General features: G+C 34.2%; 11 protein-coding genes and 1 long non-coding RNA gene across 27 annotated transcripts in view; 5 read left to right on the forward strand and 7 right to left on the reverse strand.

Moving 5' to 3' along the window:
- Positions 1 to 1,084: 1,084 nt before the first annotated feature.
- On the forward strand, positions 1,085 to 6,049 carry PDE149 (integral membrane TerC family protein). 10 transcript variants are annotated; one of them, XM_088806909.1, is made up of 16 exons: positions 1,085 to 1,387; positions 1,485 to 1,559; positions 1,674 to 1,774; positions 1,879 to 1,955; positions 2,118 to 2,205; positions 2,377 to 2,457; positions 2,555 to 2,611; positions 2,783 to 2,867; positions 3,069 to 3,118; positions 3,289 to 3,345; positions 3,433 to 3,511; positions 3,591 to 3,649; positions 3,946 to 4,003; positions 4,102 to 4,220; positions 5,291 to 5,317; positions 5,759 to 6,049. In XM_088806909.1, the coding sequence occupies exons 1-14, from the start codon at positions 1,237 to 1,239 to the stop codon at positions 4,197 to 4,199; spliced, it is 1,116 nt and encodes a 371-aa protein (XP_088663035.1). In that variant the 5' UTR covers positions 1,085 to 1,236; the 3' UTR covers positions 4,200 to 4,220; positions 5,291 to 5,317; positions 5,759 to 6,049. The 10 variants fall into 10 exon arrangements, with proteins under 10 accessions (XP_088663035.1, XP_088663037.1, XP_088663039.1 ...); XM_088806911.1 differs by having other exon boundaries at positions 5,845 to 6,049; XM_088806913.1 differs by lacking the exon at positions 5,291 to 5,317 and having other exon boundaries at positions 5,845 to 6,049.
- A 712-nt stretch (positions 6,050 to 6,761) lies between these two features.
- LOC18597871 (NAC domain-containing protein JA2-like) lies at positions 6,762 to 7,811 on the reverse strand. The gene is made up of 2 exons (XM_018120884.2): positions 7,380 to 7,811; positions 6,762 to 7,019 (listed from the first exon to the last, which is right to left on the reverse strand). The coding sequence occupies exons 1-2, from the start codon at positions 7,809 to 7,811 to the stop codon at positions 6,762 to 6,764; spliced, it is 690 nt and encodes a 229-aa protein (XP_017976373.2).
- A 4,524-nt stretch (positions 7,812 to 12,335) lies between these two features.
- On the forward strand, positions 12,336 to 15,097 carry LOC18597872 (glutathione S-transferase L3-like). 2 transcript variants are annotated; one of them, XM_007027126.3, is made up of 10 exons: positions 12,336 to 12,491; positions 12,591 to 12,662; positions 12,800 to 12,860; positions 12,993 to 13,079; positions 13,477 to 13,575; positions 13,665 to 13,767; positions 13,855 to 13,928; positions 14,159 to 14,266; positions 14,730 to 14,810; positions 14,895 to 15,097. In XM_007027126.3, the coding sequence occupies exons 1-10, from the start codon at positions 12,481 to 12,483 to the stop codon at positions 14,895 to 14,897; spliced, it is 699 nt and encodes a 232-aa protein (XP_007027188.1). In that variant the 5' UTR covers positions 12,336 to 12,480; the 3' UTR covers positions 14,898 to 15,097. The 2 variants fall into 2 exon arrangements, with proteins under 2 accessions (XP_007027188.1, XP_007027187.1); XM_007027125.3 differs by having other exon boundaries at positions 14,911 to 15,097.
- A 146-nt stretch (positions 15,098 to 15,243) lies between these two features.
- Positions 15,244 to 24,706, forward strand: LOC18597873 (Ypt/Rab-GAP domain of gyp1p superfamily protein). Of its 3 annotated transcripts, XM_088806520.1 has the most exons (19): positions 15,244 to 15,919; positions 16,625 to 16,694; positions 16,822 to 17,727; positions 17,812 to 17,952; positions 18,075 to 18,188; positions 18,926 to 18,984; positions 19,300 to 19,366; positions 19,559 to 19,610; positions 19,708 to 19,800; positions 19,930 to 20,013; positions 20,105 to 20,517; positions 21,195 to 21,256; positions 21,566 to 21,635; positions 21,778 to 21,858; positions 21,965 to 22,066; positions 22,714 to 22,838; positions 22,919 to 22,965; positions 24,000 to 24,090; positions 24,356 to 24,706. In XM_088806520.1, exons 1-19 carry the CDS (start codon positions 15,873 to 15,875, stop codon positions 24,414 to 24,416), a joined length of 2,685 nt encoding a protein of 894 aa, XP_088662646.1. In that variant the 5' UTR covers positions 15,244 to 15,872; the 3' UTR covers positions 24,417 to 24,706. The 3 variants fall into 3 exon arrangements, with proteins under 3 accessions (XP_088662646.1, XP_007027189.3, XP_017976937.2); XM_007027127.3 differs by lacking the exon at positions 22,919 to 22,965; XM_018121448.2 differs by lacking the exons at positions 15,244 to 15,919; positions 22,919 to 22,965 and adding an exon at positions 15,974 to 16,386.
- LOC148762346 (uncharacterized) lies at positions 23,781 to 24,425 on the reverse strand. The gene is made up of 2 exons (XR_016026346.1): positions 24,304 to 24,425; positions 23,781 to 24,181 (listed from the first exon to the last, which is right to left on the reverse strand). It is a non-coding gene; the product is annotated as an uncharacterized LOC148762346 (long non-coding RNA).
- Positions 24,707 to 24,797: 91 nt separating the features above from the next.
- Positions 24,798 to 27,893, reverse strand: CDL1 (Protein kinase superfamily protein). Its single transcript, XM_018121452.2, has 5 exons — positions 27,573 to 27,893; positions 26,446 to 26,618; positions 26,145 to 26,334; positions 25,645 to 26,036; positions 24,798 to 25,440 (listed from the first exon to the last, which is right to left on the reverse strand). The coding sequence occupies exons 1-5, from the start codon at positions 27,676 to 27,678 to the stop codon at positions 25,117 to 25,119; spliced, it is 1,185 nt and encodes a 394-aa protein (XP_017976941.1). The 5' UTR covers positions 27,679 to 27,893; the 3' UTR covers positions 24,798 to 25,116.
- A 5,435-nt stretch (positions 27,894 to 33,328) lies between these two features.
- Positions 33,329 to 38,681, reverse strand: TTG2 (WRKY family transcription factor family protein). 2 transcript variants are annotated; one of them, XM_088806732.1, is made up of 8 exons: positions 38,375 to 38,681; positions 38,175 to 38,255; positions 35,814 to 36,273; positions 35,601 to 35,732; positions 34,674 to 35,401; positions 34,379 to 34,537; positions 33,851 to 34,053; positions 33,329 to 33,521 (listed from the first exon to the last, which is right to left on the reverse strand). In XM_088806732.1, exons 3-7 carry the CDS (start codon positions 36,030 to 36,032, stop codon positions 33,867 to 33,869), a joined length of 1,425 nt encoding a protein of 474 aa, XP_088662858.1. In that variant the 5' UTR covers positions 36,033 to 36,273; positions 38,175 to 38,255; positions 38,375 to 38,681; the 3' UTR covers positions 33,329 to 33,521; positions 33,851 to 33,866. The 2 variants fall into 2 exon arrangements, with proteins under 2 accessions (XP_088662858.1, XP_017977336.2); XM_018121847.2 differs by lacking the exon at positions 33,329 to 33,521 and having other exon boundaries at positions 33,523 to 34,053.
- A 5,784-nt stretch (positions 38,682 to 44,465) lies between these two features.
- On the reverse strand, positions 44,466 to 50,771 carry PRR7 (pseudo-response regulator 7). Of its 3 annotated transcripts, XR_016026392.1 has the most exons (11): positions 50,484 to 50,771; positions 49,960 to 50,025; positions 49,410 to 49,761; positions 48,681 to 48,842; positions 48,425 to 48,558; positions 47,928 to 48,089; positions 46,839 to 47,022; positions 46,233 to 46,683; positions 45,312 to 46,119; positions 44,723 to 44,957; positions 44,466 to 44,627 (listed from the first exon to the last, which is right to left on the reverse strand). XR_016026392.1 is itself a non-coding variant. In XM_007027136.3 (10 exons), exons 3-10 carry the CDS (start codon positions 49,747 to 49,749, stop codon positions 44,847 to 44,849), a joined length of 2,352 nt encoding a protein of 783 aa, XP_007027198.3. In that variant the 5' UTR covers positions 49,750 to 49,761; positions 49,960 to 50,025; positions 50,484 to 50,771; the 3' UTR covers positions 44,466 to 44,846. The 3 variants fall into 3 exon arrangements, 2 of the variants coding, with proteins under 2 accessions (XP_007027198.3, XP_017977296.2); XM_007027136.3 differs by having other exon boundaries at positions 44,466 to 44,957; XM_018121807.2 differs by having other exon boundaries at positions 44,466 to 44,957; positions 49,410 to 49,882.
- A 5,986-nt stretch (positions 50,772 to 56,757) lies between these two features.
- On the reverse strand, positions 56,758 to 58,675 carry ADK (adenosine kinase). Its single transcript, XM_007027143.3, has 4 exons — positions 58,267 to 58,675; positions 57,934 to 58,074; positions 57,583 to 57,855; positions 56,758 to 57,211 (listed from the first exon to the last, which is right to left on the reverse strand). Exons 1-4 carry the CDS (start codon positions 58,573 to 58,575, stop codon positions 57,068 to 57,070), a joined length of 867 nt encoding a protein of 288 aa, XP_007027205.3. The 5' UTR covers positions 58,576 to 58,675; the 3' UTR covers positions 56,758 to 57,067.
- A 155-nt stretch (positions 58,676 to 58,830) lies between these two features.
- On the forward strand, positions 58,831 to 61,360 carry LOC18597881 (Thioredoxin superfamily protein). Its single transcript, XM_088806200.1, has 9 exons — positions 58,831 to 59,078; positions 59,183 to 59,325; positions 59,424 to 59,469; positions 59,579 to 59,638; positions 59,921 to 59,957; positions 60,043 to 60,122; positions 60,315 to 60,406; positions 60,885 to 60,945; positions 61,111 to 61,360. Exons 1-9 carry the CDS (start codon positions 58,893 to 58,895, stop codon positions 61,168 to 61,170), a joined length of 765 nt encoding a protein of 254 aa, XP_088662326.1. The 5' UTR covers positions 58,831 to 58,892; the 3' UTR covers positions 61,171 to 61,360.
- A 187-nt stretch (positions 61,361 to 61,547) lies between these two features.
- RHL2 (Spo11/DNA topoisomerase VI, subunit A protein) lies at positions 61,548 to 62,969 on the forward strand. Its single transcript, XM_018121437.2, has one exon. The coding sequence runs from the start codon at positions 61,595 to 61,597 to the stop codon at positions 62,849 to 62,851; it is 1,257 nt and encodes a 418-aa protein (XP_017976926.1). The 5' UTR covers positions 61,548 to 61,594; the 3' UTR covers positions 62,852 to 62,969.
- A 304-nt stretch (positions 62,970 to 63,273) lies between these two features.
- The window catches only part of LOC18597883 (Tetratricopeptide repeat (TPR)-like superfamily protein), a 6,736-nt gene continuing 3,576 nt past the window's right edge, over positions 63,274 to 66,433 (reverse strand). Inside the window, exons 7-12 of the mRNA XM_007027148.3 lie at positions 65,828 to 65,893; positions 65,614 to 65,694; positions 65,211 to 65,308; positions 64,822 to 65,032; positions 63,970 to 64,030; positions 63,274 to 63,799 (exon numbers count right to left, since the gene is read on the reverse strand). Of these exons, the coding sequence (XP_007027210.3) occupies positions 63,456 to 63,799; positions 63,970 to 64,030; positions 64,822 to 65,032; positions 65,211 to 65,308; positions 65,614 to 65,694; positions 65,828 to 65,893 (861 nt within the window). The 3' untranslated portion in view covers positions 63,274 to 63,455. The remainder of the gene's footprint in view (positions 63,800 to 63,969; positions 64,031 to 64,821; positions 65,033 to 65,210; positions 65,309 to 65,613; positions 65,695 to 65,827; positions 65,894 to 66,433) is intronic.

The following is a 66,433-nucleotide window of genomic DNA, read 5'->3' on the forward strand; positions in this document are numbered from 1 at the left end:
ACAATGAAGCTAACGTCTAACTTTGTATTGCACTTTACGATAGTAAACTGCTAGATTATCCTGAGGGTTTGTAAAGTTGTTTGGCCTTAGAGCCTACTTTCTGCAACAAGTAGATTATAAGAAATTTGAAAACTTTTGTAGATGATGAAAACTTTTGTAGATGATGGAAACTTAAGTGTTTATGTTAAAAGAACACAACACTTTTCTTACTCTTGATATTTCTGCACTTGTTGTGTGTTTGATTTGACGTGTCAAAATGGTTGACAATAAGCCCTTTATATAGACATGCAAGTGTCTCTTCTTCGAGGACACAACCTTTTCATTAAGGCACCATTTTGTCTAAAAGATATCTTTACGTTTTGTTAGACACAATTTTTGGATAAATGTATTGTTTCAATAATTATTTTATGAAGAGATAACTATTCATTCTATAAATTATAACTTTTAAGTTATAACTTAAAACAATAACTTTTCATATTTAACTTTTCAGCATGGTGTCTTTTTAATTTGTTTCGTAACTCTTGGATATCATATTATCAAGAGACATAACTATTCACATGAAAATCTGCCTATAATTTAATAGACATATTATATCATTTTATGTGACATAACTTTTGAATTAAGATAACTTTTCATTATGTGATATAATTTTTTATTTTGAAAATACACCAACAATGGTTACCAAATGATAATTAATACAATAAAAAAAAGAAATGACAATAAAATACAAAAAAAAACTTACTAAAATAAAGTACTTCAAAATTTGTGAAAATATAAACAAATATAAATACATCTAAAGATATAATTTGACGAGAAATGTATATTATCATATTTTTCGTTTAAAAAAATTGTTTGAATCTTCAATTTCAAAAAAAAAAAAATTGTATTAGTTGATAAATATATATAGATACTAATTTAAGCCTTGAACGAATGGAACGACATCGTTTACTAGCTGCTCTTATCGTTTTCGCAACACGACATTGCTATTCTGGCGGGACCATAGGAAGTGGACTGTCAGACTTTCAGAGTCCTTCACTCCATCATAAAAACCAAAGCCAGCAAACAAAGACAAATTCCATTTCCGGAGAAACGGAAAAAATTAATTCAATTTAAGTGGATAAGATTTATTTAAACCTTTCTCCCTTTCTCATATTCAAAATTTCCCAACCACAGAAATAGTATTATTTTTTGTAATTATTTTAACTCTCCACCGCCGAGCTCGAAACTCAAAATCCCATGGGTTTAGCTTCAGCCGTTCACCACGGCGGTGGCATTCGAATCGCTCTTAATTTTGATCGCAGGGTTGCGCCAATCTCGCCTCCGGTTCAAGCTCCCAGATGGACCAAGCTCCGGTTCGCTCATCCTCGTCTCTCTACTATTCAATCAGGTCCCCCGCTATAATCTTTATGTTCACGCGTTAATTATTTAACTGACCTGCTCGATTTTTATTTTTTTTTCTTTTGCATTTTAATTTGTGATTTCAGTTATCAATATCCGCCGCACGCAATACTTCCCGGTCGTCCGCTCCAGAGGAATGGAGCAGGAGGATTTATCGACAGGTAATTATTTTTATTAACTTTATGAATTTGTGTTAATCTTCAAAATTAGAAGCATTTTGTTTTGATTTTATTGTTGTTCGAGAAAATGATGGATTTATGGAATAAATAAATCAGCAGAAGGGGAGAGGATAGCTTCGTATTCATATGCTGATTCAGAGGAGAAACTTCAGGAAAATGAAACTTATGCATCGTCTGTTAAAACTGTTGCTCTGTGGGTGGGTTCTCTGAAATTATTGTTATTTATCCTTTATTGAACAATGTTTTGTTTTGAGTCATTCTAAGGATTAAGGACATTTTGGGCATTAATTCCTACGTACAGGTCTGCGCCGCCGTGGCTTTTGGAGTTGGTCTGGGATTGAAGGAGGGAGTTGGCCCGGCATCAGAATACTTTGCTGGGTATGTGGAACTTTTGAGTTTGGAAAGCTAACCACAAGTCGATTCCTATACATCTATCTGATTGTCGTGGTCTTTTCATCTCTTTTTTAATGAATTTTATGCTTTCAAGTTTGGGTTTAACAGGTTTATTCAGTTATATCAACAATTATGATTCCCTTTCAGGTACATATTGGAGCAAAGTTTGTCAGTGGACAATTTATTTGTCTTTGTTCTGATTTTCAAGTACTTCAAAGTGCCACATATGTATCAGGTGCCATACATTTATCTATCTGCTTAAGTCAATGCTATAATTCCATATGACTATAGAGCCTAAGGCTGTCAATATTTAGCATTACATATCTGAGAAAAGACATACTTGCGCAAGATGAGCTATTCCATGTTAACCTCTGGTAATTGCAAGTTTGTTATGTTCAAAATGTAGAACCGGGTACTATCTTATGGTATTGCTGGTGCAGTCATCTTCCGTTTGTCATTAATACTGCTTGGAACAGCCACCCTTCAGGTAGATCATTGTTCACTTATCAAATTTGCATCTGTTTGCACATGAAGCATGCTTTACTGCTAGTCTGGGCTCATATATTCTGCCTGTGCTGTTTTAGAGGTTTGAGATTGTCAACCTACTACTGGCTGCTGTACTCCTCTTCTCATCTTTCAAGGTTCTGTATCTCTACTGATTGGTTTTGCAATCATATTGGTTTCTATCTATTATGTTGTGCTGGAATCTTATTTACCATATTCACGACAGTTCTTTTAGCTTCTCCATGTGCTATGTTTGATTCATTGAGTTCAAATTATAGTGGCTCATCATTTTCTTTAATTTCTGATAGCTATTTTCTGATGACGATGAGGATGACAGTGATCTGTCCAACAACTTCATAGTGAAGACATGCCGGAGATTTATCCCTGTCACAAGTAATATTTTATGTTTGCATTAAATCCCCATCTACTTTTTGTCTAAGTTCGTGTAGTTTATTTTGTTTATTCTTTTAAAGGTTGAATACTTATGTGCAGACTGCAAATCTTTGATGTTTTGTTGAACCATTTGAACTAATTTCTTTGCATTAGTTAATGCTTGTGATCTAGATTTAATTCTTTTTGCTTTTATCATTGCAGCTAATTATGATGGTAATAGATTTATAACAAAACAGGATGGCAATTGGATAGTAAGTCATCCTATTACAGTTTCCACATTCTCTATTCTTGTTAATGCCATCATATTGTATGTCATGTGAACTATAAACTAGCAAAATTTTCATATTCTGAAAACTTTTTAAGTTCCTTTACTGAGTTCAATGAATTCTCCATTCTAACAGGTGTCAAACATTTTGGGCAGGCCACTCCTTTGCTTCTCACAGTAGCGGTTATTGAGCTCAGTGACATAGCCTTTGCTGTAGGTCTCATGCTTCCTCACCCATGGCTGGCATATGGACTTTGCTGGTTAATGATGTAATGATATGCAATTTTTCATTTTCTTCAGGTTGACTCAATACCAGCTGTTTTCGGTGTTACACGGGATCCTTTCATAGTTTTTTCATCTAATCTCTTTGCTATCTTAGGTAATTCTTGTTACATATTCTCAATATAAATCTTTCTCTCTCATGGTGGAGGATTAATTTACTATGCTATTCCTTGAAGGTTTAAGGTCACTTTACACACTCATTGCTGAGGGTATGGCAGATTTGGAATATCTACAGGTAAAGTTTTACCGTCTTGAGTTTCTTGTGCATGCCTTTGACTGCATGCAAGTGAACATGTAGGACTTCAAACATATGTTGTATATTGAAGAGAATGTGATGAATTTTCATATATAATATGATCAAAGATTATCTGGGTCCTTGAGAAATACATCCATGCAACTTGTACAAATTGGTTCATCGCAATATTCTGCTGGCAATTTTTAATTCTTACATAGATTATTTTTGGATGTTGATAAGTACCAATTTTTTCTGACAACTTTTATACTGGTTTTTCTGTTCCTTTCCTTTGGCAGCCTTCCATTGGAGTTGTTCTAGGTTTCATTGGGTGCAAAATGATCCTTGATTTCTTTGGTTTGTACCTTGGATCCGTATCAATCAATATAAAATCTCTTTGATTCTGTCTAATAACTGAAAAGAGAACATTTAACATTTTAACTACTTTTCTGCAGGATTTCATATATCTACAGAGGCATCACTTGGTTTTGTAGCGGCAAGTCTTGGTGCTGGAGTGCTGTTGAGTTTAGCTAAGAAGGCTGACTTGCTGTAATCAAGTTAAATGCAAGAGCAGGTGAAGGGTCTGTATTCTGTATGTTTATTCTTCAATATAAGGAAGCACGCAAAATGTTGCTCATTCTTTTTTTTCTCACCTCTCTTCAACCTTCAATGAAGATCAATGATAGCTGTCTCGTTCTTCCATGTCTTTTTTTGCTCATTTAGTAACTCCTTTGTTTTTTGTTCTTGACGTGAGGTGAAAAGAATATATTCAAGGAAAGCTTTATAAAAAAATTACTAGTATCACCAGGCATAAATAATTAAAAGATTGCCGTTGATGGGAGAAAGTTATTTTCAGTAATGCCTTAAACAATTTAAATTTATCCATGATAGATATAGCTGAATATTTGTAGAGATTGTATACAATGTGAAAGAAAAGCAAAACGTCGCATTAACCTCATGCTAACTTAGCGAGGACAGGAGTTGGACCATTTTATAGGGATAGATCAGGGAATATTATTCATGCGCCAGCCACGGTGGTTTCATGCAGTTGCTGTCTTATAAGCAAGGCTGGGGCACTTCTCAAAGGAAATAAATTAGCCATCTTTCTGCTGTTTAAGGAAGCTGTTTTTGAGTCAGATTCTGCTGTTCTCATATCTTCAGTGAATGATCCTTTTAGACCTCTTCACTGGGAAGTTGATGCTGTAATTCAGAGCATCAGGTGGTTGAGGAACCTCTTCTTTCAGGTTTTGTCATGTTTGTTGTGAAGAAAACTAAGTGGCTGATTGAATTGCAGAAAAAGCAAAGTTCAATTATGCCCGTATGAGTGTGTTCTTACACCCAACCAGATCTTGAGAACCTTATCTTGTTGGATTCTTAATTTTAACGTTTTGTTTGTTGAATGTCAAAAAAGAAGAGTAAGTTTCTGCGTTTGTAGTCTATTAACATTTATAGGCTTTATTGTTGCTTAATCGAGTGAGGAATGAAAGAACGATTAAATGGTGTTCTCTCTGTAATGCATTTTTGCCATTCAATCATGTTTTCATTTATTATTGGTCTTACTGTTATACTTACTGAATCATTCTTTCATTTAACATGAACTTTACCAATAATATTATTATTTTACTGATGCATTTTTGCATGTAGGGCGCTCAAAAAGTATTTTTCCTCAAGGTATTTATCTTCAAAGCAAGTCTTGTTTATTTCATAAAAGCAGGAAACTTTTAATTGAAGTCACCGTAGATGCTTGAGGTATTGAATTTGATCTATAGCTCATTATTTAAGAAAAAGTGAAGCAAAATTCTTAAGCAGGTCTGTGCAATATCAGTTCGACAACGATCTGAACTTGCAGACCAGTCTAAAAATGATCCAGCCTAGGCTATGACAGATGAATTCTGAACGGGAACTTCTTCTTAACCGTTAGAATTAAGATTGGAGAAGGGAAATATGTATTAGGTAGATCAATATTCCAGTTTAGGAATTAGTATTCAGGTAATCAAAATCTATCAGACAAGAAGATCCAAAGATAATACAAAAGAAGGTAAGAAACCTCTTCTAAAGACGTGCATTTAACTGAAACTTGAATCAGACTGAGGTTTTGCTCCTCATGGTTAGGATGGTGCTGCAGAAGAACCTCCTTTGTTTGATGGAACTACCAGGTTTACTTCCTTGACTGAAAATAGATTGCACTTGATCTTCAGGCGCCGTCATTGGAACACAATGGCAAAATCATGAGGGAAAGAGTCTTGATTTGGTTATATATGCGGACAGCAACTCTGGAGGGCCTTCTGTTTCCCCAAATGTAAGCTTTGAGGATGATTGGATGTTGAAACATTAGTGGTCTGTTTAGATTATGTATTAACAACTTGCATAAGCATAACTATACACAACACAACTTTTTGAGAATTGTTAGCTAAAAGTTATCAAAGTGGCTAATTAGGTAGTTAATACTTTGTGCTAAATCATAAGAAGATTTATTAATAAGAATCTGATTAACATGGATCAGTACATAGGGAGGCATAGCTCCCAATAAATGATTGCTTATCACCTGGAATAGGAAACAAACAAGTTCTAAAGCCCATAACAAATAGCAGAAATCCTGCCTAGGAAACAATAAGTATTAAAGCATCAGATTCAGTTACACAATGAATTCATGCTCCCAGACTTTGGATTTCATACTTTGGCTTGTCCAAAGTCTCAGGGCTATACATCTCAGAATACACCAAAAAGCAGAAGGTTAATTAATTCAGGATTACAATCAGAGAAATCTGCATCAAAGTATTCTGAGGCTGCTGCTGAAGTAGATACTTGATTTGCTATTGCTGTTGGCAAAAAGTTTTGCATGCCTTCAGAATATTTAGGTTCTTCAGCCGGCAATCCTTCCTCAGCTGCAGCAAAGCCCAATGCTTCCTCATATGCTTCGAGTAGATATAGGTGTTGCTGCTACAGTGGCAGAATTCTGAGTGTCTTCAATTGAGCGGTTGAATCTTACCCTTATTTGCTGCTCAACTTCTTCAATTTCTAAACCTCTTTTTCCTAAAGTATCGATGGCTTGAACCCGCTGATCACTCAGTGTTTGGAATGGTCCAAACTTTCTTCAGCACCCATCATGATGTCCTCAAGTTCCTCGAGTGTCCATCCAAACTTCACAAGATGCAAGTTTTATAACAGTTGATCCTTTTGAACAATCTTCTTTCTCCGATTGAAAACTTTCTTCAGCCCCTATCATCATGTCTTCAAGTTCTTCAACTGTCAATATTCCATCTTCACAAGATTCAAGTTCTTCAACAATTGATCCTTTTTCACAGTCTTCTTTCTCCGTTTGAATTACACCAGTTGCATTCTTGTTTCTAATTTCGCAGAGGACGAAATCACTCTGCAAGAGAAATAAACTTGCATAATCAAGCATGCAAACTATTCGCAACTTCTTAGAACCCTTGACCAAGGCTGGATAACAAGGAATCAATATAACAAGTATTGAATATGTTTCTAGAAAACTCAATATGCAGAAGCGGGAATATCTAAAAAACTGAAACAACATATGATATAAGAGAGAGTGCACAAAGTATCAGTGAGCAAACCACAAGAGATGGAAAAAAAGAGAGCACAAAGCAATAAAAAAAAGCACAGCCTGCAACTCATGTATCTATTTTTTTGTGACACTACCAGTTCTATTTTTTTTAGGTTTTTATTACAGTAATCTTCTTTCTTAAAAACATATAAAGGGAGAACTTACCTTATCATTAAGGAGCGAAAATTCATGCATCAGCCAATGTCCATTGATAGCATTATTGGAATCAGAACCTTTAACTTCGAAGACAAAAAGTTTGTTGAAGCCGACATGATTATTCTTAGAATCCATAACAAGATAGGTGTTTTGAGCTTTCCATGTCCCACAACCAGCCGTCCGATCTATCCTTCTTCCCCTACCATTCTTCTTCTTCAGCTTAGTGAAGACATAAAACTTATCGGTTGAAGTCTGATTAAAAATCTTCCATGGCTCCTTATCATCTCCATAGATTTCACAGTCGATGACTGCCTGAGATGGTAACGTTTCTCCTTTTACCTTCTTCAAGAGGTATCCGAGAACGAGCTCTTCTTCAGTTGGGACGAAACGATAACCCATTGGAAATTTCATCGTAGTTGACATTACTTGATCAAAAGCCATTCTTGATTGTGAACAAGTTTTTGTTATTGTCTTACTTTGACTAAAACTTTTGGTTTGTTTCCAATGATCAAGACCTAGGTCACTGAGTTGGTTTATCAAGATTATAATCCAACAGTTCATTGATTTTATAATCCAATGGTCACATCAAGCTTTCCCCAGTTCTTCATAGTTCACTCTGTAAATGAAGTGTTACAAAGCTTAGTATACATTTCCCGCTTATTTTAACTTATTCCTTGTTTGGCTCCCCTTTTGCACTTATTTCTTGGAACATAGAATAGTGACTAAAGTTAATTATTCCTATTACAATTTACATAACATAGGATTATTTTGTTGCAAACTTTACATAAAATTTTATTATTTTATTACAAATTCATAATATATTATTTTATTTTAAAAATACAATTTACTTGATTATGACATTTAAAAGAATTTCCATATTCAATCTCTCCACTTTTTTTTTTTTAAAGTAGAATCAATATTCATTAAAAAAAACACACAAAAAGTAAATTAGTGTCTTCATGCTTGTAACATCAAAGCTTGTAACAAAACAAAAATATTTGTAGAGTATATCACGGATCCTACATTAGAGAAAGATAGGATGGATTTTAGATATATAAACGTGGATCTTCTATGTGAACTTGTGATTTATAGACTTATTTAAACTTTATTTTCAAAATTTAAAACTGTACAAGGTTAGACTTGAATTTCGACCCATGACAAATGGTATTAGAACGTATTTGAATTTTTATTGATGTGGAGTCATCGAAGACTCAGATTACTGTAAGAGTTATTCTCCTCTATAGGTAAAAAACTAATACAACGAAAGCGTTACACAATTGGGTAGGATAGAATGTCACGGATCTCATATCAATAAGAGATAAAGTGGGTCTTAGATTTATTAAAATGGATCTTTCACCATATATTAAGCATGTCTTTTGAGTTAAAAATGTGAACTTAGAATAGTGACTAAAGTTAATTATTCCTACTACAATTTACATAACATAGGATTATTTTGTTGCAAACTTTACATAAAATTTTATTATTTTATTACAAATTCATAATATATTATTTTATTTTAAAAATACAATTTAATTGATTATGACATTTAAAAGAATTTCCATATTCAATCTCTCCACTTTTTTTTTTTTAAAGTAGAATCGGTATTCATTAAAAAAAAACACACAAAAAGTAAATTAGTGTCTTCATGCTTGTAACGTCAAAGCTTGCAACAAAACAAAAATATTTGTAGAATATATCACGGAGCCTACATTTAAAAAAGATAGGATGGATCTTGGATATATAAACGTGAATATTCTATGTGAGCTTGTGATTTATGGGCTTACTTAAACTCTATTTTCAAAATTTAAAACTGTACAAGGTTAGACTTGAATTCTAATCTATGACAAATGGTATTAGAGCATACATGAATTTTTATTAATGTGGAGTCAATGAAGACTCGGACTACTGTAAGAGTTCCTCTCCTCTATAGGTAAAAAACTAATAGAACGAGAGCGTTACACAATTGGGTGGGATAGAATGTCACGAATCCTACATCATTAAGAGATAAAGTGAGTATTGAATATATAAACATGAGTCTTCCACCATATATTTGGCATGTCTTTTGAGTTAAAAATGTGAGCTTATGATTTATGAGTTTACTTAAATTCTATTTTTAAAGTTTAAGTTTGCACGATATTGGACTTAAGTTTTAGCTTATGACAATAAACATGCCTCTAGATCCCCCGATTACAATGAGATTGGACTTAAGTTCTAACTCCGACTTAAGTTCTAGCCCGTGACAATAAACAAGCCTCTAGATCCTCCGATCACAACAAGATTGAACTTAAGTTCCAACCCGTACTTAAGTTCTAGCTCGTGACAATAAACATGTCTCTAGATCCCCTAATCACAACGAGATTGGAATTATATTCCAACCTGTGACAATAAACATGCCTCTAGATCCCCCAATCACAACATGTTAAAATAAACATATGATTTAGGACAATATTATGGAAGGTATAACCCTAAAACACTAAGATAATTTATGGCTTTTGGTCGTGTTGTCTATATCTATATGTATTATACAATTTATTTATATCTATAACCATTAGAGTGGCATAGACAAAACTTAATGTAATTTAAACTAAACTTATCTGGATTTAGACATTTGCTAATATTGTTATGACCGAATTAAAATTAATTAATTTCAAAGAATAACATAACTTTCAAATTAATCATAGAAGTACTTGCACATTGTATAAAAATTAACTAAAAATTTAACACTTTACCGTTTGAAAACAGAAATAAAACATAAGGTTTTTGTTGTCTTTTTATAAAAATATTATATTTTTTTATATGTTGGGATTTATGAAAATTCAAAAAGATAGAGAGAACTTATCTCAATTTTCTCAACGAGCTAGGAAAAATTGAGGAAATTTTACAAAAAAAATTTTCCGAATCTTCCCAACGAGCTCACGAAGACTGGGAAATTTTGAAAGAAAAATTTTTCTCACTTTTTTTAATGGGTTGGTGAAAACCAAGGAGGGTTGAACAAGATCCATAAATTTTGAAATAAAACATTTATTGTATTATCATAATTTTCATTTTTTTCCTGGAAGGATCTCCTAAATTTATTACATCCTATCATATTTTATTAGTTTTTTATTTATTTTTTTGTGCTTGTAATAATTTTTATGAATGCATCCTCTTGGAAAAATAATTTATGAGAGTTTTATATTAATATTATTAACCTACGTTTTTTATTATTATTATTAAATTTTCTTCATATTCTAAACAAATATTATCACCTAAGTACATTATTTATTTCCTTATAATTTTTTCACTGGATTTTTATTAGTATAAAAATAAACAATAAATAATAAGCCAGAAAGAAAATAATTACTAAACAAAGTAAAAAAAATAAAATAAAATAAAACGACTCATACCCCTTTCGCGCATGCCTGTTTTGGTAATTGGAATTTGTTAATTCCAAACAAATTTCTTCACCGATTGAAAAATTCGTAGGAAACCGAAAAATCACTTGAATCGTAATCTTCTTCGAAGAGAAGAAAATACCTTTCTTCTTTTATTTTATTTTCTGGGTTCATAGATTGGCAAATGCTTTCTGTGAATGTCGCTCTGTATTTTCGTGTGTTAGCTTGTGTTTGCTTGCCTCTTGTCTCTTTGTATATGTTTGCTGGTCTCTGTATAGGGTTTGTTTCTGTTTTGCATGGGGTTTGCTGGGTTTGTATGGGGGATCTGCTTCTGTGTTTGCCTAGGGTTTTCTTCTCTGTGTGTCCGTTCCAGTGTCGAGGGTTAGAAATTTATAGGTCTTTTCACTTCCTTTTTTTGATTGATTTGCAGATATGTGATTTTAATTTCCTTGATTTGATTCGATTTTGGGTAGATATTTCTTGATAATAATATTTAGAGCTTTAGGATTTGTGAGATGAACTTTCCTTTTTTTTTTGTTTTCTTTTGATTGATTTTCTTGAATTTTTTATTTGTTTCTGTTTTTGAACTTTTGTCTGGTTTGATCCAATTGTGTGTTATTTTTTCTGATCTTTGTTGTTTGTGGGCTTGCTAGGCCAAGGATAATTGCTTGTCTGAATGTGATTTATTTATCTTATTGGGTCATAAGCCCACTTACCTTTATGACCCAAAGACAACAAAAATAAAATAAAACAAAATAAACGCAATGAAATGAAATAAAATAAAATCAAATATGGAATTAGGTCAGGACAAATATAGCCTCGCACAGCTATCACCTTTGAACTTATGTTCATTTAATTTAATCATAAACAAAATTCAAGACATACATATAAATCAAGACATTAAAAATTAATTAGATATTTCAGGATGTGTTAATAAATTAGTGATTAATGAATTATTAATGTAAATTGTTAATTGTTACTATAAATTACGAGTTTGTTATAGTATAACTTAATATTCTTGCTAGCACTATAAAAATAAATTTCAATATATTTATATATATATTTTTCCTTTTTAAAAATATCTAATTAATTATTATTTCCATCAATACACCTACCGCTCCTATCCTTCATTTTTCCGCATCATTATGTCAACTTTTCATTTTGTTGGTTTCCTTACTCGTGTTCGGGAATTACCCTTTCCGCCTTCAAACAAACAATTCATCACCAAATTTCATGCAATTCTTAAAGCCTACTGGTCTAATGGTACCTCGACCATTGATGTTGATTGCGGCGGCTTATTGAACAGAGAGAACAGGGCAAAATTACGAAGAAACGTAGGATTACCGAATAGGTGACAGACGGATACCGTCGTTGATGACGACTTTCAGGATTTCTCCATCGTCGATTTGGTCAAAGCTAACGTAGTAAATACAGCAAAACGGCTGAGAATAAAATTCATTCATCCAAGAAGAAAACAGGAAAGACTTGAGACAATTATGGGAAAATGTAACCTGCCATGATCTTAACCCTGAAAACGGCTCAATACATCCGAAGAGAAAAGGAAAACGTGACCTGTCATTTACGTCACTGCTGACCATCACATGGATCACTTTAACCCCTATATAAGGCCAGTACTTTCATTTCGCTTGTGGACACAATTGTGAGCCAAATTAAATCAGTACGGCCAACCAAAAAGAAAAAGAAAGGGCATAACTCTCCAGAATTCACCAACAGCAATGGCTACTGAGTAAGAATCTTGAACTACCTTCTTCTCTATCAAGTTTGGCTTGTGGGTTTCTCTAAAGTTCATGTCATTTAAGTCTTTTCCCTTGGTTTGTGATTTTAGTACCGTAGAGGTTTTGCCTCCGCCTTTGGATGCTACTGCTGAGCAACCCCCTCTCTTTGATGGAACTACCAGGTTTCACATTCTCTTTTCTGGGTTTTCTTTAGAATTGTGTTTTCTGTTAGTTTCTTTTTTTTTTACTGCTATTTTGTTTGATTATTTTTCTTGCCCCGATGATAAAGTTCACCTTTTTTTTGTTAAATCTTTTAAAGGTTGTATACTTGTTATACTTGCCCTTTTGCACAGCGTGTGTGGATCACCAGGAATTATAAGGTTTTCTTATTCCCTTGATTTTGTTTGCACTCTCCTTTCTTTGTAATTTTTTGTCCTGATTTGTAACGGCCTTTAGTCTTCCTTTCCCAACTTTTCATGTAAATAATTGATTTGAATGTTGTTGAGTTGCAGGGGCTGCAAGACAAGATTAAATTGGTTCCTTTGATCCTTCAAAACAGACCTGCTTGGTACAAGGAAAAAGTTTACCCTGAAAACAAGGTGAGTCATGTGAAGATAATAATATATTATGCCTTTCCAATAATGAACAAGTGAAAAAAGGTTGAAGATCTGTTGTAAATTTAATAGAGCTAGTTGACCTTGTTTGGGATCGCATCTCCAAGGTCAATGGAGAATTTTGTCAAATGGTGCTTTATGGAAAATGTTGATCCAAGCTATTCTGTCATTTTGTTAAAATATTTTGATGCTTGGAATTGCATTTGTTCCTAGTATATATTGAGTTGTGGCTACTGGCGAAAGAACTCTTTTGAATAAGAAATTAGTGATAAATTTCCTAGCACTACTTTTGCAGTCTTGGTCAACCTTAGGGTCACTATCGAAGTTTGAATTTTATTGGACCCTTTTCCTTTATTGTTTATTATGTTAATTTTATTTCCAGGTGCCCGCCTTGGAACATAATGGGAAAATCATTGGGGAGAGTCTTGATCTAATTAAATATGTTGATAGCAACTTTGAAGGACCTTCTCTTTTACCTGATGTAAGATCCTTGGACTCGTTTAGTACCCTCGATGAAGGCTTCTCTTCTATGTCTAAATTAACTTAAATAATCTTTTGAAACTGTTTTAGGATCCTGAGAAAAAGAAATTCTTTGAGGAGTTGTTATCATATCTGGACACCTTTGTACGGACAGTGTTTACTTCATTTAAAGGGGACCCGGCAAAAGAAGTTGGTTAGTATGTGCTGCTCTTTTCCTGACTGGGTTTTTTTTTTTTTTTTTTAATTATATGAACTAACTAAAATTTGTAACTTGCATCAGGTGCTGTTTTTGATTACTTAGAAAATGCTCTTCAGAAATTTGATGGTCCATTCTTCCTTGGCCAGATTAGTCTGGTAAGCTGGCTTCCCAGAGATGCTAAATTGGTTTCCTTGTGCTGCAATTTTAAGTCGTTGTTTCTTAATTGAGGTGCAATGTATTCAAACGTGTAAATATTTAAACTAATGATAATCTCTCAAAAAATTATAGTTTGGTTGCACTGTTGTAATTATAGGTTAGGCTGTATTATTATTTATCATTTGAGCTTCTATGCTATGATATATGAATGGAATTTTGTTGTTTTCAGGCGGACATTGCCTACATTCCTTTTGTTGAAAGATTCCAGATCTTCTTATTGGAGGCGTTTCAGTATGACATCATAGCAGGCCGGCCTAAACTGGCAGCATGGATTGAGGTATATTTTTTGAAAGCTATATGTGCTGTCTACATCCACTTGTGAAATTCACCTGCTATGGGCTAAATTTCAATGAAAGAATTGGTTCTACCATCATGTTTACTTGTTTGGTTGTAGAAATGTAGAATTGATGCTCTGCTCATTTTTTAGCCATGCAAACCCCATCAAAAAATGGCCTTGAGATTTTAATATTCTCACTGCTGCTGAAGACATGCAGGCTTTGGCAAAGTTGTTAAAATGCTTTGCACATTGAGAATTGTTCTGCTAACATCTAGTTCACTACCTCTTAGTTTCTCTCTCTCTCTCTCTCTCTTGTTGCCTTCATGTTTGCCATGAATGCTATTATTCTTTTCAAATTAGCCTCAACTTTTGCTGGTGTTTTTCTGCCCCTACTGCGTCATATTCTTTTATCATTTCAGTTCTTGTCATAATATTTTTTGTTGTCATAAATTTGGCGATGCAGGAGATGAACAATATCGACGCCTATAAGCAGACAAAAACCGATCCGAAAGAGCTAGTGGCATTTTATAAGCAGCGTTTCATGGTACTATAATAACTTGGCGCCTTAACTTAGATTAATACTGTTTCATCATTGGGTAATTTTGCAAGAAGCTGCTAACTACTGAAGTGAAATCTTGTTGCAGGGCCAAAAGTGAACTTGCTGCCATCTTAAGATACATACATGATGATAAGCTCAGTGTTTCCTCAGTGTTGTTTGTTTTTTCTTCTTTCTGTCCAAAGCTATGGTGTTCTTGTGTCAGTGTCAAAGACTTTGTACTTGTACTTGCCTTCTACAGAAATAAATTTGAAGCACTGAGATGATGTGTTGAATTTGGCTGTTCATATAAGTTTCCAGTGATACAACTCCAAATCTAAGTTACCCACTTGGATTAATTTATGCTTTCCCGAAGCTAAGAATTATGTTGACAGATTCTTTTGTATTTGTGCTTACATTGTAATTGAACAAGAAACCAAACAATGGATTATGCAAAATTACGAGGGTGCCAGTCCAATCCAAGCCCCGACAATGTATGTCGCAAAGGATTGCCTTGCCTTTACATCACCAAACAAAACGACAGTGGTAAATAAGAAAAACGACAAGAGAGGATAGCGTGGAGTTAAATAATCTGTCGAGACCAGATGACCATAGGATTAGAAGCACTCGACTGGAGCCCACTCGGTCAAACCTTTAAACCTCACCCGTCTGTAAGTGACAGTTATGCCTATCGGCGTACTACCGTTTCAAAATGTGGAAAAGAAGTCATCGCCATTCGCCCATGTCGCACACGCCACTATCAATCTGAAACGGATCCAGTGATTTTAACATCGCCATAAACATAAAAAGCCCGCTAATTTAAACACGTGCCAATCAGTTCAATTACAGGAGTAACGACTAGAACTGGAAACAAAAGGTTCGAAAAACCAGCAACTTCAGCTGGGAGCTTACTCACGAGATCAAAAAAAAAAAAAAAAACCGCGAAAATTCAGTTAGCACAGATCAAGAAACATCCTTAGATCTTCCGAATCATTAAAATTAAACCCAGAATTTTTTGTTTATAATAAAAAAAATTTTAAAAACAAATTGTAGGTGTTAATCGACCCGACAATGACGGAGTCGAACTTGAATCTCCTTGAAGCTCTCGAGCCAAAGAGGTACTTGAGTTTTCAGTTTTCTTGTTATTACATTTGTCTTTACAGCCTGATTTTTCTCCTTTTTATTTTGACAATTTCTAGGTTTTGGAGTTCTACTGTTTCAGTTAGCAAATTTTAAAGAAAAATAAAAAAAAACTAACTAATTAAACAAATCTAACTTCTTTCCTTGGTTAGTCACCTTTTTCAAGCTCTCATTATTTTTCTCTTAAATGGGTTTTAATTTTTTGAGCTAAAAAAAAATAAAGTTGAGTGATTGGTGTACTTTTAACATGGATTTTATAGTTGTTTTGGTGGGTTTTTAGAGTGTAAAATGTAGTAACAAAAGAGTGGTGCGATGTTTCTTTGTGAAATGTGGCATGAGTTTAATGTGAAGCAAAAGAAAGCTATGGGCAGTTATAGAATTGCAAGTGTTTGTCAAGTATGTTGTTGTCCTTGTTAAGCAGGCGCTCACTGGAGGTCGATTCCAGGCAAGTTCAGTTGTTTTCTAACCCTTTGCATGTTCATTTATATTTTAAGATAGATAATTTTATAAATCTGTTTTTTTTGGGGTCTAAATTTCTAGTCATATCTGATGTTGAAATTGTTTATACTTATAGTCAGGATCCTAGAGCGATGGGATCCTTTCTTTTTTTTTTTGAATTTTTTCTTTGTTTTCGGTCCTCTGTTTTGATTTGCATTTGAATACATGCACAATAATGTCGACAGGGATGCCTATGGATTTGCTGTGAGACCTCAACACATACAAACATATAGACAGTACGTTAACATCTACAAGGTACATTTTTTCCTTCTAGGTTTAATTCTTAGTCGAATTAGCTGTTGTTTGCATTTGCCATAAAAAATATGTATAAAATTTATGTATCCTCAGTTTTGGTTATTGATATAGTAATTCATTATACCAGGAAGAGGAAGAGGAAAGATCAGAGAAATGGAAGATCTTCTTGGAACAGCATGCAAAACCTACTGAACCATGCTTTTCTGAGGTGGAAGATAGAAAAACATTGCAGGCTGAAGCTACTGAGATGAAAGAAAAGCCTCTTCCTGAGGAAAATAAAGAGAGCTTGCATGTAGAAGCTAGTGAGGGAAATGAAGAGGCTGCTATTGAAGCAAAAGAAGAGACTACTTCTGAGAAGGAACACAAAGTGATTTTTCAGAGTGAAGCTACCCAATTGAATGTAGAAGCTGCTTCAGAGGAGGGATGTAGAAAGACATGCCAAGGTGAAGCTATTAAAGTGAAAGAGGAGGTTGATTCTGTAGATGAAAGCAAAGAGACATTGCAGACTGAAGCCACTGAGTTAGAAGAAGGGGTTGCCTCAAAGAGGATCAAGGAAGGGGATGCTCCAAGTACAAAGCTTGATTCTGCTGGTTCAACAGAAAAACCTGATTCTGCTAGTTTGCAAGAAAGTAAAACAGAAAAGCCAGATTCTGCTCATTCAACAGAAAGTGAAAGAGAAAAGGAGGTGCAGCTTGCAGAAGAAACAAAGACACGTAAAGTTGAAAGATGGGCTAAGACTAGACCAGTCCTTTGTGCCATTGAGAATATGATGAATTCACGGGCTAAGAAGGGAAAGAATATGAAAAATATGAATATGAATGAAAGCGGAGACCATCTTCCATCAATAAAAGAGGCAAGATCCCCAGAACCAGAATCTGAGGATGAGTTCGAGGAAAAGGTCTGTGTTAATGTGAGGTCTTCTAGGGAAGAAAACGATGCAGGCAATGAGACATCTCAAGAATCCTTTTTCCCTTGGAAAGAAGAGCTGGAGAGCCTCGTTCATGGAGGAGTGCCAAAGGATCTCAGAGGGGAGGTGAGGTTGAAACTTTTCTATTTGGTATGTCTTAATATTATTTTGTTGAAAATTGCATTGTCTGCTATAATATGGTCATTGCAGGTATGGCAAGCCTTTGTAGGTGTTAAGGCTCGACGAGTGGAGAGATATTACGAGGATTTGCTGGCTCAAGAAACCTATGAGGATGATCAGCAAAGTAACTCATCTGGCGTGTTCAGAAAATGGAAAAGGCAGATTGAGAAGGTCATTAGATGCATGTGCCTTGGACTTTATCGTTCAATCTTTTCAATTCGTAGGTGCTACACCTTTTGCTTTATATTGTCCTTACAATTCTCCCTAGACTAACTTGTCTGTTTATTTTGCAGGATTTACCGCGGACTTTTCCAGGTCATCCTGCTTTGAATGATAATGGTAGGGATTCCTTGAGGCGTTTACTTTTAGCCTATGCTCGACATAACCCCTCTGTTGGGTACTGTCAGGTAATTGTTGAATTAAAAGTTCTTTCTCTGCAAATTTAGTTGAACTGGGACTACTGTGTTAGTATTATCTTAATTGATATCTCTCTTTCAAACTTGAACCATAATATGGCAACTGTCTTCTCCTTTATCTGTATAAACCAACTTGTACTTTTCATAGTTGTCCATCTACATCATAAGCTCTCTCTCTCTCTCTCTCAAGTTTTATTTGCACTCTTATATTCTTTAGAATCTATCTAAGAATCTTTTCTTTAGAAATTATTTAAAACTTTATCCAATTTCTTATCATTTCCTTGGTTTCAGTGATGCTGTTGCTGTATAAGTACAGCACAAAGAGGTCATAATTCTGTTGATTATAAAATTTTGGGACCTCACAGAACAACTCGAATGTTCTAAAACCATGAACTTATGTTACATTAGACTTTTTCACCTTATGAGTTGATCAAATTGCTCACCAATAGTTCATAAGTATGTATAGTTTTTTCCTTCCTAATCTGTTTCGCCAGAACAGTTGTGAGCATAAAGTTTAAGTGCAACTTGAAGGCTTGATAGTCCAGTAGGGTATTAATGGAAATTTTTATTTTAAAACACATGTCAGCAGTTTTCCGTTTGGATTCCCAGTTTATATTTGTTCTGAATGGATCTTAGTGACCTCTCTCTGCAAGTGATTAATTTTTTAATAATTATTACCCCTTGTTGCTCTTACTATTTTCATTTAATTTGACATAAAAAATATGCAGGCAATGAATTTCTTTGCTGGATTGTTGCTACTTCTGATGCCAGAGGAAAATGCCTTTTGGTAGGTTCAGGTTAGCTATTTATAAAATGGTTGATTTCTGAAAGTAGTTACTTCTATCGTTAGTATATTTTGTACAGTTTATCCTAGAACTGGTTTTGGGGTATGCAGAACCTTTTTTGACCACCTTTGTCCCAGTAAATTGTTGTGAAGAACTTTTTTGTACTTTTCCCAAAAAAGGAGTCTCTTTTCTAAACATGGCTGTCTTATTCTCTTGTGCTAGTTTTTGTACAAAGGCATAAATGGTTACATGCATACTCATGATACAAGAATAGCTAGGTCAGCTTTAAAGACTGATTTCTTTCGATGTATTCTCAGGACCTTGGTGGGCATTATTGACAATTATTTTGATGGGTACTATACAGAGGAAATGATAGAATCTCAGGTTTTTTAATTTGTTAAATTTCTTTCTTTTTTTTTTTTTTTGATACAATTGCATGTTCTTTAGCAAATGTCTCTAGTTGCCTTGCAAGTTCAGCATCTATCTTCATGTTCACCAACGTGCTGATCTTGGAGTATTTCTTAAGGGATTTTGCCAATTTACAACTTATGACTCTAATTATTTATATTTTCATAGGTTGACCAACTTGTATTTGAAGAGTTGATGCGTGAAAGATTTCCCAAATTGGGTTTGTTTGCTTTTCAACATTTTCTTTATTAATTATCTTCTCATGCATTACATGAAATAATATGGGTAGATCTTTTTCATCTATGCTTCTGGTGCAGTCAATCATCTGGATTACTTGGGAGTGCAGGTGGCATGGATTTCTGGACCCTGGTTTCTTTCCATATTTGTTAATATGCTTCCTTGGGAGAGCGGTACGATTTGGAGTTAGTGATGCAAGTTAAATTTGTCTAATTATTTCACTCAAAACGCTTAGTTCTAAGCACCCTGCATTCTCTTTGTTAGAAATCATGTTTACCTAGTGATGGATTTCTTCATCTCAGTTCTTCGCATTTGGGATGTGCTTCTATTTGAAGGAAATCGTGTTATGCTATTTCGAACGGCCCTTGCTCTAATGGAATTATATGGTATTGAGATTTTATATTTATAAAATTCGTGAAGCATTAACTGTGGATGATGAATTCAAAGAGCAGTCTAGTTACATGAAGTTTACTGTAGGTCCTGCCTTAGTTACAACTAAAGATGCTGGGGATGCCATCACTTTGCTGCAGTCCCTTGCTGGCTCAACATTTGACAGCAGCCAACTTGTTTTGACTGCCTGCATGGGGTTTTTGGCTGTGACTGATGCTAGATTACAAGACTTGAGAGATAAGCATAGGCCTGCTGTGCTAGCAATTGTTGAGGAAAGAACAAAAAGAGGTCGAGTTTGGAAAGATTCAAAAGGACTTGCATCTAAGCTGTACAGTTTCAAGCATGATCGTGGGTCACTGCTGGAAGAAACAAAGCCTGCTCAAGAGGTAGCTGATGGAGACATATCTAATTTGGAGACTCGTTCGTCGAATCTGGATGAATTGCTTTGTAGCCTAAATGCTGATTCAGAAGTAGATTCCCTACCAGATCTTCAAGAACAGGTAGTTTTCTTTGTTTGTCTTCTTAACACTTGTACACTGCATTTCTAATATTTTAGGAAGCTATTCACCAATGGTACCTGTTTTATATTTCATGGTCCACATGCTGCAGATTGTACATGCTTAATCTATTGACTTCTAAGTTCCATGAGCAGTTGACGTTTGCCTACTTTTCTTTCACCTTATCAGCTTTAACCAAATGCTGGTTTGAGCTGCCCTTGTTCAGTGATGTGAATATAGAAAATTACATATCAGATTCAAGAATTAGCATGGCTTCAGCACAATCTTGTATAACCTGGGTAAAACGATATCGATTTAGATCTGTTTTTGCATTTTGATGAGCCACTAAACATCAATGGTGCTAGACAATGCAAATAAAAGAACATTGAGAGCAGGTATTTTAACTACAATGCTTGAACTGTTGAATGTTGATATGATTGAACATATAGCCTGTGGCTTCTTCGTATGACTTAATAAAGGCTTGAAAATTCTCTGCTGTTAAAACCAACCTCCTTAAGTTATGCATTTTTAACCTAATAACCCTGAATGAGCTATAATTATACTCACTAAAACTTATTCTAGGTTTTCAGATAGTGTTTCACTTGTAATTAATTGGATTGATATGAGTAATCACTGTGCAACTCCTTTTGAAATTTCGATCATTAACAGTTTATGCGCAGGTTGATTGGATGAAGGTTGAGCTATGTAGGTTGCTTGAGGAAAAAAGAGCTGCCATACTCCGGTTAGTATTCTACTGTCTGTGGTTTCTGATTTTTTTTTTCTCTAACATCTATTTCTACTTGCCCTGCTTTATTCAATCATGGTAATATAATAAAGCATCATGTCTGCCACTTATCTCAACATTTCAGCGAAGTTGCTTCATTCAAGACAGCTACAGATGAAAGTGCATCTCCTGAAACTATAGATAGCAATCTACTTCAGAATTAGGAACCATTTTCATGTTTTCTTGACATGAATTATTTCTGATGTTGTCAAAGTGCTTCTAAAACCTATCATTTTACCTGTAACCATGGTTCCTGTTCTTTTCCAGAGCTGAGGAGCTAGAGACAGCACTTGTGGAGATGGTCAAAGAAGATAACCGACGGCAATTGAGTGCAAAGGTATATGTAAATTTATTTGTATGAATATGTTATATCTGCCCAACTTATCATTTGGTCGATGGTAATACTTCTCCTATGGCTATGTAAGCTTTGGGTTACTCAAGTTGCTTGCAGGATTTGAAGTTTTTTAATAATGCTGCAGATTGAACAGTTAGAGCAAGAGGTGGCTGATCTACAGCAAGCCCTTGCTGATAAGAAAGAACAAGAAGCTGCTATGCTTAAGGTTAAAATTTTGCCTCTTGTTTCTCTAATGCATTTTTTTGGAACTATGTTTTAATGCTTATTCTATTATGAGTTCTCTAGTGATTTTTAGGTTCTATGTGCTACAGGTTTTGATGCGGCTAGAGCAAGAGCAAAGGATAACTGAAGATGCTCGCAGAAACACAGAGCAAGATGCAGCTGCCCAGAGATATGCAGTTACTGTGCTTCAGGTTCTTTACTGTTCTTGATGTCCTTGATATGACGGGAATGTTAAACTATAGATTTTATATTGTTCTTCATGTGTGATTGAACGAGAAGTTCGAAGATATTTGGGTATACACCAAAGAGGACTACTCATTCTGTTTTTCATTTGAGTTTGATGCTAGATGACATATTGTTGCGATGTGACTCCTAGCACAAAACTTAAGCTACTGATAGGCAATTTGTTCAGATAACAACTTCATGGCTTGGTTAAGCTGTCAAATAGTTATGCATTTCCCCCCATTGTCCTCAACATTTTACCTCAATTACATTATATGTCTTATATGTTTCTCTGTAAAGTAGTTCTCCTGTTGGCATAAGATGATTGCAGAATTTAAAACTTGAATGGCTTAACTATTTGGAAATTATTTTATACATTTATCTTTTGATATGTTGTACTCCCCTTAACTGTCTCAAGCCTTTCACTACAAGAATTGAGATTTGTTCTTTTCTTGTAATTTGTGAATTATGCAGTTCCTTATTAAGGTGCCTCATAGCTGATTGTTACTTCCTTTTCTGTGCTCTGATTGATTGTGAGATCCCATGAGTAGGGTGTATTTCTCTTTCCTTATTCTTTTGTGACTATATTGATTCTCATAAAATGATACATTTGCAGGAAAAATATGAGAAGGCTATGGCTTCTATTGCTCAGATGGAAAAGAGGGTGGTTATGGCAGAATCAATGTTGGAGGCTACCTTGCAATATCAATCTGGCCAAGCTAAAGCACTATCATCTCCACGGTAAGAAACATTGTAAGCCTCACTCATCTCCATTTCTATATCCATACATATTCAAAATGTTCTGATAAATTTTCATTCAGCTTGATGCTGATGAAGAAAACTAAGGGCCAAAAAGCAAAGAGCATAGGTAAAACTAAAATCAAATCTTATTCTAACCCTTAAGTTAATGCCCCTAAGTGAAATTTGAGAAGAGAAACTGCCAATACATATGCAAGCTTCATGTGACCCATTTTCAACTTTGCCTTGCAAAACAAGCATTCATGCAGTAATATCTGTTCTCTAAGCAGTCCAATGGTTAGTAGACCAACAAATGACAGAAGAATAGGAAGTGGTGTAGAACCACACCTTTATGGCAGTACCAGGGCTTTACTCAATATTGAGGAGTTCCGTTCTTATCATAACTAAGGTTGGATGTTTATAGCTGTATATTCTTAATTTTGTTCTTTCAGTCAAATTTTTTATTTTGTCATTCTCTCTCTTTCTTCACTCTTTCTGTAAAAAAAATCTGATTCAATGTGTGTGTGTGTGTGTGTGGATATACAGGTCTGATGGAACTGATTCAGTGTTCAATCATCCAGTATCTGATTGAGAATAATAAAATAAAGTATTTATAGTTACATGTTCTCATAAATAGGCAATTCTGCAATTAATCGTAAACATAATTAAAACCCGTTCTGCATTAGAAGGTCAATGTTTTCAAATGAGGAGAAGAAACAAAGGCTATGCATCATTAAATTGCAGAACTTGGTACAAGGTCTGTTTGTCATTATAAAATTCCATTCTAGGGAACAGGTTGAAAAAGATTTTAGGGGAATAATCCTTTCTTTTCTATTTAAAAGCTTTCATTGAACAATTAATTTTTTGCCGTTTTTTTTAAAATATGAACTGTTGTTCACTTGTTTCTCATGTAAGGAAATAAAAAAACTGCATTCCTGGTTGGAATAAGATTGTAACCCGTTTGCAAATTATAATTGAAAACAGTCATCTTTTATGGCTGAGATCTCAATGACATTCAACTCTCTACTCAAAAGCAGGACAATGCTATGGTGCAAGATTTTGTTTATGCATGTTATGAATTACATCTGCTTAATGGATATTTTTCCACAAGCGGCCAGATGCATCCACATAGTTTGTCTTAACAAAGATAGCATGCTTTTGTAGGGCTCAGCGTAATCAGGCCTCCACACAGGACAGTCCCAGAAGAAAGGCAGGGATATTGTCATTCGGACTTGGCTGGCGTGACAAGAACAAGGTAAAAGTATGCATTGCTGTGTTTTGGCAGGTGTTACTGCAAATGCCGCAGTGGCTTTGTGGTCCTCATGTAGATGAAATATTTTATCTAACTGTTTTGGAGCATTAACCGCACATTGTGAAATATCAGTCTATATCCTTGAAATAAAGTTTATGGTGCTACAAATATCTTGAGGTTTTTTGTTAGTTTTAGAGTTTAGAAAATGCTGCATACCTATTTTCTTTGCCTTTATTTGAAGCTTGTAAACTTGGATTTGATATGGCAGGGCAAACCCAATTTTGAGGAGTCTACAGACGGTAAATCCTGGGAGGAAACTTAAACCCTAGACCAAGAGAAGAACTAGCCCTGGTGCCATATCATTCTTTGAATTTGTGCCTCCACTGCCAAGAAGTCACTTCTCTGCATCTGTTCTGATATTTAATAGCTCTGTTTCCTTATCTGTAGTTATGAGTATACTGGCAATTAATTAATGGTAAGAGAGGGGTCTATTTGTATAAAGTATCAATTTGAACCCAAGTAGACTTGTAGAAGTCAGATTAATTTGACTTTAATCAAATGTGTAGCAGCACGTTATACATTAATCAGCAAACAAAGATTTTTATTTTAATTTCCACAATTTTTGAACCATTGAATTACTTGATTCTATCATTTCTATCTCTTTCATGCATTCAGTGTATAGTATGATTGTACAAGAAGATATCACTGCCTGATAAGAAAGCATCTGATTATATTATGGATATGATTGAATTTTCATGTACATAGGAAAACAGCAGCTACAAATATCTCCTAACAACAAACGCAATAGCTTATAAAAATGTGCCTTTGGTTTGTAAGAAATAAGCAAAATTTGGTAACGAGGCATGTTATGTAAGGCAGGCACTATGCATTTAGCCTGAAACTCCTAGCCCTGTGATTTCATTTACATTAAAAGATGCCACAACTCATAACATCATCATTACCAGCGTCTATCAATAGTTGGCAGATCCCAGGGAAGCGTCCAATGAGCATGAAGAATCCAAGCAAGTATCAACTTAACCTTCTCGTTCGATCCCTTTCAGACCCACTGCCACCGTTGGGCTTCTTATCTCTATCTCTCTTCGTCCGTGGAGGAGTACCAGGGGCCAAGCGGGAACCCTGCACTGATTGTGTATCTGGTTCAAACTTTTGAGAAGCAAGGTAAGTCAAAGCTGTGACTACATCAGCAATGAGAGGTCGCATATTTGGCTGCTCCTGAACACACATTGCTGCCACTGCAAGTGCTTGGAATAAGCCTCTTGGAGGATACTGCCCTTGAAGCATTGGATCAGCCATTTGAGAGAATTTTTTTCGGTCTTTGAATAATGGCCTTGCCTGCAACAAAGGTCAGGATAGAAGTGAAACTTTTGCAACCTGACAGAAAATCACTATTTTTAGCTTTTATCTATAAGTTTTTCTTGTTCTTGTTGCACTCCTCATCAATATGTGAAATAGCTAATTTAATTTATGGTTGAAGACTAATTACAACAAAATTGGAAGCAAGCCAAAGTTTTAGATACATTGTTATCTGTTTCTTACCCATGCTACTAGATTCTGTTCCCCCGCAGCTTTTGAATTGTCAATTGCTTTCCTGCCGGTTATGATTTCCAGAAGAACAACCCCAAAGCTATAAACATCTGATTTCAGAGTTAGTTGACCAGTCATTGCATACTCTGGGGCACAGTATCCATAGGTGCCCATAACCCTTGTAGATACATGGGTGTTATCGCCAACAGGCCCAAGTTTGGCCAAGCCAAAATCAGATAGCTTAGGAAAACATCCTTCACCAAGTAAAATGTTGGAGCATTTCAAATCTCGGTAAATAACAGGGGGGCTGGCTTTGTCATGTAAATACTCCAACCCTTTTGCAGCCCCAGCAGCTATTTTCATTCTTGTGTTCCAGTCCAGCCTTTTCTTACCAGGTGAAATGTCTGCGAATATTAAGCATAAGAAATCATCCTCCTGTTAGAGCAAATGAAAAACAGAGAAAAAATTCGGTGACAAATAAAAAAAACATGAGGAGTTAATGCAATACATACCATGTAAATGATCTTCGAGAGATCCTAAGGGCATATATTCATAAACCAGAAGCCTTTGATCTCCATCAGCACAATACCCAGTAAGATTAACAAGGTTAGGATGGTGAAGTAGGCTAAGCATTAAAACTTCAACAAGAAATTCCCTGTTCCCTTGCAACCCATTACGATCAAGTTGCTTTATAGCGACAACCTACACCCATCAAGAAATCAAGATTCAATTGCCACCTTAGGCGAAAGCAAGCCTTCATTTGACTTGTATAAGCTGTTAACTTTGTTTCAGGTTTTTCACTTTACAACTAACCTGATTTGTACTCTCCAGACGCCCTTTGTACACTCTACCAAAACCTCCTTCTCCCAAAAGGCATTCTGCTCTAAAATTCTTAGTTGCTGTTGCCAATTCACGAAATGTAAAAATCTGTGCAGCAATATGTTCACCCCCTCCACTTCTAGATGTCTCCCCACTTGATGAGGAATCTGTTTGCAATTTGTGTGAACAAATAAAAGATGATGAAAATGTTGGCAAAAACCAATAATTGTTTGCATTTGATTCTAGAGGAGATAAAGCAAGGCACAACAAGGAAACCACATACAAAATAGGAATGCAAAAGAAAAACACCAAGAACACACTGAGCTGGATTTTGCCAAGACATGCGCTAAAGACTGATCGATCATCATACCACAATTTCACCTCACAAAATCTATCATATTGCTTACAAAATCTTCAAGGCATATGCAACATATATGAGGTGTATCCAAAATCCCATCTGAGCAAGGATTTTGCTACTTTGGTCCATCACTTGAAATTAACAGACAAAATGAAGGAAAAAGAAAAAGGGTCAAGGCTTGCCAAGAGTTACAAATAAAGAGGAAAGAAAATAATCAGTGACAAAGTGCAACCCTTTCATTATGTACTTGCACAGAAGTTTGTCACCTAGAAATACTAATACTTTACGTTAAAAAGAACAAAATTAGACAGAATCCCAAACTATAAGTAAAATCCATAAGCAGTCTAGCTTGCAAAACAGAAGCAGTACGTTTAATTACCTCATACCTACCAATATGCATGCAAAGAAATTACCTTGTAAGCTACTGATAAGCAAACTCAATAAAGAAAAAAAATAAACAATTGATCAAGCAATCAAGTCCTCTAATTTTTTTTCCTTTCCCCTTCTAAGTATACAGGATATTGATCCAAAATCTATCCGAACATCCAAAACAAACCTGAATTACCTAACAACTGATCAACTTGCATAAAATCCAGATAACGAACACAAGTATTTAATTTCAAAAACCAATAAAACACATAAAAACCATACTATTAGTTAATCAACATAACAGCATAAAGACCTCTTTCTGTCACAGTAACATAAAAAGAAAAAAAAAAGGTCATACATTTGTTAACTTTTATATAATATAAAAAAGCATTACCTGAAGAAGGTTTGATTTGATCAAGTGGCATCTGCTCCATCTTTTTGTTCTTCTTAGACTTATTAGCTTTGGTATTTGATTTGCCAGAACAAGGAAGCCACCCCATGATTCTTCTTCCTTGCTTCTTTCTCCCCTCTTTCACTTCAAAAAAAAAAAAAAACCCTTTACTGCTATCAAAACATTAAAACAACATCAACCCATTTCTTTAACAACCTTAACATCACTCAAAACAAAGAAACTTTGATGCAGATTTCACAAGCTTTTATTACAAAAGAGCCCAACGTTTTTGTTTTCCAGTAACGTTTACTTTTTTTTTTTTCTGATTTCTTTTATTCCTTTCAGAATTACGTTATTGGCTTAAAGATTTTTAATTTTGGACCACTTATTCATACGGTGTCGTTTTAGGTGCGTGGAACTGGAGTCAGTGAGATGGTCCTCGAACGTGGGTCCCATTAACGGGATTCAATGTTATCTTCTTTCAATTGAAAAAGAATAAAAGATAGATTTCCTAACCGTCGGATCTGATTAAATAATAAAATAAGACCGGCTGGGGGAACGTAATTGACGGACGTGATTGAAATTTGCACGTGGACTTTGGTCCATGGAAAAAGGTTTTCATAGTACTATTAATTTTCCCTTTCTAGGCAAAACTTTTTCTTGGCTCTACATTTGACAGCTGGTCACAAAACAATCATGCAGCCATATTTGAACTACATAGTAAAAATTTAAAATGACAAAGGAACATCCAGTTCAACTTTTATAAATTAATATTTTTAGTATTAAAAAACTATTAATTAATTAAAATATTATTTAATTGATAAATTAATCATTTATTAATTTATATATTAATTAATAAAAAATTAATTTATTAAAATATTTTTCATTTTTTTCAAATATTAAATAGAATATATATGTACCGTGCATAACCTTTTTTTAATACAAAAACACTATATTAAAGCTTCTTAATATAATAAAATAAGTTATAGAAAATACATCAATTTAGATTTTAAATTTAAATATTTTTTTATTTGAACTATTTTCACAAGTTCATAATTTCAATAAAAAATATTTATTAAATACAAAAGATATTTATTTATAAACTCAAAATTTATTTTTATTTTTATTATGAGATCAATGACGTGTTTTTCTATCTAATTGTGCAACTTCTCTGTTGCACCGACTCTTTTACTCATAAAAAAACTTAATTTGATATTGAAATCTCATTTCAACGAAATGTTGAATATTTAGTTATGAAAAAATTTATCAATAAAGCCTAATAAGTTAACTCATGTTTCTTTTTGGTCGGGAATAAATTATGGGTTGATGGCACATCATAGACACCAATATGCTAACAACAACCTCTCTTTTCTTTGATTAAACTTTAACAATTAGCTTAGCATTTGGTCCCGAAACCAACAAAATCAATATTTGCGTGAAAATCACGGATATTAATTATGATCTTTTTTCATAAAATAAACAAAAATAAGGAGACATGGTCAAGATTTTTCTAGATTCTGGAAAATTTTGATCATGACCTTGGTAACAAAACGAGTGAAATTAACAATAATCTATCGCCAAGTCCACATCATGGACCCCAAATAGAAAATCACTGTCATTCATATGCAAAACAAAGGACGTTTAGCTAGTGCATTTCAATGTCAAACCAATATAAATTTTTTTTTTACAATATCTTAACTAAATATATGAATTTAATATAAATAAAGTACGTATTCTTTTTTGAAATGAATTTTATGTGTATGTATACGAATTAAATACTTATAATATAGTAAACTTTGTCATTATTGTTATTATAAGATTGATATTGAGAAAACTTTGGTAGTATAAAATGTATTGTATGGATTAATAATTAGTAAAACTTCATTTGCTGTTTGATTGCACCTCTGCTTGGGAAACATGGAGCTCATGCTGCCGAAAATGGGGTGTCAATTGGGTCTTACCAGGTGATGCTCCCTCATTCTTTGATTCATGGATAAATTACCCTATTTCTGCCAACCAAAAGAATGCTCGGAAAATGCTTTTTTTATGAAAATTTATAGAGATTGTGTTTTTTTTTAATTAAAAAAAAAGATTCAAATTTTACTTTTTAAATGAAATATATATATTAACTAATAAATTAAATATTCAAATACTATAAACATCGTACTGACGTGAAAATGAAATTATAAAAAAAAAAATTTATAATTAAGGGAGAGAGGATTCGAATTCTGTTCTTTAAACAAAAAATCATGCATCAATCAATAAACCAAATGTTCGAATGCAATTATAAAAAACTTGTTGCTAAACAAATTGTTGAATTACTCTCATCGGGCTCTGGTTACGGTGCAAAGGAAGATGACGGATGGGGTACATCCCCACTAGCATTTGTCTCATTGCTGCCCTTAGCAAAACGAATAAAGCTTCCAAGCATAGGAAACAACCACTTGGAATCCCTCCCTCCCTCCCTCCCCACCTACCCCACCCCCACCCCCACCCCCACCCCCACCAGGCTCCCTCAAACTTAATACAGACGGTGCCGCCAAAGGGAAGCCAGGACCAGCTGGCATCGGGGGTGTTTTGAGGGACCATCTTGGCTTCATAAAAGTTGCATTCTCCAACCACATAGGCATTGAAGAGTCAAACTATGCTGCATTTCAAGCCATTCAGGAAGGAATCAGATTTTTCTCTCACCATGAGCCACATCCGATGTCCTGGAAGTGGAAAGTGGTTCTTCCAATGCCATCAGCTGGACTAAAGACCACAACAAGGTCTGGCGCATGAAAACTATCTCCGATGCCATTGAAGTCTATTCGTGTGGCTGCTCTGGAATTTCGTTTAAACATATCCTACGTGAAACCAACACAGTGGCAGATGGATTGGACAAAGTGGGTGTGACAAGGACCAATAATTTTTGTGCTTGCTTCAGGAACTTACGCAGGGATGAAGCTACTGACCCACTCCCCTGATCTTTCTGGTTTTGGTGTGCTGAGCAGTTTACCTAAGTTGTTGTAGTTCATTGCCTTTAAGTCTTGATAGTTTGACTTTGTGACTGAGTGTTATTAGGCACATCAGGACTCTCCGGATACTTGCCCGTCCCTATGTGGGGGACCTTTTTGATCTTTTTGCAAGTCACTATGTGCCTCTCTGTTAGTCTTCATTGAGAGACATCCTTCAGCAATAAAATCTCAGCCTTTCAAAAAAAAAAAAAAATAGTAAAACTTACTTCAAAGCTTTTGGACATGACTTTTTCTTGTTATCTCTTTGTGAAATTTGGGTTATTGTTCAGTTCCGTTTCTTGTTTGTGCCAATGGTTTCTTATCGTCATGTAACAGACGTATCGGTTAAACCCTGCCATGGACATGCCGATGGGACGTTTCCACCAATGACCGCTGCAGCCTCCACCTCCACTTGTCACTTTTAGCCCAAGAAAGAAATGTCCGAGTGAGGGTTGGTCTGCTTAGCAATAGATTTGGTTTCTGATTATTTATTTCCACTTCAATTTTTTCTATCATCTGCAACATGGGATGTTGATGTTATCTCTCTCAGTTGCTTAAGAAGGGTTCAGGAGCATAGTAACAGAAGAACATTACTCCCAACTTTGAAGTGAAATAAAGAGAAAATGCTAGCAAGGAGGAGGACCTAGCCTTTTTCAGTGTATAAAAATAAAGAAATGTGAAAGTGTTGGGATCAACCCTACAGCCAATTGAGATTGGTTAAGGTTTGATTTCAATCATACAACAATATCATTCATATTGAGTTATTAAAGATTTTTCTTCATCAATTACAACAAGTTATAAGTCTAATTGGATGAAGTTCATAAGATTAATATGCCTTGCAAAGAAACTATAATGGGTTACAGTTATGAGATCTTTATGCATCAAAGCGTAATCTCAAAATGTTCCTGGTCAATGTATCATTGAGACTGGACATCAATGATACTTAAAGATTGGCATATTCTATGTTCCTTACTTGAAAAGTAAGCAACTGATCTCATAGATTGAAGTATAGAGATACTTGGAACTAAAATGTAAGTGTTTGCCTATGAGAGCAAGTTCACTGAACATGATTCTCCATGATAAGTGCATTTGGTATTTCACTCAAGTGTTTATGCAATATTTCTCATGTGTCAATTATGTAAATACTCTCTAGACTTGAAACACTAGGTTGTCTTATGTGTAGAGTGCTATACTTTGATTTCATCCCTATGAGTGCCTAACTAAGGATGCCTAAACAAGATGCTTTTGGGTATAGCATGAAACATGTGAAGGTAAATGAGTGGTCAATATAGGAATTATCATCCCAAGTGATGCAGGGAATATGTCATAACTGTTCTTTGTTGATATCAGCTTATTGAAGTCATTGACCGAGGTGACTTAAAGATTATGAAAGAAGTTTCATAAGTCTTTATAAACCTGATGATCAAACTTTAAAAACGAATATGGAGATCAATAAGAGTAGATACCGCATCATACTCTTATTATCTCTAGGATATATGATGAGGGAATGAATTACACTGAAAGACTGATCATTGAAAAGTTAAATCAAACCATCTTGACTCTTCTAACATTTGGGTGGCCATGATGGATTGTTAGATTCCAATCTTGATTTATAAACTCTAGGTAGTTAACTTGATTAATGATAAATATAAATTTGTTTAAATTTATCTAATTCTAAGTTTAATTTAAGAATTATATGTTGAGTTTATTGTCAACATGTTAGAAGCCTAATGAGTCACACACCTAAAATGAATGTTGAAAATAAAAAGAAAGAGGTGATTAAGTTGGACTTAATCAAATTAGAAGTTATGAGCTTTTCAAGCATTTGATTAAAATTGTTTAATTAAGTTGTGCCTAATTGATTAAATTTGTTTAATTAAGTCATTGGGCCTAATTGATTAAAATTGTTTAATTAAATTGTTGGGCTTAATTAATTAAATTATTGAACCTAATTGATTAAATTAAACAATTAAGTTAATTGGACTTCTATAGGACTTAATTAAATTGTTTATTCAAATTATTGGATTAATTGGTAATTACAAAATAGTTTTGTAATGAAGGTTTAAAATTAATTCAAGGTATAAATACCTTGCTATAGCCTCCAAACAAAAAGAGTGGAAACAGTTGAAAAAAAAAAAAAAGTGAACGGCACATTAAAAATTCTTTTGTCTTGTCGTTCATTGTGTGAAGAAAAATAATTTTTCATTCACTTTATTATTATTTTTTTTTTTTTTTGTGTTCAGCACTACAATTTTGTGTGAATTATGAGTTTATGAAACTCATCTTTACTAGCACATTGTCAAGGCATAGCACTTTTAATCATAAAAAAGAAATTTCTCATTCATTGGTGTGGATCACCATTAGAGGCTACACAAGAATTCCTTGGATAACTTTGGTTTGCAACAACCGAGCTAAAGTGGTTGAGTTTTTTGAAGGCTAATTTGGTAGTTTAACAAAAGATTTATCAATTTTTGTTATTTAAGTAAAGTGATATAATCATATATTTTTATTTTAATTTAATTATGTACTCGATTTGGCATGAAAAAGATCATAAGAAAGTAAAATGTAAATTTAATTTTTAAATTTATTTTTGTTGCGTTTTATTTGTATATAAAGCATAATCGGCCCTCACCCAACAAATAGAGTATGAGCTGACACCATTTTCCTCTTTCGCCAAGTAAGAGACATACATGTCATAAAAAGATTCGAGTCATGTCAATGCGGAAGTAACCTTGCAAAAATAAAATGTCAATGCACAAGTAATTTGTATCAAAATTCTGCAGATAGGTAGAGAAGTAGAGGCAGCAAAAAGTTCCGAGTGGACTTTGATGCCTTCTCTCTGAGATAGCATCATAATCAACAGACATTCTTGGCATAATTGCCAGAAGTTAGGATTGATCACTTAACTAACAAAGACCTAAAGCTGCCCTGAAGTTGTTACAAGACCTCTAGAAACCTGAAACAAAGCAGTGCTGATATATATAACATATTAGATGTGCAGTTATTACTTATTATCTCATGGAGGAAACAATTAATTTAAGAAAGAATGCAATAAGTTGAAGGCAGGCGGCATTAGAAGAAGATGAGGATCCGTAATGTCCTCCCTCTAATTTGAATTGCCAACAGAAAACTGCCTTCATAGCTAAAATTCACAAGAAGGTGGCATAGTAAATTTAGTAAAAAGTCATATATTGTGAGCTTCACAGTCACTTCAGGTCTTTGGTTCTGATGGCCTTGAGTCCGGAGCGCCTTTATCAAGACCAAATATCAAGTTGGAGACTATACCTTCTTTCAGTTGCTATCATCGCTTGTCTTTACTAGCAGGTGAATTAGAATCTGGATCAGAGGCCACAGGATTTGTGTTCCTAAGTGGCATCTCGTGGTTATGTTTGCCTTCATACGTTGTGATGAAAGCTCTTGGATCATCCGATGCTCTTTCCACATGCTTGCGCACATTGCACTTAAGACTCGTGCATCTATAGTAACTTCTGCAAGACAAATTACCCAAAGTAGTAAGAAAACAAGGCTAAGAAACTACATGGTCGGTGGATGATGCATATATAGTACGTGTATCATATATGTCTTATAGATGCTGCATCTATTTTGGACTATGCAGAGGTTGTGATCGCATGTTTTGTTAGAGAAGGAACTGCTTGCAAAAGTGTTTAGCTATCACAAACCAACAATACCATGATTCAAGCAGTAGAGTGAAAACAAAATCACTCAAACTAGGAAGGGGCACCACATTAAGCCTAAAGGAGGTCCTATCAGCTATGAATTATGATGTGTATCTTGAACAAGTTGAATTTTAACCTGGGATATGGATTTCCCTTCACCACCTTCTGCCCATACTTTCTCCACCGAAAGCCATCTCCCATAATCTCAGAATCTGTACAACTTTGCACTACAACACGAGGTTCCTGGATGCCTTCCCCTGAGGTGCCCACTTCACTGGATTGATTCTCACTTTTCCTGAAGGAAACAGATCATAATTCAACACAATTTGAATTAGCTAAATGCTTTCAATTAAAGAATTGTATGTGATTTCAAACCGCTTTGTGTGGCAAATTCTCAAAGACCTAAAATCCTTATCATCTCAATTTCTTACCTTCTTTTACTCCTAGGCTCATCATCTTCTCCCTCCTTGCTTCGTTCCTCACATTCCCCACTAAGACCAATGGAATTTTCTGAAGTTACACCAGCATTAACAGCTCCAGTAGTAACATGCTCATAAGATAGCACAGCTTTCCCTTGATAAGATGAGGGAGCAGACAATCCGACTTCATTCTGATTTTCAACTCTACCTTCAGAACCTTCATTCCTTTCATTAGGATTATTACTCCACAATGAGTTGTTGGTATCTTGACCAGTCCCATCAGAAGTAAAGCCTAACCCTTGGGTCCCTGACGAATTTCGTTTGGGAGGCTGAGGCTTTGAATGGTTGTGTTCACCCTTGTAGACAATTTCAGCTATTTGACCATCAAATGATCTTTCAACTTTCTTTTTTACAGGACAATTTGGGTGTGTACACTTATAGTAGCTTCGTGGATACTCACTTCCTTTCACTTGCTTTTGCCCATATTTCCTCCAATTATAGCCATCATAAGAAGGCCGATCAATATTTGCTGCAGCTGGTAAGCTTTTTGGATCCTCCTCCATGTTCTGAGATCCCACCTTTGAGGGTTCACTTGTCTGATCTGTTTCTGCGTGTGATGGAGCATTCTGGTGAAAATTAGGACAAACTTGGGATCTGAAATTCTTTTTCTCTTGGTTTGTATGTTGAGATGGTGCCTCTGTTGATTGCAGTGTTTGTTGATTGCTAATGCTGAAGTTCCCCTGCAAAATTGAAACTCTAATATCAGTAGAAGGACCTGGGCTTCGGCAAATTTAACATCACTCCATCTCAATGAGTATGGCATAGATAATGAGCATCTGTGGGGATAAATATTATCTTGGACTAGTTATTAGCATTCTTTAATCTAGAAGTGGCAGTTTCTCTAGCAGATAAACTAACACATGGAGTTCTGCAACTAACCATGTTTGCCAAGAGAGAAACAGTTGTCTTCGATACAAGCTTTGCCTGTGGTTTGTATACTACGGTAGGTTTGACATTTGATTTTAAAACCTTATCAGATGAACTAGAAACACCTATTCCAGGGAGCTCTGCCTGAAATTGTCAGATGACAAAGTGATGAGAGGAAAAAAAATCTCAAAATGAGAAAGATATCCAGATGAAATAAGAGGAAACCTGGGAAGAAGCCGCAGCAGATGGAGCTTGATTCACCGCTGGCTTGAACCTCACTGTCTTTGGTCTAATTGCAGGAACTGCAGTTTCAGAACAGGCATTAGGGGGTGAGGCATTGATGGCACCTGCAAGCAACTCCGAGAAAGACTTAAAACTAGAGCAAGTAGGCTTTGAAGCTACTGGCTTAGCTATGACTATCCTCTCTGCTTCTTTAACCTCCATTTTAATAAATATACGAAATGTCAATTATATTTTACAGGAGCATAATATCCTGGAAAGAAGCCTTGCAAACCCAATTATGCCATGCCCTTGATACTCAATTAAGCTGAATAGCAGTAGAAAATAGTATTGTTCTTGAGAAGGAAAACTTGCTGAAGGAGGGATGTTCAGAAGATGTTATAGAATTCACTCTCTGCCAGTGTCAGCTTCAGTTATGCACAGCTCAAAATCAACATATTCAGACCTGTGCGCACCAGGATTATGTAAGTAACATGTATAAATAGAAGACTAAATTGATAAGTGTTACAAAAGAAAGTTAAATGCGAATGAGTGTGTGTCCTCAAAAAGATTAGATACATATCATAAACCAAACAACTTGGTGCACGCTACAGCAGATATATCTGGGTAGCAAAATCTGTTTATAGAGTTCATAAAAACTAGCTCTAATTCAACATTGTGCCGTATTTTAACGCTAATAAGACCATCTCTAAAATACATACTTGTTTCATCATATATTACCTCCCACATATTAGTACGAGTAGAAAAGCAACCTTTTCACAAGCTAAATAACCATAAATTATGAGATAGGAAGGCATAAAGGACACAGAGAAAGGTGATGAAGAAAGCTCCAAAAACTAGAACCTCCTCCTCAGCCAGCTGGAAAATGCTCATGTAAAATAATAACGGCACACATTATCACCATTTCATTGCTAATTCATTTCCTTCTGCCTTGCAATTGGTAGCTAACTGGTATTAGGAGATAGTCCCTGTGAAATTCCTCTGCTCTCAGGTTATTACTGCATATAATATTAGAATGACATAGCCTTTTATTGGAGGAGAGATAAGCAGTCCCAAAAACCTTCCCCGTAGTAAAAGATGTTGAGCTCTATCAGCTTCGGATGCAAACAGAATTGTTCTCTCTCAGTCTCAACAAAATAGCAAACTCACAGCACAAACATGAACCAACTGGGTGATTTTTGAACCATTTCTAGGATCCACTGTTCATGAACTAATGCAGCTATCAATACCCTCTCAGAGTTGCTTAACATTCATAATATCATTAACCTATAAATTGTCCTAAATCAGGGTGTTTGCTATGGAACAAACTATCAACTATGGCAGAATACCTCAGCAGTAAGACTATGGCATGGAGAAAGTTCAAACGATACCGGTGACAGGAATTTTCCTTTTAAAGGTATGCCAAATGAATAAATTGGATAAGACAGATATCCTGCTTTCTGGAAAGTCTCTAAAGCTGCACTCATACTTGAATGTAGTTGAATAATTGAACCAACTTTTGCTGACAGAGAAAACTTCTCTCTTCAACCTTCAGAGTAGCTACCGCATTCTGAACCAAACGTTTATGCTTAGAAAATAAAATTGAGAGATTGAAATATGCTGAAACTTCCCCATTTTCTCCATTTTATAAAACAACACTAGTTATTTCCCAGCTTTCCTCGCCAGCAGTATGTACAACGATGCTCAAACATTTGCTCTGCTACTTCAAAACGATAACACAATCATAATACAAACTCCCTTCACCCTTACCTTAATCCTATCTAGAAGATAACCCAGCTGATATTTGACAGTTTTCCTCCTCTGGTCATGAAGAGCCTAAATTTCAGGATTTCCAAATAAAATGTAGGCCAGAACCCAGAAAATCACTGACCATAGATCAAGATAAAGCTCATCTTTAGTTACAGTTACGACCATAGATGAAGAGAAGTCTCTACACTTCCAACCTACAGTAACTACAACAAAACACCACCATATTTACATCAAAGAGACTCTAGTCTATATCAACCTTGTGAACCAATATCTTCTTTTCTAGAAAAATTTAACTACCCCATATTGCTTTATGAAGAAGGAAAAAAAAACAAATAGTTAGGATTGTGCGAAAGAAAGATTAGCTCGTTTTACTTGTCACAGTAATAACAAGCCCAAAAAAAGTCCTTCTCTGCAGAGAAAATCCAAACCCCAAGAATAAAATATTTACAAAAAAAAAAAAAAGGAAAGAGGAAATCTGAAAGTTCAACTGATTAGTTCAAAGCAAAACGTAGATAAACACACAAAAAAAATCCAAAAATAAAAAATAATGCTGAAGGAAATGAAAAGAGTAACAGCAAAAAGGAAATGAGAACTGACCAGAATGGCAGATAAGTAATACACTTAACAACTTGTTTTTGCTTCCATGAAATCTCATTTCATTCACTCTTTTAGCTCAGTCTGCATAACAGACCAAGGAATTTGACCTCAGAAACTTCTTCAGCAGGAAAAAAAAAACGTAGATGCATACATGTAGAAAAGGAAACGTGACTGAAACTCTGAAACACAAAGAACTTGACCTCGAAGAGCGAGAAAGCTTAACCAGTTAACAAAGGAAACACAATATATTGTTTATACATGAAATGATAGTTCTTTCTGTGTGTTCTTGAACTTATTAAAGAGAAAACAGGCTTGGAAACAAAAGGGTTTGGATTAAACTGGTTTCTGTAGAGCAGCAACCCATGTTTCTTTCAAGGCCAGAGCAAAAGATTAAGATTTCGGTTTAGTGTCTGAAACTGGGAATGTGAGGAAGTTCCATAGTTTTGACAGGAGGAAAAGGAGCAAAAAAGAATGAAGAAGAAAGGTTGCTAAGGGTAAAATAATGAGGCGAAAATACCACCAAAAGTATTTTTATTTTTGTGTTATTTAATGTTATTTTATTAATAAATTATAAATTTTGGTTGCCCTTTTCTTTTCTTGAAATATTTTGCCTATTTGGGAAATTTGTTGTATGCATATGAGATTTGCATCAGACGCTGGTGATTGGTGGATTACACGGGGGAGAGAGAGAGAGAGTGATGGTATGGCCAACTAACTGTCTCTGTGTCTCGTTTGACTCTCTGATACAGGTCCTTTCCATCATAAAATTTTGAAACCCTAGCCCACCTTCCCCGTCACAGCGCGTGTAACACGACGAGTCTACTGCTCCCGTTTTGTCTTCGTTCCACAAAAGACTGTTTCTACCCATGTTTTTTTCATGGGAAGGTAAAAATTACAAGGGTAAAAGAGTCCTTCCATGTGAACCGTGAGCCCTTGTAGCCGTTTGGGTGTATAAATGAAGCCGTTGGGTTTGTATTGGAGACTGGTCCTAACGTGTTGTGGTTTTTTTTTTTTTTTTTTATAATTGAGGATAGAAAATTTTAACTCTACTATTTACGTAGGAGAGAAAGATTTTAACTTTATTTTTTAAGTAAAAAAATTATATATTAATAAATAAATTAAATGTTCAGATGTCCTAACGTATGTGGTTAAAGAGCCAAATGATTTAATTCTGTTGAGCTATTAATTTAATGTTATATTTGTAATAACTATAACATTGTTGATATTTCAAATATATATATATATATAATTACTAAAGACTATAGAGAGTATTCCTCCAACCATCAAATAACTATTTTAATAAAATATTTTCAAATTTTCGATTAGTATTTTGTATATAATTTCTGTTCTTACAAATGGTTAGTTGTCAATTTTATCCAATAAAATTGACAAAATACCCTTAATTCAAAGATAATTTATTGGTTCACTATATTTTTTTAATTTTATGAGGCGAAATTAATATCCCACAAGAAGTTATCCACATGATACAATTAAGAAAAAAAAATTCACATAATGCTGATTAAATAAAAAATTGAAAAAGTTTTATTTGGAAAAAGTTGAAATCATAATGGTTATAGATCGAGTTTAATAGTTGATTTGAGATATAAAATGTCAAGTTCCTTAAGATACATAATTAAAAATCTCCACTATTATATACTTTTGTCAAAAGAATGAGGGAGAAAAAGGAGGAAAATTTAAGAGAATTTTGTGTACATAAAAGGCAACAATTTGTCAAAATAGCTTGAACACATGCACTAGGATAAGATTAACAAGTTAAGCAAATAGGGCTTGTCATTTTGTCATGGTCAAAAACCCAAAAACACTCAACACATTTTCATTTCACCCATTGACTTACTGCATTTTGGTGTTGAAAACAATGCAGATGATGACTATCATATACGGAAAAAAGGGTTTAAAAATACAAAAAAGACTAATTGAATCAAGATTTGGTCAAGCAGAATCAAGAAACAAGAATTCTAAGAATGTAACCCATATAATTATTAAAGACTGTTTTTTAATTGAAAAAAAAATAAAATCCTATTATTTAAGTGAAAAATTATACGCTAATTAATGAATCAAATGTTCGAATATTAATTATTAAAAACTTTATAAATTATTTCACTGTGTTGAGATAATCAAACAGTAAGATTATGGTAAAGCCGCCCTCTCATAATCAAAATCATAATTGCTCCACTCAATGAAGACTTTGGAGACTTTTATCATAGATTTGTCGAAAGCTATAATTAAATTTATTTTTATAAAAATAAAAAAATAATTTAATTTGAATTTATTTATATCCAAAATTTATCTCGATGTAAAATATTTATCAAATATAATAATCAGAAATATTTTTAATTACTCTAATTATATTGAAATTGTTAAAATAAAAATTGAGAAATTCTAAGAATTCTAAGAATAATTATTTTTAAATACAAAAAAGATTAATTGAATCAAGATTTGGTCAAGCAGAATCAAGAAACAAGAATTCTAAGAATGTAACCCATATAATTATTAAAGACTGTTTTTTAATTGAAAAAAATTTTGAATCTTATTATTCAAGTAAAAAATTATACGATAATCAATAAATCAAATATTCTAATATTAATTATTAAAGAATTTAAAAATTATTTCACTGTATTGAGATAATCAAACAGTAAGATTATGGTAAAGCCGCCTCTCATAATCAAAATCATAATTGCTCCACTCAATGAAGACTTTGGAGACTTTTATCATAGATTTGTTGAAGACTATAATTAAATCTATTTTTATAAAAATAAATAAATAATTTTATTTGAATTTATTTATATCCAAAATTTATCTCGATGTAAAATATTTATCAAATATAATAATCAGAAATATTTTTAATTACTCTAATTATATTGAAATTGTTAAAATAAAAATTGAGAAATTCTAACTTTATATATATCTTTTGAGGAAGGCTTTGAAGATTAGTTGAGGGGATAACGACTTTTGGACTGTTAGTTGGGGGCCTGGGATGGGGTTGGGGGGGGGGTGTAGGGTGGTGTGGAGCTGTCGACCAACTTTCAAACCGAAATTCTAAGTGCGTGACCGGTAGTTGTGTTAGTGTCTCTCGCACGTGCCATGAATTGCCTCCAGCCAAGGGCATTGACTGAAGTAATTAAACTGTTGGGTACGGCATCGTTTAAGGATCTTTTTTTTTTTAATAATTTCTTTATACTTAACGAATAATTAACGCAAGTTGAGCCGGGTCTTAATTATTATAGCAGATATCCATATCCCTTCTAAGTAAATAATTAGGTTCGAGTTGTAATAGTTATTGCTAATTGGATTGAAGTACATGCTTACATATATGATATTATTATAATATTAACTACGCTACATGAACTCGAGATTAATTTACTGTATGTTAAGTTTTTTTTTTACATTAATTTTAAAGTTTAAAGTACAATATTTTGTATACTTTTTTAAAAAAATTTACTCTATGATTAATGAAGTATTTAAAATGAAGAGTTCATATAACATACAATAGAATGACTTTATTTTAGAAATGGGTTTAGAATGAATTGAAGCGTACTCTAAATCAATAATAAATATGGTGACAAAAATCAATTATAAGTGAAAAAAGTTACAAAATAAAAAATATATATAAAAGTAAGAATCGTACGAAAACAAAGCATTGAATGAGAATATAAGAGCTTCGAAATGTATATCTCTAAACAATTTAAAAGCTATAGGGGAGTCAGAATACTGTGGGCTTGCTCCTCTATTAGAGACATCATTCTCAAAGAATAGCTCTTATATATCTCTAAATATGGATATATTATATTTAAGTAATGGTTTATTTGTTTGATAATGCTTTGTTGGTAATTTCTGTCGGTGATAGTCTTTTTCAATGAAAAATTTGGTGGCATTAGAAATTTATTTATACTCAAAAAATTTTCGATTATTTTCAATTATTATTTTTTAGTTAACGAATTTCATCGAAAAATAACAAAATTAATTGTCTGTTTATAATCCGATGAAAAAAGCAAAAACTTTATTTTCATTAAGAAATTAAGTATTGACAAATAAAAGATTCAAGCTCCATTTCTATTGACACCCGAACATTTGACTTATTGATTGATGTATTATCCCATACTTAAAGAGAAGGGTTTGATCTCTCCTCCCTAATTATATATATATAAAAAAAAAAACTCCATCTCTATTGACTTGTTATATCAACTTGTTCATATTTTAATTTTCTAAAAAAAAATATCCATTTTCTTTTGATGTTATAGGAATTTGTAGAGTTTCATTACGTTATGATCTATAACTTTGGAAGAGTCATTCAAATCAAATTCTTCTTCTTCAAACCTTTTTAAGTTTAAATTTGAATCTTGGATTTTCAATTTATTATATTTATTATTTCTTCCTAAAAACATTGTCCACGTATTTAGCTTTAAAAGCATGAAAGAGATTTACTTCACAAAAAAATATATAAATAAAAACAAAACAAATCAGGACGAGAAATAAAAGATTATATTATTGTCAAAATTTGACGAACTAGTTACAAAAAAAATAATCTTATGATTATAAAATAAATCCATTGAAGCACAATTCTTCAGAATATAAAATAAGAAAAAAAATAAAAAAAAAATTAAAACAACAAAGAACTTGTTATGCTTTGTATAGTTCTAGTTGTTAATGGAAAGTAAAAATTTTTAGGGTTTCAAGGATTCTTCTTCCTCACTACAACTTGTCAAGGAAGGAAAAACCAGAAAAGAAAGGAAAAAAACCCGGAATCAGTCATAACCCAAAAGTATAAATGAAGTAAGAAAATTATGCCCACAGCATCCTTCACGTTCTCTCCTTGTGTCAATGGTGTTTGGGGTTTGGCTTGAGAGTCTTTTGAGACGGCAGTGGCACGTGCTTTGGTGATGGGAACAATGAAAGGGAAATGGATTGTAAAACCAAGGACCAAAGTTACAAGTTAAGAATATTCTCACTCTTTTTCTTTTGAGGAAGAGTTAAAATGAACAAGACAAGCTTGTTTTAAATGCTACCACCACCTACACAAAGTTTCAAGTATCAAACCTGCAAAAAGGTGGTTCTCCTTCTATCCATAAAGCCTACCAATTCCCCTTTTCCTTTTCTTTCTTGAATACCCAGTCTCCAACCTCTGAAAATTACTACTACTGCTGCATGGAATTAGTGTTTGTCTCCATCACACACTGCTGCAGACTGGGTAACTGGGCAAAGAAAGTTAGAGCTTGGGAACAGGAATTTTTTTTGCTTTCTATCTGTAAAAAGGGTATTTCCAATCTTCGGAACATATAACCAGAAATTGTTGCATTACTTAGATATCTTCTTTCTAAGTTTGAAGAATTACCCTTACTAGTAATATTCTCGTTAATGCATTAAATGAATTCAAATGGAAAAGAGGGGAAAAAAAACCAATAAAAGTTCTGCAAATTCTTAAAAGCATTATCCCCTTTGTTGGGAGCAAACCAAAAGGAAAATTATTGAAAGTTAACTTTATAGTCCTTAAGTTAGGGCTTGTTTGAATATATCCATAAATATGAGATTAGGTGAAAATGAGCAAATTTGTTTGGTAGAGTGCATGTTTATTGTTCCCAACTACACCAACTCATCTTTTATGCCTTGTGTGGGAGGTACTTTTGTATTTATTAATATTTAATAAGTATAACAATTTCAAAAATTATTAAATTATTTTTAAAAATTAAAATAAATTTTTATATTTTTATTACGTTTAATCAAATCTTTATATTTTTATTTTCAATAAAATAAATTTTTATAATTAATAATTAATTTAATTAATATGTCATATATCATTTTACGTTACGTGACACTGATATGATACGTTAATATATCATAATTGATGTAACGTACTAATTTAATATAATAACATAATCATATAACATTTTTAACATTCACATCAATAAGTAACATTTTAATTAATAATAATTAATCAATCATTAATACAAAAATTTGATTCATCATAATAAAATAATAAATACTTATTTAAATTTTTTTTAAATAATTTAAAAATTTTATTTGACAATTATTTCTTTTTTTTTAATTATTTCTTGCCTTGGAGGTAGTTTTGCATCTATTAATTTAAGCTAAATATCCTTGAAAACAAAATAACGCAAGTGGGTCCTTGAAATTTGACACAACTCTATGTCATAAATGCTTCCTTTACTTGATAAATTGACCAAACAACTTTTGGCCTTTTTCCGATGTTGGTTATTCAAGCTGAACCCTTCCAAGCGCACTGCCCAAAAGTCTTCAATACCAAACATAGGATACTTTTCAGAAGGAAATCTGGATTAAGAAACTTCAGAAACTAACCAATAGAACATGATCAAAGGTTCTCAAATTCACCCTAGTGTTCACTGATGTCCATGAATCCAGCACACGAAATGGAAATGGGGTCTTATTGTAGAAGTCTTCTAACCTTCTCCGGTTCCCCTAGATCACAATTTTAAGTCCACAACAACAAATTAAAAAGGAAGGAAAAAAAGAGAAAGGTCTACGTCAATAAAGTACAGTTCATCATGTCTAACATTTCTCAAAGAGGCTACGTCAAAAGTCTTCCAATAATGAGTGGACCAAATCTTGTTGCACTACCAGCGAGAGGGTTTAATTTGTTATCTCTTGTTCTGCTTGTGTTCCTGTTCACTGTTTGTCTCATGAATTGCCCTCGGGTGCAGGGTCGTCGTTGTTTGCTGTTTGTCTCACGAATTGCCCTCGGATGCGAGGTCGTTGTTCTGCTAGTCGTTTCCTGCTTTGGTACCGAACCTGGGAAAAGCCGAAGAATTAAAAGAAAGGTTACTCCGAGTGCTGAAATTGATGAGCTCTGAGTGTTTAAAAGAAAATAAAACTCTAATGTTCCATTCTATCACTGATCTTCCAAAAACTGATGTGCATATCTTTTTTTCGTTAGAAGAGGGTTAACCAGTTCCCATACTGGTAGGAAGATATCTCAAGTGATTGAAGCAATATAGGTTTTCCTAGTCCAAATGGAAACAAAATCTTGTGTGTGTACCAAATTCTCATGCATGTCAGCAATTAATGGCAGAACCTGTGCTGGTGGCTTGAAGGTTTTAAACGATTGACTATCTTGCATATATTAAACAGCTTAATGTTAGTTACCTTTTTCCGGAAGCATCTCTCTTTCCTCTTCTGACGAAATTTAGTCAATGCAGCTTCTCTATGAGCAGACTTGCTCTGGTCTACCCCGCTCCCACTCCCACTACCACTTGCATCACCGCTTCCGCTTTTCCCAGCTATCCCATTATCACTTTCTATGTTTGTCCATACAGTGTTGACTGCAGTGCTACTTCCATTTGGCCCATTGCTTCCATGGTTACTACCTGAGGCACTTCCATTGACACTGTAGTTGCCAGCATTTCCTTCAACAGGCCCACCCAACACATTGGACGACCCACAATGAGGAGCATCTGCAGCCATTTTTTTTAATGATAAATCATTATGTTCAGGTGGCTGTTGCTGCTGTTGTATACCACGAGCGAGATGGTGATGGTGATCATAATGGTGTGGGAAGCGTTGCATTTGGAGTTCTTGGTGAGTCCCTCTAGGTTGAGCCAGCCCTGCTGTAGTATTTACATCATCAGCCTTGTCTAATACAACTTTCTGACTAGCACTTAGGTCATTTTTCATAGGCTGGAAAGTAGAGGATGGATGTGAAGATCTGACAATGGATGATGCAGCTGACTTATTCTTCAAAACTGCTGGCTTGGCAAAAGCATTATTTGCTGTGGAGCCCATATCTATGTTGTTGCTACCAACATTTGAGCATTGATTGGGAGGTTCATTAAGCAAATGAAATCGAACATCACATGCTGATCCTTTTCTTGTCTCTTCTATATTATTGTCAAGTGCAGACGAGCTTCCAATGTTGACAGTGGGAACCTTATTTGCATTCGATGCTGTATTATACCTGCAGGCAATAGACATAATGGTCAAAACTAATTAGAATTCAACAAATCTTTAAATAATAATTTTCTGGGATCAAATAATTGAAATTCCTATCCATCAACACTTCTTTTATACCTTGAGAAGGCTGAAGAGTCAGAACGTCTCAAAACGTTACGCTCATCCCTAAACGCAGTCCCAGCATCTTTAACTCCCCTAAGTCTCTTCAACCCAAGGTCAACAGATGGTAGTTCTTTAGAATCATTGATATTTTTATCATTGCTATCTGAGATCTTGGAAAGTCTGTTTGAAGCCTCATAATCTGCACTTTCCTTCTGAAGATCAGTAGTCTCCGAGATGATGCCAGTTTGATTAGGAGCTTCAGACTTTACTTTGCTTGATGGGGTTTCACTATTGAGGTCCAACTTCCTATTATCTATCTGTTCATTGAATTTACTGAAGCCCATCTCGAGAAGGTTAATTTGTTTTGTCCCAATTGCTTTGATTGGGACCTCAACTGGATGCTCTAGTTGTAAATCTACATTTCTAGGCACGCCTATGTCCAGGTCTTTACCCATTGCAACATTGTCTGCAGTCGAAAGGATAAAAAAAGTTAAAAGAGAAAAAGAGAAAGGCATTGCAATTTACCGATAGAGCGAAGAAAAGTAAAAAGGAACTAAATATTGAAAGAAGATGACTAGCTTGATATACTTCAAGCTACAAATGTGAAAATTTCATGTTTACCAAGCTGTTCATCTTGTTCTTTGCACTCCTTTGCTGCAGTCACTGGCACCCATTTGTTTCCCGATAGATCTGCATTTGAATGGATAACTTGGGCACATGTACTATCACGGCACTCAGCAACTCGATCCCAGGGTGAGACTGGACGAGGGCTGTCAACTTCTACGGCTTGCTTCGTCCAAGAACTCTGAAAAAAGAGAATGCACTGTTAGTTTTCCAGTTCATATATATATATTTATAGGTTTCTAACAACTTCCATAAAATTTTGATCCAAGGTTTGAAAGTGATTCAATTAAACCATTAACGGTGAGGACATTAGAGGTAAAAGACCAAACGCTTCATGGCTTGAAGTGGTTAAGTAGGATTTGGCATCAGTAGATAATGTAGCCTATTTGGAATGGATAAAATAGATTCATGCAGACTCCAATAGTTTGCGATTAGGGCTCAGTTCAACTTGAGCAAAATAATGAAGTTCTGGAAGTTTTCAAAATGGATTTTGAGGTTGCATTTTGTCATCAAATCTTGATTAGTGGATCAACCCACATACCTATTCTGTTATACATGTGTCAGCATGCAATTGTTGCCAAACAATGAAAAATACTGTTGGAGGTCACAACCTACTTGTTTCTTCTTCATGGAAACAACTTTTTAAGCACTGAATAGAACGAGCTACTCAAATATTTTGAGCAAAGACTAAGCAGTTTTCTTTTCTTAAGAATCTGTACAGCAGTTCTTAAGCAAAGATTAGGGGAGGAGACCTTAGTTGTAAGTCAAGGACTTAAAGTGGCAGATCAGAACTTATTTTATCCTTTTGTGGTTTCAATGAAACATGGTATCTTGATATTAAACTTGAATGAAAGTTTAAGCCCAGTACAATTAGAAACAAAAAGATTTATATATTGTAAATGTGCATGCACAAGAAACAAACTATCCTCACTGCACTATGACATAAAACAATGCAAGAGTTACAGTTTCAAAAATCAAGCTGCTACTTCAGTTCACTGGATCTTTCTACATTCTAAGGACTAAACTTCACTACCTAATAAAATAATATATTATATATTCTGAAACTTAAGGACAGACTTATAATACCTGAGTGGCACTCCCATCATCACTGCCATCCCCAAAATTTAAACCAATGCTCCCATTATCATCCTCATCATTGCTGCCGGTGTTGTTGTCAGACTTCTCAGCACTTTTCGATTTCACAGATTTTTCAGTTTGTGTTCCACTCTCACTTCCACTACCACTAGACTGAGGGAGCAGAAATCAATCATTAGGCAAAGAAAACTATGAAAACATAAGGTGTAAGCTTTTTTTTTTTTTTTTTGCAATGTAAAGATGAAGTACAATACCATGATAACAAAGTTGTATAAGTAGAAGTTCTCCTAATAGATAACAGTCTTATAACGTTATTTTCTTCATACAATTCAAAAATAAACTAGAGGTGTATGCTTGTAGTTTCAAATGTTTTATCTATTTTCTTAAAAATGAGCAGAAAATAACAATCAAAGTTTGCTAGTACATATGTTCCCAATCTCTACTTATCATAGGGAATCTAAATCTGAAGTAGGAAGTTAACAACTCACACTATGGCATCTCCTCCAAACATGCTGCCAAAGGTTCTTAAGCTCATTCTTTCGAATAGGCTTGACTAAAAAGTCAACAGCACCTTTTGACAAACACTTAAAGACTAGACCCATTGAATCATGAGAAGACATCACTGCAAGCAGATCTCATCAAAAATTGTAGTTAAAGGTATCTACTCAAAAGATCTCCAAGTGAAAACAAGAATTAAAAGTGCTAGAACAATCAACAAAATGCAGAAGAGAGTGGAGAACTTACTGATTACAGGAACATTTTTTTGTGTTTTATGGCTCATAATTTTGCTCAAAAGACCAACGCCTGATAAGCAAGGCATAACCACCTCAGTCAGTACAAGATCAATATGATTGGTCAAATCTTCTAGTATCTTCCATGCTTGCAGTCCATTTGCAGCTTCAATAACTGGGAATATGAAGCGAGTGTTACAGTTAATATAGGCTACAACAGCCTTATAGTTCATTGGATAATTGATAAGTCAGGAATTCCAGTATAGAAGAGCTTGCCCCACCCAGGAGTAAATTGAATAAGAGATAAATAGGTTTCATAAAATTTTATCATTAAAATGTAGCCAAGTATCGAGTATATTGATGCAATGAATAGACAAGATACAAAAAATAATAAGATTCTGGCTGCAAGTGCTATTGAAAGCTGGAACAGGCTTAGCTTAATTGGGTTCTCAACAGGCAAAATAAATTGCAAACATTTTCAAGGCTTGTAATTAGTAAGGTTAATTAATCAAATTGATCTAGCTGAGAAAGCAGCTCCCCTTCTGTGTAGCATGAGCTATTGGAAGGTAGCAAGTACGTGAAATTTATAATATAATAGAGAATAACCTCCAAGCCTTGATAATTTCATTCCAAGATAATAAATCCTGAGGCACAAATTTACAATTTGCATTTCTTCAGCCAAAAAGAGGAGAAGAGAGCAAAATTGTTCTGTGTTACAATCCTAGAAGGGCCAGTCACTAACCTTCATAACTGCAATTGCGCAGAAGTGCAGTGACAACATGGCGAGTAGAATCATCATTTTCTACAAGCAGAACCTTAAGTGATCTGAGATGCAGAAACCTCTCCCAACAAACCATTGCATTTTGAGGCTGTTGCTGTGGTATTTGCAGCACAGCAGGGGCCTGAACAGCCCCAACGTGACCATCATTTACATTTTGTGCAATCTCATTAACTTTCAGCTCATCTCCTTCTAGCGTCACATGTTCCTCAGTCACAACTCCATTTGTAGATCTCTTGTTACCATCACACAGCTGATGATTTAGTTCTCGTAACCCTTTGTCGCCATCGCTATCAACTTTCATCTAGACACTTCCCTGTAAATCAGATTAGAAAAGACTGAGAACAATAAGGATGGTCCAATATTGGAACAGTGAAAATCCTTCTTCAATCCACAAAACAAATAGTACATAGCTTCGTCTTCAAGAACCCAAACCTCTGCAAAAACATACAGTTCAACCAAAAGCAAGACCAAATCACTAAGGAGATCCATAACTAAAAGTTAAATAAATCACCACAAAAAAATATAACTCCTTTCAATCTTCAGTAACCAACTCCATACTCCCTAAACTGCTTTCACCCTGTAGAAGAAAACAGAGCATCCCATCAAAATAATCCACAAAAATATAATCAATAAGTTCAATCAAACAAGTAAATCTCCCTGATATTATCCTCAATTCAGGGAACAAATTCACGGTGCTACGAAACAAGCATAACTTTATACATAAACATTTACGTTAGTTAATTTCAAATTATCAAAATTAAATTAAATTTTAAAGACTTCCAGGCCAAAACCCTAATGTCAAGCACCTAAAATCTGCTCCTAATATTACAACAAAGCCCTTTTAGTACTAACCGAAACCAAATCAAAAGATCTAAAAAAATTATAACTAAACTAATAAATTGAAATTTTTTGAATATTCTACAGCATCATTTCTTCAGCTCTTCAAAAAAAAAAATAAATGAAATCTACGGAAAAAAGTAATGGAATTCAATAAAAGAAAATTATTCAAACTTCAATTGAAAGTAAAGAACTTACAGGTGCTAGAGATGAAGATAATCCTCGTCAAAGCTTCATTACCAACATGACTGAGCTAGATCGAAAACAGATTTGAATTTAAAAATAACATTGCGCAAAAATTAATTTCAACGCTTAACTTTTTCATTTAAACAAGAAATTTAAATTATTAACAAAATTTTTCCACAATTTATTGCAGATTAAATTTTTATTTTTTTTTTATTTTTAAAATTGACTGCCTGAGAAGCAGAGTGACTCGGAAGGGACAGATATTGCCAACCTTTTGTTTTGGAGACGGGGAGAGCGGAGAAGATATTAAGATAAGTCCAAAGATGCTGACGTGGATAAAATGGAGGTGTGGAACGTAGAAGAAATGCCACGTCCGATGTGGATATTTCCACGTGGGTAAACATTTGGGGCCCGTTGGCTTGCTGAGCTGGACAAAATCAAAAGCCGGGAGCTCGAGTGTCTCCACGGCATCTCTAAAGATCTTGTAGATCTCTGCGAGACACGCGGCGTACGAAGAGGTGGGGAATATCGAGACGGGCGTTACGTCGTTCTCACGGACGTCAAAGGCCGCTTTGCTCATTTTAAACGATCCTCTTGGATGGGAGTTAAAGGGCGGTGGCGACGGCGATAAGTTAATTAAGTGAAATGACGAGATTAGCCTTGTTATTACAAAATGACAAAAATTTGGCAACTTGGGGTCTGAATTAAGATCGGTAAGCGGAAAATGATTTACTGAAAAAAAAATTGTGTCAAATATTTTATGAAAAAATGTAATAATTTTTATTATTTAGATAAATTGTAAAAAATATTTTTTATTATTCGAATCATTTTATGAAAAACATTTTTCATAATAGTGGAGTTATTTAGTTATCAAAATAATAAATAGGAATTGATTACAACACAACATTAATATTTGATTTTGACTTATTAGGGATCAAAATTAAGAATGGAAATGAAAATCGATAAAATATTTTTTTCAAAGCATTTAACCACATATCTATAATGAAAATAAACTCTAATTTTTAAAAAAATTTCATCTTATCACTTTTTTATCATAACTATAAAAATATAAATATTTATCAATTGTATAAGATATCTAAAACCTATACTTATAAATATATATTTATTAAATGACGATTATTGAAATATTTTTTTAATATAATTATTGGTAAGATTTAAACCTATTATAAATGTGTATTCATCAAATGAGTATCAGTGAAATATTTTTTATTATAATTATTAATAAGATTTATTCAATTTATAAATAAAAAATTTAATTGTATTGACTGATTTCATTAAAAAATATTTTTTAATTTTAATAGTATTGTATAATTTAAGTATTAATATTTTTAATTAATTTTTTAATATTTTAAATTAAATATTAATATTTATCAAACTTGTACTCATAAACTTAGTATAAAAGCATTTTTATTATTTTCTAAAAAATATCTTACAACTTTTAAGGGAGCAAGATATTTTTTGTGATTAACTCTCTTGATTCATAAAATGTTTTACATTTAAAATTAATTTTCTATCCATAATCATAAGTTTTGAAACATTTTTCAAAAAATATTTTATTACAAAATAAATGAACCCTAAATATGAAAAAATATCTAGGTGAGTTTGATGCAGTGTGTTGCACGGCACGGAATTAAGAATGTCTTTGACTTCGTAAATGACAACAATAGACTTCTTCTTCTTGCAATGACAATACTACCCTTTTTCCTTTTATTTTCTTCATCATTATTATTATAAAAAATAAAAAAAATTATGATTACTTAATAAATATGAGCAAATGAATTATATTCTTTTTTTCCCATCGAATTATTTCTTTATATATGATTTTTGATTATACGATAATAGACAATTTTTTTCCTTGTAAACTCTTCTTGTTATTTCATAAATTCAAATATAAGAGAGGCAATTTACAAGAAAAAAAATTATTCTTTGTTAACTTCATTGGGTTCCTTCTAGGATTAAAAAGAAAAAAATAATTGTTTTTTTAAAAAAAGTGTTTCTTTTTTCTAAATAAGTAACTCTGCTAAATTTGTTTGTATATTTATTTATTCATTGTTAATTGTCATATGAATTGAATAAAAACTTAACATAGGGATAGGTGGCAGAATTTAATTGTGTATATTGAACATAGTACAAGAAACTTAAGTTGCAAGGCAAAGCAGGTGAAAAAATTATTGTTTCTTTTGTTTGTCTGGTTCTTCTAATGAAAGTTGGACAAACAAAGGCAATCAAAATCAGACTGACATCATTTAAGTTTTGTTTAATAAGTTTGGAAATGGGAGGTGGTGGCCTTTGTTCCCCGCTATCTAATTCTTTTCTAACAATTTTGTCGGGGGCTCTGATCAAGTCTGCTACTTTGCTCTGCCACCAATGGTTCATCGACACGAGGATCTGCAACAATACGAACAAGTCAACTCCTCTGCTTTAACTAAAGGAATGTTCGTTTCTTCTTTTTTTTTTTTTTTCAGTTTTTACTTTTTACTTTATCCAAAGCATTAAAAGAAGAAAAAAAAAAAAAGGGAAGGAATTTTTCTCTGTTTCTAGGTTTCAACCGTTGCATTTAACTTTAAAGCACCCTTTTTGTTTCTTCTTTCTCATGCTTCAAGGAAGCCAAAATGTTGTTATCTCTCGTCAATTCTACATATGATTTTGATTATTGTTGGGATCTCTTGTGGTGCTTGATGATGGTTTTTGGGGATGAAGATGTTGGTCGGGGTTCCATTTTAGGTGAGGTGAGAGGGAAAGAGAAAAAGAAGAAAGGCAAGGTGTTCACTTTCCCACCTTACCATCTTTTTCTCCAGGAATGAAGATTTCCCGACAGTGTGAATGTGACATTAATGATTATTGTACATGACATTAACGGGGTAGAATCGGGAATACCTGTTTCTCATATTCATACATTCTCCTAGTAATTGGGCCCATCCCATTCGTTTTGCACGGATGACGGATGATCCCATAAACCTTTTTATTATAGTGGAATCCCACTCTGAATAAAGGGTCAAAGACTCAAAGCTTATAGTTATCCCAAGGAACCCCAACGTCCCCACCAGAGCATCCCCCACTCTAAGCCTTGTTCAGCTTGCCAAATCTGTAATGTACCTAACAGAGAAGAAATGAAAAAAAAGCTTGGGCCAATCTACTTTCGCAAGAAGGTTTTTATAAATGTCGGATTGGTTAGATACAAGAAGTCTGGTCATCCTTTTGGTGTCTTCTTCATGCTTGAATTCTCGGCATGGCCTGGACAGCTGATTTTGTACGACTTGCTTATACTCGTAGGTTACGTTTGGTTGATAAAATAAATAAGAATGAAATAAAATAATTATTATGTGAAGATAGAATGATGTGAAAATAGAATAAAATAATTATTATTTAGTTTGATATGATAAAGAGAATATGATAAAAATAATTATTATGACTTATTCTAATGTTTGGTTGATAACAATAATTTTGAAATAAAAAAGAAATAGAAAATAAAAAGACAAAAACACTATTTATTATTTATATGACTATTTATTTTTATTAGATTTTTTAAATATTTTTATGATTAATTTTTATTTTATTTATTTATTTATTTAAAAATATTAATAATTAATAATTTAAATATTAATATTTTATTTATAATTTAATTATTTATATTTTTAAATATTAATATTTTATTTAATTTAAATATTATTATGATCAATTATTTTATTTTATTTTATTTTTGAAAATTAATAATTGTTTATTTATTTAAAATATTAATAATAGATCATTTAAATATTAATATTTTATTTTATAATTTAATCATTAATATATTATTTAATTTAAATATTATTATGATTAATTTTTTTATTTTATTTTATTTATTTTTAAATATTAATAATTGGTAAATTATTTAAAATATTAATAATTGATTATTTAATTATTAATATTTTTATATAATTTAAATGATATTATGCTTATTTATTTTTAATTTATTTTGTTTTTAAAAAGAAATAATTTATAATTTATTTTATTAATAATTGATAATTTAAATATTAATATTTTTATTTATAATTTAATATTAATATTTTATTAAAAATTATAATAAAATGAGAGGAGGAGGAGAGAGAAAAATAATATTTATACGAATAAAGTTTTAATTTTTTAAATTTGTAAAGGGTATTTTTGTTTTTATTATTTTTTAAATTTATTTCTCAATTATGAAATAGTTAATATCACAAGGGAGGGTGATATTAGCTATTTCTTAATTTTAAAAGATTTTTAAGAATAACAATTCTTATGAAATGACTATTTTTTATATTATTTCTCAACTAAGTAAAAGAATTAAAAATTCTTTTGAAATAAAAGTCATTTTTCCAACCAAACATGCTACTGTCTGTATGGTCTAGATTTGTCCATTGTCGGCTCTCCCCTGACTGCTGAGACCCCTCTCCATCCCATCCAAAAGACAAAAAGGATTAAACCTTTAAACCTAAATGGCAAGTCAGAAACATGGGAGGCCCCTCGTGGGGATTATACTTCGGAATCTATCGACCTGGCATGGAGCTTGGGCTTTGATGATGAAGTGATAATTGAATCTGGTTCCCTTTCTTTTGTAAACCTGATCTAGCACCAGGACCCAGAGATGAAACTCTACCCATTAATGGTTGGTTGGCAAATAATTGGACTTGTCCTTGACACACATCCCCATAGAGAAGGTTTTTTCTTTCCTTTTTGCCCTTTCAGCAGATTGGATAGCTAAGTAGAGCCTGATTCAATTCCATCCCATCCAAAGTTCAAACACTCACCAGGGGCGGGGGAGGGGTTTTGCCTCTATCATGTGACTCAAAAAGGAGAAGAAAAGAAATACTGAGGCCAGATTTATGAAGCCACAGCCACCCTAGCTTGGGTTCAAACATTTTAAACGTTGGGTTTGATTTCTAATAGTATGCTTGGTTAATTGAAAGGAATAGAATGTAAATAAAATAATTATTTAAAAAATAAAATAAAAAAATAATTATTATGTAAATTGATTCATGAGAATAAAATAAGATAAAAATTATTATTATTATTATTATTATTTATTTTATTGTTTGTTTGGTAAAAATAAATTTAAAAATAATTAAAAAATAATAAAAATATATTTTATTAAAATTTAAAAATTTTTAATTAAAAAACAAAAATACTATGATGAGAAAAAAAATACTTTTTATTAAAATTAAAAAATTTATTTTGTTAAAAGATAAAAATATTCTAAGTAATAAAATCAAAATAATTTTACTATAATTAAATAATATTTTCATCAAAATACAAATATATTTTTATTATAATTTAATAATATTTTGTATTGGAACATAATTAAACCTTTTATTATAATTAAATAATATTTAATATTAAAAGACAAAATATATTTTTCATTACATTTAAATACTACTAAATAATATTCTTTATTACATTTATTATATTCAAATAATAATATTAAATAATATTTTTTATAATATTTATTATAGTTAAATAATATTAATATATTAAATGATATTTAAATATTTTAATTTCCTTTTTTTTGAAAATGAAGTAAAACATTTTGTGTATTCTGTGCTTTAGAGAGAGGAGTGGGAAAGAGAGGAGTGGGAAAGAGAGAGAAAAAATAAAATTAATATTTTTTTATAAGATAATTTTTTAAATTATAAAAAAATACATTTATCTAATCAAAATTTTTTCTTATTTTTAATAATTTGGAATAACCATTACTAAGAGAGGCTTTAGTAATGACTATTCAAGTTTCTCTGAAAATAACTATTTCGAATAATAGCTATTTCATTAAACCAAATGAAATTTTATCTTAAAAATGAGAATAGAGGAAGAATGACTATTCCATTTTCTCCAACCAAACATGTTATAATGGTTATTTTGAGTGCAATTTTTTTTTCTTATATTATATTTATGGGACAATCTATCTTGGACTGCTGAAACTCTCGCAGTCAAGAGCTGGTTATGCCGCCCAGTTTCATTTATGCAGCTGTGAAACTTACTGCTTGGCTATACTACAGCCAACCAGCTCGGCCAGCTGCAAGGATGTCAAATTGGTACCCAGAGGTTAAAAGGCCTAGGTATTATGCAAATAGTACAATAAATTAACTAAACAAAAATCTGCACAATGGTATATATAAAGGGACTCCTGAACAATCTTGCCGGATTTCAGCTTGCAAATCATAAGAGACCATGAGATAAGGATTAATTGATTAAAGTTGCATCTTGATCACGAATATAACTTGACAGAAGAAAATACTAACCGTAACAAAAAACATTGGTACCCAATGATTTTGCCAATGTTGAAGTATTCAAAACATATTATTTCTCAAAGTTGTTCTTGGATATATAATCAGTCACAAAACCCTCCCTTTATATCTCTTTCAAATTAAGATACAACAAAATCCCCTTGTAAACAAAATACAGTAGCCCAACTACGCAAAAGTTTTAATGTGATCAACAATTTTATTAGCAAAAAAACAAAGAACAAGTTCTTCTCTTTTGTCCATGCAAAATTGATAAGCATGCTCCTCCAGCATGCAAAGAATATGAGACTCACCTATAAAACTACAGTAGTCAGTAATAATTTACGCTGCAGCAGACTGCCTTTCCTCAAAATCATCAAGGTTAAGAGCCTCCAGCAACTTTGGCCAGGATTCAGAGATACCTCCTGGCAAATCGAATTCCATCAACTTTCCCTTATTGAGGTAGTAGTCTTCCAAAGGCTGACTCTGTGAGCACAATTGACGACCAAGACATGATTATAAGGGAAAGCAAATTACCAGTTGAAAGAATCTGATAATGCAAATTTTCATTACACATGCCCACAATATGAGCATGTAGATTCCCACCCATTTCCCAAAACTAGATTAATTTTCATCTTCTTTACAAAAGCAAATAAAGATATGATGAAAATTCACCGGAAAAGAAATTGCAACTCTACTGCTGTCAAGGCATACTATATATTAAGAAAGCAAATTTCCAGGGTCTTAGGAGAACAAGAATCTCATTCTAACTAACTATTTGGCATGTACATTTCAAGAAACGTGTTCCCCATCCTATTGATATTTAAATTAAGCAAGACTAAAGATAAAGTCAATACCTTTTCATTGTATATTCGGAGTCTCTCTTTCACCACTTTCTCCGTATCATCTGATCTGGTTACAAGCTTTGACATACAATGTGAAGGAGGAAGAAGGGGAGCCATGCTAATTCCCGGGTTCCCATTCTGACCCTTCACATTGATTGAAGCCACATTGAAATTTTTCCCACACTGACTGCAAATTCTTCTGCCGAGACATTTCTCAATCAAGACACTTTCCGGAAGCCTCAGGTTTACCACCAAATCGATGTCCGTTACTCCTTCCAATATTTCCTAAGCAACAAAAGTCAAAGCCAACTAAGATTGAGCTCAAAATCGAAATCGGGAAAAAGCTAGAATTTAAATTCTCACCGCTTGATTTATAGTTCGAGGAAAACCATCAAGAATAAATCCTGATTGACCCTTAGCTTCCCCAGCTTCAAGTCTTTCTGCTAATAAACTTATTATAATTTCATCCGAAACCAATTTTCCTTGGTTCACGATTTCTGTTAGCTGTAGCCAAGCAATAAAGTAACAACTTTACATGAGAAAAGAAACACACAAAATCTTCAAAATTAAACTCTTGATTTCCATAAATTTGTAACGGTCTTACAGATCTCAGGGGGAAATAAAGTTACAGTAATAACGGCATAACGGGGTTTCGATAGATCTAAAAAGCTAATAAGGAGGGGAAAAGGAACGAACTTGTTTAGAGAGGGGTCCAGAGGAGGCGAGTTCTTCGCGGACGAGATCGCCTGTGGCGATGTGAGGGACACCTAGGAGATTCGAAAGGCGGCTGGCATAGGTTCCTTTACCGACGCCCGGCGATCCGAGAAACACCCACTGCACGTTCCTCTCGCTCGGATCTCGGCGCGTGATCTTGTAGTTTCCGAAGGGAGAGGTCACGTGAGGATTGGATTCATCGGAAACCACTGCGGCAGCTGAAGAAGAATATAAGCATCTCCTTATGTGAGACAGAGCCAAGGGCTTCGAGAAGCGAGTGATGGCAGCCATTGAATGGTAGAGAGAGCTCACTGAGCTGGGTTTTAGCTTTGGGTACTGTTTTCCTGCCTCAAAACCCTAGTTTTCCATTTTGAGTATTTTTCCTCCCTTGTGATTGAATAAAAAATAACTAAAAAAGAGTGTTGCACTTTTTGCTGATGTGGCACTGTGAATGGTAATCGCCATGCACACCTCTAATCTCTAATCTCTTGCCACGTGTTAGCACCGGCTCCCATAAAACAACCAACGGTTACAGTTAATTGCAATTCTTGAAAGGGTTCTCTCTCTCTCTCTCCAACGAATTAGTGTTCAGTGTTGACAGGGCAGCCATGGCGATTTCTCTCTCGACAAGTCTCATGCCGAATACTTTCCAATCCAACAGGAACCCCAAACACCGCTTGACACGTGTACTTTTGAACCAACTGTCGAATTTCAGTCTCAAACACCGTGAAAACGAAAATAAAATCTCGACCCGACGGAGTCCATTGGTGGCCTCCACTATCTCTGGCTCTACCGGAAAGTATTAATATTTGCTCTAAAATTCTTCCTTTCTTTGCTGCAAATTTTTCTTTCGATTTAAAGCTGATCAAACAGTTGAAAATCGTCGGTTTTGTTAACAGGAGTCCCATCTTCTGGAGTGAGTTTAGATACTGCCGATTCATTAGATACCGTCAAAGTGTTTGATTTGAATGGAAATGGAATTCCAATATCTGATTTGTGGAAAGATCGGAAAGCTGTTGTAGCATTTGCTCGCCATTTCGGGTGATTACTCTAACACATCATACAATTTGCTGACATTTGTGTAGAATTTTGGATTTGAATTAAGATTTCTGGCATTTCTTGTCTTTCATTGCTTTTAGATGCGTCCTTTGCCGCAAACGAGCTGATTATCTTGCCTCCAAGAAGGTAAAATATTGAATAACTTGTGTATGAGAGTGATGTTTTCATTTTTCTCTCTTTACTTATTGCATTTGCGTACTATCGTTCCGTATTAACATAGCCCTGATAATGGCAGGATGTAATGGATAAATCAGGTGTGGCACTTGTTTTAATTGGGCCTGGAAGCATTGAACAGGCAAGTGCATGAATAGCACATGGGGTTCGTTAATGCATGAAAGCAACCATTGAATTTGTAGCTTGGTTTAATTTGGTGGCTTATGCATTCATTTCCCTCTGGTGGTGGGAGAAATATTTAGAGCAAGTTCACCAGCAATCTGGGTTTCACGAATCAACTTTACTAGACTGTGCATAAGTAGATAAGGCTGCTTGAAACAAATCATGCATTAAAGTATGCACTTCTTGTGATCTTGTGAATAGGCTGGATTTTTGTTGTAACCAAGGCTATTGTTCAATGCAGGCAAAAACATTTGCAGCGCAAACTAAATTCAAAGGAGGTAACAGAATCCTGTCTTGCAATTTGGTTGCTATCTTCTTATTGCATATTAACAACAAAGTGTTGTTGCTACCTTGTCGGTTCAGAAGTCTATGCAGATCCAAGCCACTCATCATACGAGGCATTAATATTTGTTTCTGGGGTTACAACCACATTTACCCCCAAAGTATGTAAAAGTAAAGCATATTACAAATTTTTTTATATTCTGTTACTTTTTTGGTACACCGGAGCATTAGGTCATAATGGCTTTTGTTTTTCGTCAATGATATCGATGCCTTATAGATTGGATGTTTATGAAATTGGATTTCTGTAATTATAGCCGACCCTTCTCATTTAGTTTGTTTGCTTGACATGCCAGGCAGGTCTTAAGATAATTCAGTTGTACATGGAAGGCTACCGACAAGACTGGAAGCTTTCATTTGAGGAGGACACTGTGAAGAGAGGGGGCTGGTCTGTTAACCATTTTATTACATTCACCCTGTTCATGAATCATCCCTGAGATTCGCTAGCTAGTCTTGCATAAGGCACACACATTCTGCAAAAGTTGTTACTCTTGGAATGAAGTTAAAATTTTTACTTGAATCTTTAACTCTTATCTGCATTCGGCATACACTACCTCAAACAACGAGGGATATTATGATGGATATTGCAGTGCTTCCTGCCGTCCTGGATGTTACAGTGGAAACCTTCAATGTGCTTATGATCTAAGTTTACAATTTGCATGTGGCTTCCTGCATTGATTCCACCCTTCCCATATTCCCATGGTGCAAAAATTAAAACTGACAAAGTAGTAGTAGGGTCTTAGACAGTTCTCTAATTTATACATGAGATAGTATGATAACAGTGATTTTTTGCCTCAATATAATTTGTTCATTGTTGCAGAAAGGCTGCTTTAAGTCTTAACTTGTACATATTGGTTTCTCTGCAGGCAGCAAGGTGGAATTTTAGTAGCAGGCCCTGGCAAAAGGAACATTTCATACATCCACAAGGTATGTTGCCAAGATGACAAATCCTAATGCCACAAAAGGTTGCCTTGGGATCATGATAATGGGACAATTTTACCAACCACTTCATCTGGAACTGTTAGCTAATAGTTTTTGATTGACTCTGCTTTTCTCCTAACATTGGCTTTAAAAACCCATTTCTCTTGATAGGACAAAGAAGCAGGGGATGATCCAGATATTGAAGACATTTTGAAAGCCTGTTGCTCATGAGAACTGAGACATCCCCTTTATAAATTTGTAATTGTCCTTATGCATCTGTCTCTCTTGTTCTTCCTGAAATTGTAATTTAGTTTACATGAGGTAACTGGAATCTTGAGCTTTGCCCTATAGGTTTGTGGTCAGAGAAGGAAATTTCCTTCAAGGTGATGTTTAGTAGCAGCTTGGAAGTCTTTTTCTTGGACATTGCTTTTCTCACAAAGGGTCATGAACATGAAATTCCGATGAAAATCTCTTGTATCATAGCATATAGCGCCATTTCAGTTCAGTGCAGTCAGACATAGAAACGACGGCGTTTAGTAACCCTCAGTCTCAATTCGACTAGATTTGCTTACAGTCACAAGCCCTAAACTAAAACATTATCTTCATTTCCCAATTTCCGTCCTTTTACTTGAGATCATCCTGCACAATCCACTCCATGGCGGACAAGAAGAAGCGCCGCCGAGCCTACTCTGACTCCGAGGACGCATCCCAGCCTTTTAAGCACCTTCTCAAATCCGACGACCAGATCCTCCAAATACTGAAATCCTTCTCCTCCACCTCCTCCTCCTCCACTTCAAAACCCTTAACGCTAGCCGACCTCTCCCTTTCCTCCACGTGTCGGGAAGTGTCCGACCTCTCCCTCTCCTCTGTCCAATCGGCTATCGAATCCCTCGTCCTCCAACTCACCCACCAAATCCTCTCCGGCCAAGGCTTCTCCTTCACCGTCCCTTCCCGCTCCTCCTCCAACCAACTGTACGTCCCCGAAGTCGACCGCATCGTCTTAAAAGACAAATGTACCATCCGCCCTTTCGCCCACATCTCCTCCGTTCGCAAAACCACTATAACCGCCAGAATCCTGTCCTTAATCCACCAACTCTGTCTCAAAAACATCCACGTCACCAAGCGTGACCTATTTTACACCGACGTTAAACTCTTCCAAGACCAGCTCCAGTCCGACGCCGTTCTGGACGACGTTTCTTGTATGCTCGGCTGCACTCGATCCAGCCTCAATGTAATCGCGGCCGAAAAAGGAGTCGTCGTTGGAAGACTTATTTTTAGCGACAACGGAGATATGATTGATTGTACTAAAATGGGAATGGGAGGGAAAGCAATTCCTCCGAACATCGATCGAGTCGGAGATATGCAAAGCGATGCATTGTTTGTTCTATTGGTAGAAAAAGATGCAGCTTACATTAGATTAGCTGAAGATAGGTTTTACAATCGGTTTCCTTGTATAATCGTGACTGCGAAAGGGCAACCGGATGTGGCAACGAGGTTGTTTTTGAAGAAAATGAAGACGGAGTTGAAGCTTCCGGTGTTGGCATTGGTGGATAGTGATCCGTACGGGTTAAAAATTTTGTCTGTTTACGGTTGTGGATCGAAGAACATGTCGTATGATAGTGCAAATTTGACTACCCCGGATATTAAGTGGTTGGGGATTAGGCCAAGTGATTTGGATAAGTATAATATACCAGAGCAATGTAGGTTGCCGATGACAGAACAGGATATAAAGACTGGGAAGGATTTGTTGGAGGAGGAGTTTGTGAAGAAGAATCCTGGGTGGGTTGAGGAGTTGAATTTGATGGTGAAGACTAAGCAGAAGGCTGAGATTCAGGCGCTGAGTTCATTTGGGTTTCAGTACTTGTCTGAGGTTTATCTGCCATTGAAGTTGCAGCAGCAGGACTGGCTGTGAGCAGGAATGTAGTTTGGTATGGTAAGAATGTGGAGTTTGTTGTTTTAACTTTTGTGTATGAGAACTGGGAAATTGCTTAATGTTTACTTTAGTAATGATAGCAATCTTTTGGATTTCATGTCTTGAGATTTTACTTTCAATTATTGGTTGACTGGTGTGGGTAAGTAGTTTTAACAATCTTTATGATGCAGTAAATTTGAAATGGTTACAATTTGTGAGAAATCATATGCATTTGAAAGCCTTAATCACTTTACGTTTTAGGTTTAGGATTTAAAGGCCTTACAACTGCAAAAAGTATCAGTGTCCTGTTTTGCTTCTCAGTTATCTTTCTGAAGAACACAATTCTTAATATATGGTAGAAAGTGCAACCGGTATTGGTTGCAACAGTTCAAGAGGAACAAAATATAAAACTGGATGGAACCTTTAGGACCAAATGAATAACCTCTTTTTATTTCATCCCACTTCGAGTTAAATGTGGTTGAACAACTTCTATACAGTTGCTGTAACTTTAGTAGTAATACTTAAACTGACTTATTCTTTCATATCAATTTGAAAAATGATTATAAAAAGTTATAAACAAAATTGAGGTTGGTACATAAACGCTTTACCTTCTAATGACATCTGCCCTTCTCCAGAGCCAATGATTCAATGATTTCCTTGTAACCTTTAACCTTTGCAGAATCACAGGTCTCCTGGTAGAAGATAAGGGCTTCGACGATAAACTGTTCTTTCCAACTGTTTCTAATAAAACTGGATCTGCATCAATAGGAGTCTGCAAATCTACCAGTCCATTTTTAACTTGAGGTTCAACCAATAGTACCTCAAGCCCCAATTCATCCTGCAGAAGTTTCATTACTGCATCTTTCACCTCAGATTTTTGCTTCGCTGCATTTGCATGCCTTTCACTGACTCCTAAGATTATCAACATATCATCTTTTACAGAATGTCCTGCAACAGAATTTAGTGAAACATCAAAATATGGCTTCAACAGATGTTACCATGATCATGGATTTGCCTTCATGTGACTCATCTTATGTACCAATTTATGACAGCTTAGAAAGTCCACAGTAGTGTTATCCTGCCTGATAGATAAGTTTAAGTCTGAAGATGTTTTGTACCTAGGATATGGTTCTCTTTGATCATTCGCAAAACTGCAAGAACAACTATCCGAGCTTCAACCTGTCAGTAGGCAATACACAAACTCTTATGAGAGATCAGGTCCCAGGAGAGAACAAAGATGATGCTTTGTTCCAAAAGAGCAGTCAGACAAAATAACTTGAAATAAATTAGACCATGTGCGAATAACTATAGTTTCAATCAAGATTCAAGGCCTCTAAACTAGATAAGACAACTATAGTTTCAATCAAGCATGCAAGTTATATTGAAAACAACTATAGCAAAATTCATAGATGGTTACCACAGTTTTACCTTTTTTCTGTTTTGCTCACTATACTCCGTGGATCACTAAGCTTCTTTAAGTGTACCAAATTTGGTCATTGTAAGTAATTTCATCCCAACAAATGACAAAAAAAATGATATGATATATTGCCACTTAAACAACAAGTCATTTAAAAACTCCATATCAACTTTTCTGGCTCATTTTTTTTTTCTTCTCATTTTCCCTTTTTTTTTTTTTGGTTTTGTTAGAATGAGAAATCTACAAAATAATGATAAAAATTAAAGAAAAAGAAAAAAAATGAGAAGATAAAAGAAGAAAAAAGAACTTTATATAATTTTTTAAATAACACGATTGTTTAAATAGTTACTATATCATCATTTCATCAGTTATTTGGAACAGAATATGTTATCGTGATCATATGGTTACAATTTAAAGAGTTTGGTATCAAATTGGGACAAAATCAAAGTTCGATGAGAAAAGTGGGAAGATGGTATAAATTTAGTGACTATCCATGAAATTTACTCACTAAAGTAATGATGCTTCAGTTTGCATCAGCAGTGCTCAACCATACCTTTGTAAGCCCACGAAGATCAATTGCTGGGCTTTCTGCCGTACTCATCTGTAGGTGCACTGCAATCTTTTCGAGAAGTAGACTGTGAGGTCTCTCCAAGTCAGTTCTTTTGCAGGAACTTAACCCTTCTCGTTTATGGTTGTTTTCTTTTATTACTCCTTCACACCATTCTTCAATTAGTTCCTTGAGATAAATATCATTGGATTTGTACCTGCAACAGATACCCTCTTAAAGACTGAATCTAAAGGTTTGTGTAGGCCCATGGCACCCATTAAGTCTGTAAAATGTTCCTCAAAAGCAAGGACCACAGAATGATGATATTGTCTATGAAGTATAAAAGACTTTTCAAGGCAACTCGCAATTTACACATAATGATAATGCTAACATACCCTGCTTTCCGCATATCCTGATATATAGCTAGGCACTGCTGTACTTCATGCAAGGAACCATATCTGCTTCGAGCTCTTAAAAGTGTATTATATGTCACCTGCAAAAACAAAGTTCAAGGTTTATTCGCTGAATGTACCAGGACCATTACTACTAATCGAAAGTGCCTACTTCCATGTTTTTGTATTGAGGGTCATAGAAGAATAATTTTATTTGTGCTTGGAAACACAAAAGAAGAATTGTAGCATTTTGGTAAAATCTTCTTTGAGACAGCCTTATTACAGTGCCATACAAGGTGAACTCATATGTTGACATTACATCGCCAAATTAACACTTAGACATGCTTTTAATGTTCTTTAATTTGTAAGACTGAAGAACAGAAAGGCATCATTTCAGATCACTCACCAAATTAGCTTGTACACAATATCTCTTCATTTCTTCAAATAATGAAAAGGCTAACTTCAGATTTTTGCTTCCGACACAAACCTATGGTACAAAATAGCATGACATGTCAATATCCAACACCAATCAATTTGAGATGGTGTGACAGCATAACGAAATTGTCAGTGTCAAGAAAAGCAATTACAGAACAACCAAGTTTATTGCAAAAGCTTTGCACCTTGATTGCTGTTGTGTATGCAACAACATCGGGTTTAATTCCAGTCACATGCATAGTTTTCAAGATCTGCACTGAAAGGAAAAGATAGTTATCAGAGAATGTTAGCTGTTGCATGGAGCTTTCGCCAACAGAGAATACAGGATTGGAGGCCAATTTTAGGAAGACAAAAAGCAAAATACAGCTACCTGGCTGGTGTATATCAGGTGTAGTTATTGCCAATATATTGATTACCAAGTAAAATTTGAGTCACTTTGAGAACAGAATGCAATTTAAGCAAAAGGGATTTCAGAAAACCAATATTCAAATCCTTATGGCCTTACAAACTACAGGTGTTCTCTTTCTCCATTTCCTCCTTTCTATTTCCTTCAAAAACTTGTAAACATCTATGCAACCATCAATTGTTTCCTAGGTTCTTGATTTAGTAGAGTGAAATAATTTAATCTTTTAGGTCTGGCACTTTCATATTTTAAAATTATACAAGTACTGCATTAGCCTGAATTATGGCAGTGGGCATGAAATAAGAGGAAAACAGAGTCAGGCAACATAGTCATTAATGCTATTTCATGACCAATAATGTGCCACACCAATCTGTGAATAAACATGTGA

Source organism: Theobroma cacao, chromosome 5 (assembly GCF_053813885.1).
Source record: "Theobroma cacao isolate CCN51 chromosome 5, ASM5381388v1, whole genome shotgun sequence".
NCBI classification, from domain to species: Eukaryota; Viridiplantae; Streptophyta; class Magnoliopsida; order Malvales; family Malvaceae; genus Theobroma; species Theobroma cacao.

Excerpts from the sequence above, each read along its gene's own strand:
- CDL1 (XM_018121452.2), bottom strand. The coding sequence starts at position 27,678 with ATGGGGTGGCTTCCTTGTTCTGGCAAATCAAATACCAAAGCTAATAAG. Across the intron at positions 26,619-27,572 it reads TCAAATCAAACCTTCTTCAG|ATTCCTCATCAAGTGGGGAG; the intron begins GTAATGCTTTTT and ends AATTGCAAACAG. Across the intron at positions 26,335-26,445 it reads GTCTGGAGAGTACAAATCAG|GTTGTCGCTATAAAGCAACT; the intron begins GTTAGTTGTAAA and ends TGATGGGTGTAG.
- LOC18597881 (XM_088806200.1), top strand. The coding sequence starts at position 58,893 with ATGGCGATTTCTCTCTCGACAAGTCTCATGCCGAATACTTTCCAATCC. Across the intron at positions 59,079-59,182 it reads CCACTATCTCTGGCTCTACC|GGAGTCCCATCTTCTGGAGT; the intron begins GGAAAGTATTAA and ends GTTTTGTTAACA. Across the intron at positions 60,946-61,110 it reads ACATTTCATACATCCACAAG|GACAAAGAAGCAGGGGATGA; the intron begins GTATGTTGCCAA and ends TTCTCTTGATAG.
- LOC18597873 (XM_088806520.1), top strand. The coding sequence starts at position 15,873 with ATGACGGAGTCGAACTTGAATCTCCTTGAAGCTCTCGAGCCAAAGAG. Across the intron at positions 20,518-21,194 it reads TACCAGATCTTCAAGAACAG|GTTGATTGGATGAAGGTTGA; the intron begins GTAGTTTTCTTT and ends GTTTATGCGCAG. Across the intron at positions 21,859-21,964 it reads AAGAAGCTGCTATGCTTAAG|GTTTTGATGCGGCTAGAGCA; the intron begins GTTAAAATTTTG and ends TATGTGCTACAG.
- ADK (XM_007027143.3), bottom strand. The coding sequence starts at position 58,575 with ATGGCTGCCATCACTCGCTTCTCGAAGCCCTTGGCTCTGTCTCACATA. Across the intron at positions 58,075-58,266 it reads CTGGACCCCTCTCTAAACAA|CTAACAGAAATCGTGAACCA; the intron begins GTTCGTTCCTTT and ends GCTTGGCTACAG. Across the intron at positions 57,856-57,933 it reads CTCGAACTATAAATCAAGCG|GAAATATTGGAAGGAGTAAC; the intron begins GTGAGAATTTAA and ends TTTGTTGCTTAG.
- RHL2 (XM_018121437.2), top strand. The coding sequence starts at position 61,595 with ATGGCGGACAAGAAGAAGCGCCGCCGAGCCTACTCTGACTCCGAGGAC.
- PRR7 (XM_007027136.3), bottom strand. The coding sequence starts at position 49,749 with ATGAAAGTTGATAGCGATGGCGACAAAGGGTTACGAGAACTAAATCAT. Across the intron at positions 48,559-48,680 it reads AAAAAATGTTCCTGTAATCA|TGATGTCTTCTCATGATTCA; the intron begins GTAAGTTCTCCA and ends ATCTGCTTGCAG. Across the intron at positions 46,120-46,232 it reads GACTCTTCAGCCTTCTCAAG|GTATAATACAGCATCGAATG; the intron begins GTATAAAAGAAG and ends TATTGCCTGCAG.
- LOC18597872 (XM_007027125.3), top strand. Across the intron at positions 12,663-12,799 it reads CTCTTTGATGGAACTACCAG|GTTGTATACTTGTTATACTT; the intron begins GTTTCACATTCT and ends AATCTTTTAAAG. Across the intron at positions 12,861-12,992 it reads GGATCACCAGGAATTATAAG|GGGCTGCAAGACAAGATTAA; the intron begins GTTTTCTTATTC and ends GTTGAGTTGCAG.
- LOC18597871 (XM_018120884.2), bottom strand. The coding sequence starts at position 7,811 with ATGGCTTTTGATCAAGTAATGTCAACTACGATGAAATTTCCAATGGGT. Across the intron at positions 7,020-7,379 it reads TTTCGCTCCTTAATGATAAG|AGTGATTTCGTCCTCTGCGA; the intron begins GTAAGTTCTCCC and ends TTTCTCTTGCAG.
- PDE149 (XM_088806909.1), top strand. The coding sequence starts at position 1,237 with ATGGGTTTAGCTTCAGCCGTTCACCACGGCGGTGGCATTCGAATCGCT. Across the intron at positions 1,956-2,117 it reads GCATCAGAATACTTTGCTGG|GTACATATTGGAGCAAAGTT; the intron begins GTATGTGGAACT and ends ATTCCCTTTCAG. Across the intron at positions 3,512-3,590 it reads TAATCTCTTTGCTATCTTAG|GTTTAAGGTCACTTTACACA; the intron begins GTAATTCTTGTT and ends TATTCCTTGAAG.
- TTG2 (XM_088806732.1), bottom strand. The coding sequence starts at position 36,032 with ATGGAGGTTAAAGAAGCAGAGAGGATAGTCATAGCTAAGCCAGTAGCT. Across the intron at positions 35,733-35,813 it reads CTGCTGCGGCTTCTTCCCAG|GCAGAGCTCCCTGGAATAGG; the intron begins GTTTCCTCTTAT and ends TGACAATTTCAG. Across the intron at positions 34,054-34,378 it reads AAGGGAAATCCATATCCCAG|AAGTTACTATAGATGCACGA; the intron begins GTTAAAATTCAA and ends TTTGTCTTGCAG.